This window comes from Monodelphis domestica, chromosome 2 (genome assembly GCF_027887165.1).
Source record: "Monodelphis domestica isolate mMonDom1 chromosome 2, mMonDom1.pri, whole genome shotgun sequence".
Classification (NCBI taxonomy): Eukaryota; Metazoa; Chordata; class Mammalia; order Didelphimorphia; family Didelphidae; genus Monodelphis; species Monodelphis domestica.
Window position 1 is genome coordinate 195,425,282 of NC_077228.1, and position 71,316 is coordinate 195,496,597.

A 71,316-nucleotide genomic window follows, 5' to 3' on the forward strand; every position below is an offset into this window, starting at 1 on the left:
ATCCACCGAACCACCCAGCTGCCCCCAGTTGGCTGATTTCTGAGTATAAAATTTACACTATAAATAATCACACTGAAAATTGGGCTCCCTGCTGCGGGTTTGAGCTGGCTCTGGCCCCCATCCCTAGTCAGAGAGCCTCACCTGGACCTATGGCACATGTGGTGGGCACCAGGTTCCCTCCTAGTATATCCCAAATTCCTAGAGACACCCCAGGTCAAAGAACTTTGTACCTGCTGGGCAGCAGAAACAAAGCCAGCCTAGTGTGCTCTAAGAGGTGGCTGAGTAAACAAAGGATCCTTGGCCTTTGGCTTAATGATAAGGGTCTCCGGGATAGCCCAAGTTTGCATCTCAAACATCATTAGGTTTCTCAAGATGGTAACCTCCCCACCTTTATGATCAGGATGCCATAAAGGATGTATGCTTATGTTGAAGCCCCCAGACCCAAAGGCACCTGTTATGTTCCCTATTCTCCCTTGATTGCCCCCCATGTTCATCCCCCTCCCCACCTTTGCTCTCCAAGCCACGGAGAGCCCATCCCTTTAGAATAGAAAATTCTTGAACTTTTCTCTGTTCAGGGAAGCAGTTGGTCCTCCACCTCCCGCCCATTCAACCTGAATAAATCTCTCTATCTTTAAAGTCATTCTTGAAAAGGCACCTTCCCCCCCCCCCAAGCGTTAATCTCCAGCCCCCCCCCCCATCAGCACAAAGCAACCGCCTTTTAAGGAGACCAGCATCTCTGGATGGGGGCGGGGCCAGGCTCCCTTGTGTCCCCGTAGAGGGTCTCCTCGGTCTGAGAGGGGAGATAGGTTTGAGGAAAACGGAGGGGTGCAGAGAAAAAAGAGGCTGGCAGGGGTCCAGTCATACTTCCCCTGGGGCCCAGAGAGAGACAGACGGGAGTGTAATAGTGGTTGGTCCTGTAATGTCTGTGGAAGCTTTAATGAGCTCTGGCTGATACTGAGTTAGGCTATTTTTCTTTCCCTAGAAGAGACACTACCCTGCCACCCTCTCACTTACAATATGCCACTGTCTGGCTCTCCCCGAGCCAGGAAAGGAAAAACCCAGAGCAAACCCGGGCTGAGGGAAGAGCCCGATCATCCCTTTTCTTTTCTTCCCGACGCTGGAATCCGGACCCAGATGGAGGGGACAACGGAGAGGGGAGTCCTGGGAGCCCCCTGGGGACGGTGGTGGTGTCCTGGGCAGGGGGGGTGGGATTCACTACCTAACTGTCACCCCTCCGAGTGTTTGTCCTTTTCTATCATGAGATCCTTTAGGATTTCGTTCCGTTGAACAAACATTTATTAAATAGTACCTATCGACCAGGTGCTGTGGATAACAAACTGAAAAAGGAAAGTCTCTCCCCTCAGGAAGTTTGCATTCTACTGCGTGTTTGTGTGTATGTATGTATTGGTATGTGTGTGTGCAATGCAGCATATTAACAGTTTGATATCCTCTAAGAACACTTATTTTGTATTTAAGAGAACGAGGGTGCATATGCTGCCTTTGGCACTTAGAATATGCTTGACTTTGGGCCAGGCCCTTAATATTCTTGGGCCTCAGTTTCTCTCTCTGTAAAACGAGGGGAGTTTGGGCTTAGGTTTCTCTAAGTTTCCTTCCAACCACTAGAGCTATGATCTTATGTCCAGGTAACTTACTACAAGGCAAGATGATTTCATTTATTCATTAATTTATTTGTTTTAAAACCCTTACCTTCTGTCTTATAATCATTGTTCTACAGCAGAAGAGTGATAAGGGCTAGGCAGTGGGCTTAAGTGATGTAGGCAGATGACACAGCTAGGAAGTATCTGAGTCCAGATTTGAACCCAAGTCCTCCAGGCTCTAGATCTGGCTCTCTAGCCTCTAAGCCCCCCAGCTGCCCTAGGCAATGTGATTTTAATTTTGCTCTTGACCAATACACCTTACTCCGTAGCCTTAGTGCTTGACACAGTCCTTGGCATACAGCAAGTGCTTAATAAGTCTTTTTTGATCTCCTGATTGCTTCCCTGAGCTGGCCCATCTGAGTGGCCCCTGATGAGTGATTATTCTCAGCTGCTAGGCTTGTCTTGTACTTGATATCTGAAAGCTGAAAATCAAACCTTCTGACCGACGTACCTGCATGCTACCCCTATATCCCTGCATTTCAAGATCCCGGTGTTCCAGCATCTAGGCATCCCAGGTGAGTTTAGACTTATGGAAGACACTCCTGCTGCTCCTGGCTCTATTAGCAGCCCTCTGAGCAGCTGAAGAAGAGATGAGAAACAAACAAACAAAAAAGTCAGTGGGTGGCTTAAAGAATATGCCAGAGCCAGTGAAAGATCATAGATTTCAGGAGTAATGATAACAAAAGGGGCAGCTAGGAGACTTGGCTGAAAGAGTACCAAGTCTGGAGATGGGAGCACCTGGTTCAAATCTGGCCTCAGACACTTTCTAGCTGTATGACCCTGGGCAAGTCCCTTAGTGCCCCTCCCCAACCCTTAAAGCTCTTCTTCCTTAGAACTGATACTTGGAATTGATTCCAAGACAGAAGGAAAGGATTTTTAAAAATAGTAATAGCATTTATATAGAACTTTAAGGTTTGTGAAGCACTTATCTTGTGTGATTCTCACAAGAATCCTATAGTAGGTACTATTGTTATCCCATTTTATAGATGAAGAAACTGAGGGTGAGAGAATTTTGATACCTTGCCCAAAGTGACAAGAGTCTGAAGCAGGATTTGAGTTCAGGTCTTTCTGACTCTAAGACCAGAGAGATGATAATGTTCTGGAGGCTGAGAAATTCCATCAAATTTCCTTCTACCATATTCCCCCAAATAGGTACTTCTGTGTTGGGATACTTTCCAAGACTTTCAGCTCTTAAGGAGCAAGTAGGGGTTAAGCTGAGCCTAGTTGGTAGGGACATGCCTGGGGGGGGCAGGCGGAGGGAGGCAGGGGCTTTCTGGAACAAGCCCCAATGTTATCTATGGGTGGTTTGCCTCAACCTGTCCCCAAAGCAAGCAGAGTTCAGAGATATGTTTAGTTGGCAGGTGGCAGGTACTCAATCAGCCCCTTGTCAGCCTGGAGGCTGTTCTACATCACCTGGAATACCAGTGTCAGAGCGGGGTTGGGGAAGGAGTGAGAGATGATGTTGGCAAAGCAAAGCTGGGAGCTTTTGGACCCCGTTCTGCTCCATGGCCTGGCAGCTTTGCTCTTTACATTCTGGAAGCTGGATGAAGAAAATGAGAGGGCGCCGAATTTTGGCCAGAGATGTAGGAGATGTGAATTTATTATTATCGTCTCTGTCTCCCCGTTGACTAGCATGGCTCTGACACGTAGTGGGCACTTAATAAATGCTTAGAGATCGGTTCTGAAGTGAGACTTTTTGGTGCCACGGTACTTATAGCCTTTTCCCTTCCCATCTCCCTCTTCAGGATGAAAATGTCCTTCTGTGTTGGCTCAGCAATTGTTGTTCTTTGGACTGGTTTCTCCAAGGATCAACAGAGAGAAATGGAGACTGGAACGTCATGAAGTTGGGTCAAACAATGGAGAAGATGCAAACATTGCTGTAAACTAGACCCAGAAACCAAAATGGTGCTGAGGGATGGAGGCTCCTGGGATGGAGTGGGCATCAGAGAGAAACTGTACACAATGAACAGCCTGTGCCCAAGTGATCCTAATAATCTTTATCTGGGCAAAGCCATCCTGAAGCTGTGGGAGTGGCAATGTTCTCCTCTCTCTCTCTCTCTCTCCTTTTAAGAGTGTGGAGTTAAGACTGTAATCCAAATGTTAAAACCATACCCTCTGGCAAAATATCATTAATTCTGAATCACCTCTTTTGTTGAATTAGAAAAAAAACCATACACAGAACATATACACACACAAACACAACAGCCCAACCCCACAGCCCTCCTTGAGATGTATGGGCAGCTGTGTGTGTGAGGAATGATAGCTGAGTTGGCTTCTCTTTGGGGGGGAGGAGAATCTGGGTGGTGAGGAACTGGGGGCGCGGTCACCCAGCACCCAAAGGAATTAGTATAAAAAGAGCTCCCGCTTAGGGGAAAGAGAGACTTCTCTCTGGTTATCCCTGACGCGCCATAACTCCCGATTGCCAAGGCCAGGGGCTACTGCAGCCATGAGCACTACCTTTGTTCAGAGCTCCTCTTCTACCTATGGGGGTGGCTTTGGTGGCGGCTCCATTCGGGGGACCTCTCTCCTGGCTGGTGGGGGCTATGGAGGAGGAAGTCTCCACGGAGGTGGTGGTGGTCGGATTTCTGCCTCCTCAGCTAGGTTCGTCTCCTCTGGGTCTGTGGGGGGCTACGGTGGTGGGATGAGTTATGGCTTTGGTGGAGGGACTGGTGGTGGATTCAGTGGGGGAGTCTGCGGTGGATATGGGGGAGGCTTTGGTGGTGGCTTTGATTTGGGTGGTGGAGATGGTGGCCTCCTGACCGGCAATGAGAAAATCACCATGCAAAACCTCAATGACCGCCTGGCATCCTACCTGGACAAAGTACGGGCTCTGGAGGAGGCCAACACTGACCTGGAGGTCAAGATCCGGGACTGGCATCTGAAGCAAAGTCCCACGAGCCCTGAGCGGGATTATAGCCACTATTACAAGGTCATTGAAGAGCTCCGGGATAAGGTAAGACCTTGAGCTAGACAGAGAAGACATTCAAGCAGGTGACTGCTTGAACCATACCTATTTCTGCCTTTAGAGTTCCTGCTGACAGAAGGTAATTGTTTTATGCTCTGACAATGATTGTATTGTACTCGAACTTGCAATCAGGAGTCTTGAAGCATGGGAGCCGCTTATCGGCTGGCAAGAACTAGGAGACTTGCTTTGATTGGCAGCATGGGAACATCCAGGGCATTCCATTCATTCCTTGTGGTGGCTGAGAGCACAGTTAGAATGTGGGCCCCTGCAAGCAAGCTTTCCGTCTGGCCATTCTCTGCAACAGGGTGCTTTGGTTCTGCTGGTTACTTTTCTTAAAGCAGGGGGTGATCGGTAGGCACATAAATGGAGCCAAAGGGAAATGGAGTGAAATCATGACCTGTGGCAACTGCTAACAGAATGACCTGGTTTCCACTCAGTCCTCCAGGAAATAAACATTGATTAAGTACTACTTTGTGGCAGGCATTGTGCTAATTCCTCAGGGTATGAGGATGTTCCTGGTTCTACCTGGAAGGAGCAGGATCCCCTTCCTAGAGTGTTTTTTTTCCTTCTAAATCCTTACCTTCTGCCTTAGAATCAGTACTAAATATTGGTTCCAAGGCAGAAAATTGGTGAGGGCTAGGTACTTGGGGTTAAGTGACTTGCCCAGGGTCACACAGCTAGGATGTGTCAGAGGATAGATTTGAACCCTGTCTCCAAGCATGGCTTTGTCTCCAAGCATGAGCCACCTTGCTACCTCCCTCCCCATCCCCCAGAATGTTTTTTAAAGCTTGCAGAATGCTTTTGAGTTTGGTAGCATAAATAATAGCTCCATTCCACAGATGAGGAAAGTCAGGCTCTGACAGTTACTTGCCCATCCTTACACACCATTATTTGAAGACAGGCCTTCTGACTTTAAGCCTATTATGCTATGCTACATCTCAGATGGGGAAGCTGCATTAGATCAGGGGTTCTTAACCTGGGCTCTGAGGAAAGGTGGATATAAGAACTTGGGGGAAAGTTCCATTTTAGTTTAATCCAATTGTTTTCCTTTGCAGTCTTAGGCATTTTTATTTTACAACTTTAAAAACATTATTCTGCGAAGTCCAGGCTGCCCAAGGAGGGCAAGCCATGATGCCCAAAAGGTTAAGAACCTCTGCCCTAGGTAATCTCTAAGGTCCTATCCATCACCGACATCCTGGCATTCTGTAGGTGGTGTAGATTGAAAAGGGAGATAGCAAGAAGAGAATGAAGAGCTCTGCTTCTTGTCAGGTCTTCTCCTCCCCCTGCCACCAGGTTTAAACTCCTGGCTCTATAGCCTCCTAGCAGACACCTTTCCTGACTCAGCTGAGGATTCCTGACAGCAGTTTTATCTCCCTTAAATTCCTACGTGCATAGTTTCGGGGAGTGAGAGGTGTGTGTGTGTGCCTGCTTCTGGGCCTTGTCTGAAGGGTCTGTGCAGGGTTACTATGTAGTGAGCTTGAAGGGATTAAAACTAGATTCTGAAGGCCCTTCTGGACAGACTCAGCCTGCAGGAGCAGTGTCTAATAAGAGAGCTGCCTGGGCCAGGGAGGTGGGAGGGCCTCAAAGGGTACAGATGGGATCTCTGGACAGTTTCAAGTCTCTCCTCTTTCTAGATCCTGGCAGCCACTATTGACAATTCTCGGGTCATTCTGGAGATTGACAATGCCCGACTTGCTGCTGATGACTTCAGAATCAAGTAAGCTCCTCCTCTTCTTCCTCCCTTCCTCTGTCTCTCTCTCTTTTTTCTCCTTCCCCCTCTTTCCCTCCCCTCCTCTTTCCTTCCCTTCTCTTCCTCCCTTCTTCCCTTCCTTCCTCCTTCTCTTCCTTCCTCCCTTTTCCTTTCCCTTCTATCTTCCTCCTTCCCTTCCCTCTCCCTCCTTCCCTCTTTCCCTCCCTTCTTTCCTTTCTCCCTTCTTTCCCTCCTTTCCCCCCTTATTCTTTCCCTCCTTCCTTCCTCCTTCTCTTCCCTATCCTCCCTTTCCCTTCCCTCCATGCCAAGAAATATAGCTCCACCATTCTTCCCTGTTCTGAACCTTTTCTAATCTCTTAGGTATGAGAATGAGTTGGCCCTACGTCAGAGTGTGGAGGCTGACATCAATGGCCTGCGCAGGGTGCTGGATGAATTGACCCTTTCCAAGGCAGACTTGGAGATGCAGATTGAGGGTCTGAATGAGGAGCTGGCCTATCTCAAGAAGAACCATGAAGAGGTGAGAGGAAGAGACAGAAGAATGGACTAGGGCCAATTAATCCTTCACCCTATAGGAGCATGGATTTGGATTTAGAGTTGGGAGAGAATTTAGAATTAGCGATCCTTCGGCCAACTTGCCCAAAGTCACATATGTAGAAATTGGGACAACTAGGATTTGAACAGTAGACCTTTAACCCAGCCTTTCCCACTTTGTGCAGTACTGCAAACGAGGGCTCCAGGAGATGGTCTCCAGGACAGCAGGATGCTTTCTGAATGGTCCCATTTCACACAACCAGGCTGTGTTTCTTGGCAACAACCACAGCCTGGAGGAAGAGCTCAGCTCTTCAGGAATGTGGCCACACAGAGAGATTTGGGTGGCCAGGGTTCTCTTAGGTCCAAGCAGAACATTTATACCTAGACCTGCTCAGATATAAATGGGGAATGAGGTCACTGAACTGGGAAATAACCTTGAGTAAACAGCTATGTTTCAGTTTCCCTCTCTACAGACTTCCACTATTGGTCCCCTTCCCTGTCTCTGAGGGAAGAAACACATTCTCTCCCAGTACCTGAATGATAGGGCGAGCTGCCCCAAGAATCCATTCTCCCTTTCCCTATTCCTAATCCCCAGGGCTAGAAGCATGATGCCCACTGAATCCTTCTTTCCATCCCTCCAGGAAATGAAAGAATACCAGAACCAGCTGGTGGGTCAGGTCAATGTGGAGATGGATGCAGCCCCAGGGGTAGACCTGACCAGAGTGCTTTCTGAGATGCGAGAGCAATATGAAGCCATTGCGGATAAGAATCGTCGAGAAGCTGAGGCCTGGTTCTTTAGCAAGGTGAATCCATATGCAAGACCCCCTCCTTGAGACCGTCAGTGCTTCTTGGTGGTCTTTTGGGAACAGATTGCCTCAGGCAGCCACCTTTGGGATGGGGCTTATTCATCTTTGGGGGATTCTTGCAGACTGAAGAACTGAACAAAGAGGTGGCTTCCAGTACAGAAATGATCCAGACCAGCAAGACTGAGATCACTGACCTGAGACGCACGCTCCAGGGGCTGGAGATCGAACTACAGTCTCAGCTCAGCATGGTAGGCACCCCCCTCCCCTCCTTTCCCCAAGCTCCCTCTTGTCTGCATCCCTGTTGCCCAGTCGGGCCCTTTTCATGCTTTCCTCTCCTTTGCTTCATCAGAAAGCAGGGCTGGAGAGCTCCTTGGCAGAGACAGAGTGCCGCTATGCCACCCAGCTGCAGCAGATCCAAGGGCTGATCAGCAACCTCGAGGCCCAGCTGAGTGATCTCCGGAATGAGATGGAATGTCAGAACCAGCAGTACCAGATGCTGCTGGACATCAAGACCCGACTGGAGCAGGAGATCGCCACATACCGTAACCTGCTGGAGGGCCAGGACTCAAAGTAGGCAAAGGGCTATACTCCTGGTAGAACCATCAGTGGGGTGCTGGTTTTTTCTTCAAGGGGGGAGGTCAGAGGGGAGGGGGGTGAGAATCCCATCTAGAGAGTTGCCTAAATTGAGGGAACTGGTTTGGATGGTCCCAGCTCTTTTGGAGAGAAGACTTTTAGGACCTTAAGGCACTGGAACTTGAAAAGATTTGGCCAACTCTTTCAATTTACAGATGAGGAAACTGTGGGCAGGAGCAAGAAAATACCTTATGGGGCAGATCCAGGACTGGATCAGATTTCTTCTGACTCCATATCCAATCGATTTCACACTGCACCATACTGATTGGAAATGAAGACATATAGTCATAGACTTAGAGTAAGAAGGGACCTTTAAGGCCATCAAAGCCCCATTCATTCATTTTGTAAATGAGGAAACTGAGGCCCAGAGAAGTAGATTACTTGCCTAGGACCACAGGGCTAGTGTGTCTGAGGGCAGGGTTTGAAGTCAGGTTTTCCTCACTCTAAGATCTGCACTCTATCCACTGGGCCGTTTAAGTTTCCTCAAGGTTTGGAATGCCTTTTACTCTGCTCTTGCCCATGTAGACCTCAGTAAGTAGGACATGACCACTTGTCCTCATCACCAATTGATGGATTTGAATCTTGACTCTAACATATACTAGCTTTTTGATTGTGTGAAAAGTATTTAATCTCTCTGTGCCTCTGATTCCTCAACTATGAAATTGGAGAATTGGATTAAATGATCTCTATTATCCCTTGGAGTTCCAAATCTTATGAATCTATAAATCATTTAATGAGTCTGAACCTCAATTTACATATCCATAAAATGGGATCAATAATACTTGAATTAGGCACTTCACAGAAAAAGAATATAGTATGTCATCCTGAAAGTGACTATACTGAACTTTATCCCAGGGGATCTCACATAGGGCTTTGCTCATAGTGAGCAGTTCATAATATAGGTTATATTGAATAAAATCTTCCCCTTTCCTCTTTTCCAGGATGGTTGGCTTCAGTACCAGAGAAGGTAAAGGAATCTGACCTGACTCGCTTGAGCAAGGGCTGGATGAGGTTTGGGGAAATGTGGAAATGGCTATGGATTCTTTATTAGAAGTCTGAGAGGCAGAACATTGGAGGCATCTTTATGTCTATTCATTATATCTCCTATGATCTATATTTTCTTCTCTAATAGACTTCTATTTCTCCTTCTGTTCCCCCCTTCTCCAAGTGAGAGACATTGTTCATTCATTCCCTCATTTATTCATGCCCTTTTTCTCCAACTGAGAGATGTTGTTCATTCATTTATTGAACAATTATTAAGCTAATAGCATATACAGTGAGAGGTGCTGGGCTGAAATGAGAGGAGTACGGCTAGATGATTATTAGTGAGAAGGGAAGATCTTCCAGTACTAAAGAAATGAAAGTCTCACTCTATGTTTCTTTCCTAGTTAGACATCAAGATCAGGAACTCTTAACCTGGGTTCCTTGACTCTGTTGGATAATTTGATAACTGTATTTCAATATGATGGGTTTTTATAATCCTCTGTATTTTATTTTATGATTAAAAAAAACATTATTCTGAGAAGGGCCTCCTATGCTTCACCAGACTTTAGTCTATGATGCAAAAAAGTTAAGCACCTGTTCCAATGGTGTGCTAGTAAATGTGTAACAACTAAGTTCTCCACCTCAAAAATTGTATGCAGAAGACACATTCTTTTTTTTTTAATGGCCCACCTCTCAAGACATCTGTTTATCCCATCCCTTTTATCCCATCTATACCTATGTATAGATTTAGGAATGACTAAAGGCAGAGTTTCAGCCTTATCTGAATTTCCCTCAGTCCCTTGCCAAATATCTATATAGGGTAGGTTCTAAATAATGTTTGGTGAACAAATGAATGGTTTCATATCAGGGATGCTCTCAGAGCCTTCCTGTTCTCTCAGATCTGACCAAAGACCTGGCCTGCTGGCCTGAATCGGAAGAAAGATGGGCTTTCCTGCTTTTCTCTTTCTCTCATTCTTTCTCTCTCTCATTTTCCTATAGGCTCCCTTAGTGGAGGTGGTGGTAGCAGCAGCAGCAGCAGCAGCAAAATCCGCATCAACATGGAGGAGTCAGTGGATGGGAAGGTAGTTTCTTCCCGAAAAAGGGAAATCTAAAACTTCCCTCCAGAAGAAGAAAGTCCCTCGCCTGACAGGCTGAGAGCACAAGCAGTCAATGGGGAGGAGGATGGAAAGTCCAGTCCTTGCCCTGGAAACCGGATGGCAAACATAGGACCTGCCATACTCTTATTGTTTCTCTCCTCTCCTTTCTCCCCATCTCACTATACCCCCTTTTTCAGTAGTATATTCCTAGGGTGGAAGCTAGGGGAAGCGATTGTATTTTGTAACCAGTGCTCAACTGAGCTGTTTCTTTCTGTGAAATAAAGTTTTTTTTCCTTTCTTTTGCAAGTCCTCTTTTGCTGTGGGTACAGCTTTTCTTGAATTGGCATTCATGGGGGATTATGGAATTACTGAACTAGGATGAGGCTCATACATAGTCTTTTTTCAACCTTTATTGGCCTCTTATTCTGGGGGATCTCCAGGGCTTTGTCTGTAAATATTGCTGCCTAATGGAATGATGCCTCCTCATGTATTACATATAATAGAGAGACATCAGGGTGTAGAGGTTAGGCTACTGGACTGAAAGTCAGGGCCCCCATCAGAAATTTATAAGCTGGGGGCAGCTGGGTAGCTCAGTGGATTGAGAGCCAGGTCTAGAGACGGGAGGTCCTAGGTTCAAATCTGGCCTCAGACACTTCCCAGCTGTGTGACCCTGGGCAAGTCACTTGACCCCCATTGCCTAGCCCTTACCACTCTTCTGCCTTGGAGCCAATACCAGTATTGACTCCAAGAAGGAAGGTAAGGGTTTAAAAAAAAAAAAGAAACTTATAAGCTGTGTCACCATGTAGAAGTCATTAGGCTTCTGTAAAATCTGTAAGGTCAGATAGATGGTGCAGAATAGAGTACTGAGCCTGGACTCATCTTCCTGAGTTCAAATCTGGCCTTAGACATTTACTAGCTGTGAGATCCTGGGCAAGTCACTTCACTCTGTTTGCCTTCGTTTCCACATCTGTCTCCAGCTCTCATTACAGATGAGGATCTGGAGAAGGTAATGGCAAACCACTCCAGTATCTTTGCCAAGAGACCCCAAATGGGATCATGAAGATTTGGACATGACTGAACAACAATAAAAATCTGTAAAGTGAGGGAACTGGATTCATTAGTCTATAAGGTCCTTCTAGCTCTCATTCTCATACTATAATAAGGTAGTGTGGTTGAAGAGACAAAATTCTGAATTTGGAGTCAGGAAGTCTCAAATCCCACCTCTGAGACTTATATGCTATGAGACCTTGGACATTCACATATTATCACTCATGCTCTCTCCTCACCTGTCAAGTCTCTTCTGCCCTTGAAAGTACTAGCAAAAAGGTATTTTCTTCCATGAAGTCTTCTCTGATTCAGCAGTATGTAATTCCAGTGTGTTACTGATTCTGTCCAGTGGTTATCACCAGTCACCCAGACATCTTTATCACCCAAATCCCAGCTTGTTGGAGTCATAATTATGCATGCACACCTATGTTTAGGGCTCTAGGTTAGGACTCTCTTCCTCGAATGGGCTTTCTCCTCTCTTCTCCTCTGCTCTCTTCCCCTCCCCTCCCCTCCCCTTTCTTCCCTTCCCCTTTTCTTTCCTCCCCTCCCCTCCCCTCCTTATATTTAAAAAATGTGACATTACAGGAAATGTTCCACAGCTGCGGTTTCTAGCCCTCTGCAAAAGCATGGTGGTGGTGGGGGGGCATATCTTCTCATAGCTCTTATTTTGAACCAAGCTCCAGTGAAGACAGGACTGGGAAGCTTTTGGAGAATCCAGGACCTTCCCCACTTCCTCCCTAGAGAGTTACTCCCAGGATGTCTTAAAGTGATCAGTCATTGGGGGAAGGATGAGAGTGAAAGAGGGGTTCACTGACTTCTGTGAGGCAGTGCATATCAGTGGTCTGGCATCAGACTTTTTTTGAGAACAAGAGTGTTAAGAATAGAAGCCAACTTCTCCACAAGTTCCCCTTCTGAGCCTCTACCTGGGTTCCTCTGGCTTGGGGTAAAGCAAATGCAATTTATAGCAGATGGCTATTCACCTTGGAACCTCAGGCTAGCACGAGCCTCCCAGAAGAATCTCTCCCAGAACAGAGGCTCCTAGGACTAGAGGGGAGGTGGCAGAGTGAGGGAAGAGCCATCTCATAGTATGATAAAATCATCGAGGGAGAGCTGGCCTCCTCCCCTGCTTCCCATCAGCCTCTAGTACTAAGCTGGGTTGATTCAATCTATCCTAGGGAAAAAACATCCCCTATCTCCTGCCAAGTAATCTCTTTTTGCTGTTGTTGTTCAGTCATGTCCAACTCTTAATGACTCCATTTGAGATTTTCTTGGCAAAGATACTAGAGTGATTTTTCATTTCCTTCTCCAGCTCTCAATACAGATGAGGGAACTGATATAAACAGGGTAAAGTGACTTGACTAAGATCACATAGCTAGTAAGTGTCTAAGGCCAGATTTGAACCCAAGAAAATGAGTCTTCTGACTCCAAGCCTGGAATTCTATCTATAGTGCTACCTAGCTGTCCTCTCTTTGAAGTGGGTGTTAATTATGATATATTTTATAGTTGAAGAAACGGAGGCAAAAAGGGTTAAGTGACTTGCCTAGCGTCGCCGAATAAGTGTCTGAGGCCAGATTTGAATTCAGAAAAATGAGTCTTTTTGGTTCCAGGCCTGCCATTGGGAATGCTCTATGCCATCTAGGTGTCCTAAGTGTTTTCTGGTCTATCTATGACTTTCAGAACTCCCCTTTGTGTCTAGTTCACGTTTTTCTTGCTGTAACATGAGCTCACTCTGAAGGTGACTATGGCAGCTAGTTCTAAAAGCCAGGCAGGTTTCTGCTGTTCTCGAAATCATAGAATCCAGTTCCCCTGCGTACTCTGGCCCTGGGCTGGTCCAGCCTGGTGGCTGAAGCTTCACTTTCTTCATCTGTAAAATGAGAATGTCAGATTAGACGATCTCTAAAGTCTCTTCTAGTCCTAACATTCTATGCTCTTATTTCCTAAAGTCCTTTCCAGCTTTGTCATTCTATGAATTTATGACTCAGAGGATTGAGAGGTTCCTGCTTTTCAGATCAGGGAAGCTCTGATCCCTTTAAATAAACAGTGGTTTTAGTTTGCAAAAACAAGTTGTTGGAAAGAAGGGAAGCAGGACTCAGTCTTGGGAAAATCAGTTGTGGCTCCTTTTCTTCCTAGAAGGCTCTGGCTTGCCGGGCGCCTGGAGAGCAGTGAGAAGTCTTTCCTTCTTCTCTGGCTTAGCTGGGGAGTCAGTGGGTTGCCTTTTCTGGAGACTGCAGAAAAGCAGAGAATGCCTCAGAACTCTGAGAGTCTTACTTTCTTTCTTGGCTCCGGAGCCAATAGAGAGGCATGTGGTTGGGTGAACCTCAGGAGCTCTGAATGGGCAGGACCTAAGAGTACCCAAGGGTTGACTTCTACCTAGGATGGGCTCTTAAATAGACTCTGGGCACACCCCCTCCCTGCCCTCTGGGATGAGGTCAGGACTTTTTCATTGCTGAGTAGGAAAATAGGTATCAGGAAAGGGCTGCCTGGTCTTACCCTCCTTTGTCCCTCAGCAGGAAGTAAGGCTTGAATTTAGAGAATGGAGACCTGAGAATTTGGTCTTGGATGCATGGGAGGTCATGGAAAATGGAGAATAAGGTCTTGGTCTTTAAACCAGGATAAGCAAAGGGTCCAAAGCTGGGCATCCCAAAGGGTAACGGAGGTATATACTCCCAACCATACTGGACATAATTCAGTGATACATGGTCTCCTTGTAATTCTTGAACAAGACTTTGTCCATTTTCATGGGCTGCACCCAATGCCTGGAATTTATTTCTTCTTTCTCTCTGCTTCTCAACTTTCCTGCTTTTCTTAAAATCTCAGTTAAAATCCCACCTTCTATAAGAAATCTTTTCTGATTCCATCTTAAGATGAGTCTTTCCCCTAAAATTATTTCCATTATATCCCTATATATATCTTGTTTGTACATTATTATTTGCATGTGTCTCTCATTAGACTGTGAGCTTCTTGAGGGCAGAAAGTATTTTGTACCTTTTTTTAGCATTTGTTATGGTGCTTGGCACAAAGTAGGCACTTAATAGGAGCTAGTTGACTGACTGTGAGTTTTCTATACAGTGTGGAAATGCTAACAGAACATGAGGCTAGGGTTTTTTTTTTTAACCCCTCTTCCATCTTAGAATCAATACTATGTATTGATTCCAAGGCAGAAGATAAGTAAGTAAGATAAATAAGATGGTAAGGGCTAGGCAAAGGGGATTAAATGACTTATATAGGGTCACACAGATGGGAAGTGTCTGAGGCCAGATTTGAACCTAGGACCTCCTGTATCTAGGTCTGGCACTCAATCTATTGAGCCATCAAGCTGCCCCCAGAGCTAGGAATTATTGAAGCAAAACCTGATGTGTGGAGGGTCTCTAGACGGAGTGTGCTTATAGATGAGGAAACTGAGGTAAACAGGGATAAGTGACATGCCCAGGGTCACACAGCTAGTAAGTGTCTGAGGCCAAGTTTGAACTCAGGAAGATGAGTCTTCATGATTCCTGTGTATGAAGGAAGGGTGAGGCAAGAGAGGAAGTAGCTTGAGTCCTTATGTCTTCACAGACATAGTGATATTCTGTCACCTTCATATCTAGGTTTAGAAGACATAGTGGGCGATCGAGTGCTAGACTTGGAGTGGAGAAGACCAGAGTTCCAATCCCATCTTCAATATTTGTTAGCTCTGAGGCCTTGAGTAAGTCCTTCTTAGCCTCAGTTTCCTCATCAGTAAAATGATAATAGTAATAGTACCTGTTGTGAGAATTTTGGTGATTATATGTATAAATAATATATAATCACATAGATTATGTTAACCTATAATAATATATAACATATATAATAAACTCCTGGCACACTGCTTTCTTTTCTTTAATTTTCAATGATATTTTTTGTTTTAAATAACTTTTATTGATATGCTAAATATTTATATAGTGATATAAAACAGAATTATATTTTATATATTTCACATAAAATATGACTATGCTGTATAAGTGCTTTATTTGATATAACTATATATGTATAGGTACATATACATACATATATATTGTACAATGTGCTTAGCATAATGCCTCACACATAGGAAGTGTACAGGATAGAATAATGGGCCTGGAGTCAAGAAGACTCCTCTTCCTGAGTTCAAATTTAGCCTCAGACACTTATTAGCTGTGAGACACTGGGCAAGTCACTGCACCCTGATTGCCTTAGTTTCCTCATCCTGTCAAATGAGTTGGAGAAGGAAATGACAAACGACTCCAGTATCTTTGCCAAGAAAACCTCCAATGGAGTCAATGATAATAAATGCTTATTCCCTTCTGCTTTCTCTTTGCTAACCCTAAAGCCCTATATAAATGTTGGCTGCTATTATGATGATGATGAAAAAATCATCCCAAGGGAAGGAGAGATGTGACCTCCCCATGGGAGACACAGTCAAATTCATTCTATTCTATTTTATTTTTTTTTACTATAGAAGAACCTTTATATTTTAAGTATGTTTTTTGTAAACACCAAATTGCTTGAGTTTACTTTATGACCCATTCTGATACATTTTTATTTTATAGATTAGTTCATCCCATTCACATTCATCATTAAGATTGTTAGGTTATTTCTTGCATCATATCTTATCATAATATTTTTGCCTCTTGTCCACAAACCTTGCCTTTTTATTTTTTGAATTGAAAAATTTTATTTAGTTTAGAATATTTTCCCATGGTTATATGATCCATGTTCTTTCCCTCCCCTCCTCCTACCCCCTCCCATAGCCAACATGCAATTCCACTGGGTTTTACCTGTGTCATTGATCAAGACCTATTTCCATATTATTGATATTTGCTCTAGGGTGATCATTTAGAGTCTACATCCCCATCACCCATGTGATCAAGCAGTTGTTTTTCTTCTGGGTTTCTACTCCCACAGTTCTTCCTCTGAATGTGGATATTGTTCTTTCTCATAAAATTCATTCTTTTTAAAACATTTCAACAACCTGGATGAGAGGTGGGGAAGTGAGGTGTTCAGTTGGTCTCATCCCAATGATAAAGGTATGATTAAGTCCCTAACCCACTTTATATCTTTGCCCCACCAAAGGTCCAAAATGGTGGAGGAGACTGGACTCCTTGAGAATCCTATGGTCTTCCCCATGGGTAGAAACAGAGGCTCTCTTATATTCAATAACCATATGGTACATTGAGTGCCTGCACAGAATTTGGGAACCCTGCTATCCACTTAGATATGAATTATTCCTATATGACTCAGTGGGGCATGAGACCCATGCTCATTGTTTATGTTCTGTGTTTTGTGGACAAGGATTTAGACTTGATCTATTTCTCTACAGAGGACTGAAACAGGAGCAATGAGTGCCAGTTGCAAAGAGCAATTTTATCACAAATATTATAAGTATATATTAAATAATAGGTTTGATATCAGAAAAAAAGTTATAACAATTAGAGCCATCCCAAAGTAGAATGGGCTGCTTCTGGAGGTGGTAGCTTCTGCTCCCTTGGAAGCCTTTATGAAGAGGTTGGATTTGTCCTATAGCAGGTATTTCTTTTGTCTATGGGGAAAGGGAGGATGAGTAGATGACCCCTACGGTCCCTTTTGACTGTCAGATTCTGTGATTCTGTAAATCTTATTCTGGAGACTTTCCTGGATAAATCTAGGTGGGAACAATGAATCAAGAATTTTGGGGTTGAGCATCTCTGGCACAAGTAAGCTCAGATTCCTTGGGGGGGGGATGGGCCACAGATCATGTTTTGGGTCCAGTTGGATCACTTGGTTTTGGAGAAAGGGTCCATTTTGGAAGACATCTTTATGTTGGAAGGTCTTTGTATATATTTGGAGGTCAAGTTTTTTGAGGAGGGCTAGAGGAAGTTATGCTCATATGTGTGTGTGTGTGTGTGTGTGTCAGCAAAAATCAATCCTCAGGGAGGGTAGAGTTGACCTGATCTAGGTGAGGGCACGCTATTCCTGTTCTGTTTGTACTACAGGGGCTTTGGTGGATATACCACATTGTTTCACTAAAAGGCGTTGGCCCTAACCTGTTAATCAGCCTGGAAAGGATTGGCGATTGACTGTATAGGTCTGGCAGGTTCCAAAATCTCATTAATCATTCCCTTGTCAACCTTGATCCTCCAGAGACCTTAGGCTTTTGAGTTGAACAATGATTTCTAAAGGTTTGGAGAGGTCGTATTCTTTTCTCAACAGAGTGAGAGCTGAGCCATCAGATTGGCGAGGGCTGGGCAGCATTCAGGGTTTAGGTGTTCAGGGTTACCAAGGCCCTCAAAACCCCTTGGTATCCTCTATTGTTTACTTCATTAAACTTTTTTATTTGTAGTTTTCATTTTGACAATACCTTTATTTCTGAATCTCCCTCTCTCCTCCCCCTATCCAGTGAGCTGCCCCTTGTAATACTGAATGAAAAATGAAGGAAAAAAAACTGTTCAGCAAAATCAACCAACATACCTACTGAGGCTGATAGCATGTGAGAAATTCCATATTCCTAATCCCTTACCTTGGCAAAGAGGATGGGGAAATACATTGCCTCTTCTGGGGCCCAGCTCTGACTCTCTTTCTGTGGTGACCTGTCTCTGTGAAGCAATGAACCAGAACTTGTCACTCAGAACTCAGAGTTTTTGCCAAAGATGATAAATCCCTAAAGCTGAGAATTTCTTTTTTTCTTTCTCTTTCTTTCCTGTTTCTGCTGAATCAATTTAAAGGGCTTGCAGGCATGATGTGATAGAATGAGTACTATTAAAAAAAAATCTTTCCCTTCTGTCTTAGGATCAATATTGTGCATTAGTTCCAAGGCAGAAGAGTGGTAAGGGTAAGCAATGGGGGTTAGTTAAGTGACTTTTCCAGGGTCACACAGCTAGGAAGGATCTGAGGTCAAATTTGAACCCAGGACCTCTCTTCTTTGGGCCTGGTCCTCTATCCACTGCGCCACCCAGCTTCCCCCAGAATGAGTACTAAATTGGATGTCATTAATTTGCAGATATTTCTGGAGTCATTCCTTTGTAAAAGCACCCTTTCACAGTGGAATTGGATATGTTTTTCTTTTAGTATTCTAGGGAAATTCCTATGAAGCTGTAAGATGTCTTTTCTCTGATGCCACCAGTTCAAGCCCCCCCCCCCCCTCTGGTGTAATGTCCCCAATACTGATCACCAGTGATTGGTGCTAGAGTTTCATTTAATAAATTAACATCAATTACTGGTTAAAAGAGATATTTACTGCACCAATATCACAAGAATAGAGGTTACAAAACATTTTTTTCCTCAGCACCCGGAGGCACAATTTTCCTTATATAATTTTAGTTCCTGGACTCAAGCTTAACACAGTTTCTACAAAGCATTCACCCTACCAAGTTCATTTCTGAATTTGCCATAATTAAAGGATGAATTACTGTATGTCAATCTGTCATATTTATTAAGTGCCTTCAGTACTGGGTACTATGCTAAGTGCTAGGGATACAAAAAGGATAAAAAGTCCTTGTTCTCAGGAAGTTCCTAATTAAATGGGGAAGGAAACACTCTGACAACTTTGTACATTCAAACTATGTACAGGATAAACTGGTAATAATCAGCAGAGGGAAGGCATTGGATTTCAGAAAAGTCTGGAAAGACTTACATGAACTGATGCAAAGGGAAGTGAGCAAAGCCAGAAGAACATGGTCACAATAACAGAAATATTATTTGGTTGACAACTGTGAATGATCTAGCTATTCTTGGGAAAGCAGTGATCCAAGACAATTCCAGATTCATGATGGAAAAATGCCATCTGCTTCCAGAGAAAGAACTGAAGGAGTTTAAATGCAGATCAAAACATACCATATTTCTTTTTTACCCTCTTTTTCTTTGTTTCTTCCCTTCTTCCTCTCCTTTTTTCTTTCCTTCTTCCCTTTCTCTCCTCTTTCTCTCCTCCTCCTCCTCCTCTTCTTCTTTCTTCTTTCTTCTTCTTCTTCTTCTTCTTCTTCTTCTTCTTCTTCTTCTTCTTCTTCTTCTTCTTCTTCTTCTTCTTCTTCTTCTTCTTCTTCTTCTTCTTCTTCTTCTTCTTCTTCTTCTTCTTCTTCTTCTTCTTCTTCTTCTTCTTCTTCTTCTTCTTCTTCTTCTTCTTCTTCTTCTTCTTCTTCTTCTTCTTCTTCCTCTTTCACAAAATGACCAATATGGGAAAATGTTTGACATGATTGCACATGTAAAATCTTTATCAGATTACTTACTACCTCAGGGAGGAGGAAGGGAATGGAGAGAGAGAAAATCTGGAACACACACACACACACACACACACACACACACACACACACACAACCCAAACATTAAAAATTGTTTTTTACATGTAATTGGGGAAAAATAAAAAAAAATAATTAAGAGAGCTAGCTCTCAAGGGCAGATTGGTGGCTTAGTGAATTGAGATCTAGTCCTAGTGATGGAAAGTCCTGGGTTCAAGTTTGTTCTCAGTTACTTCTTAGCTGTGTGATCCTTTGTAAGTCATTTAATTACCATTGCCTAGCCCTTACTGCTCTTCTGCCTTAGAACCATTACACCTTATTGATTCTAAAATGGAAGGTAAGGGCTTAAAAAAAAAAAAAGAGATAGCTCTCTCTGGACTGCCTTCAATTTATATTGGGTTAAACAGATTGCTCAATACTTTTGCCCTTGCTAGAAAATTTCTTTGGTAGTTCCCCATTCTGATCTTTTGAAGCTTATTTAAGATCAAAGCCAGCTTCAATATTCTTTTACTCAAAAGAGGGATAGACAGACACTACAGAGACAGAAGCAATATCAGAGTTGGGCCCTGGCCATATGGTAACGGCACCAGTAGAGCCTGAGTTCTCTTTTTCTATCACCTTAATCTTTGGTTTAGTTCTTGCCTCTTCCCTTGAGCACTTTGCTTTGGTTGGTTAGTACCTTTTGAATGTACTCAATTGTGGCTCTGTGGTCAGTCAACAATCTGTCTCATTATCACATGATAATAGACTAGAATCATTTTCAGAATGTCTATACATGCTAAATCAGGGAGTAGCCTCTTCCATTATACATCAGAATACTTTTCTGGAAACAGGTTCCTCAGTCTCTTCTGTGTGGGAATTGTATTAACTGAACAGCCTATGTATGCTCTCTAGCCCCTTATTACATTTTATTCATTTGTTCAGTCAGATAGACATTTATTAAATACTTGCTCCATGTCAGATATTGTGCTAAGCACCGAAATTTACAAGGGTAGGCAAAAAATAGTTCTTGTCCTCATGGAGCTCACATTCTAATAGTGGAGATAGCTAGGTACAAACATGACATATATGACACCCTGTCCAGTCATTCCAATTTAAGAGCCAGTGCCTCTGATAATTGTGCTTCTTTATACTAGAATTTTATCAGTTTTTAATAAAAAAATTTCTTTCCCTGCCTCTATTAACCATGATATTGTTCACACATGAAAGAAGCATCACTTTATATTTTTTACATGATGATTTAAGCCTTTATATTTATGACACAGTTTGTTTTCTGACTCTTCTGCAATGGATCTTTTTATCAAAAACTGTGAAAACTATTTTCCATCTGAAAATTGTGCTTCTTTATACACAGAATTTAGCGGTTTTTATTAAACCAAAATTATTTCCATATTTTCAGGCACCAAAGTCTTCAGGAACCAAACTCTTAATCTATTAAATGAATACTACTTTACATCTTTCACAAGGTGCTTTATTTCTTTTTTATTTATACAAAAATACTTTTTATTCTTCTTTTAGCACCAAACTGCTCCATAGGAAAGGCAGTGCTTTCAAGGGACAGTACCTTACAAAGATTAAATGGAAGGTCATAGCAGAGGTATTAGTTGCTTTCAGGAACTGAGAAAAACCCTTTAGCTAAGAAGAGGTGAGAAGGAAGAACATTTAGTTAAGGGAGAACCAATGCAAAGATATGGAAATGGCATATTGTTCAAGAGGACCAGAAAAAAGGTTCACTGAATTGCAGGGTGCAGGAGGGCAATAAAGTGTAAAAATATTAGAAGGGTCAGAAGTGGCCAGGTGGTGAATTTTAAATACCAGATGATTTTATATTTGATTCTTGATGCAAGAGGGAGCCACCGGACCCTGGTTTAAGCCCAAACTCTGTTACTTATACCTGCGTAGTTTTGGGCAAATCACTTGGTCTTTCTAGACCTCAATTTCCTCATTTGTAAAATTAAGTTTTTAGCCCAGATGACTTTTGATGTACCATCTATGATTGGATGATGCTGGTCTGAAGCCTGTATTAATCTATACCATTTCCTTTGTGTGTTACCTCCCAGGATTGCTGTAGGGGTTGCTGGGGGCAACATATATCTTCTGCAAACCAGGCACTTCAAAATGGGCATGACTGGAGCTTTTTCAGGGGTGGAGGAACACTGTGGGAAGTGATGCTTAAAGCTCTGAGGTCATATAGCTCCATTATTACTCTTGATCCTCTCCCTTCCTGAATCCATATGTCTCTAGGAGGGCACATCAAATCCATGCTCTTTCTTGCCCTTCTCCTCCTTCTTCAAAGTCTCCAAGAGCACTGCCATCTTCCTCTGTAGCAGATCTCTCTCCTGAGTAGCTTTGGAAACCTGCTGGCTAGTCTTTGGGACTCCTCAGTCTTTGGGGGCTCTCTTACTCTGGCTTGACCATCTCCATTATGACCAGAGCCCCAAAGTTTTCATCATTCTCATTTCTCATGGGGAAACTTCTGGGCTATTCTTGTCTGTCTGGGTCCAAGATTGGAGGAGATGCTTCCCCCCCAACCCCCCCAGCCTCTCACTTTGGACAAGGAACTTCCCCTTGCAAATTTTGACCTAGTCATTGTGAATTTGAGCTGTGAAAACTTATTTCACTCCAGGGCTCTTGTTGAAGGGAATGTGTGTATATGTGTGCATGTATGTATATGTGTGTGCTTCAGCCCAAGAGAGAGGTTTCTGGAAACATTTCCCAGTTCTGGACCAAGGTTCAAGGACTCTTATCTGGTGTCCATTGTAGAAAGTGCTAACTCCACATTGACTCCAGATAAAAAAGTCTGTTTCCCTTGCTCCCTTTGCGGTTGAGCATCTTTTGTCTCCTTGACCATACTGCTGTACATCCATGTCCCTTGTTCTGTTCATTCTATGAATGTAAAGAATATATTCATTACTCTTCAGGTTCTAGTCTCATTTCAGAAAAACAGCCAGGCGAGGAGGAACTCTTAAAATGTTTTATTATTTTAATGTGATAAAATATTAACATTGACCACAATTATAACTAATCAACTTGCTTAGTCAGAGATATCTTTTTAAAAATTTCTTAGAATTGATACTGTGTATTGGTTTCAAGGCAGAAGAACAGTAAGGGTTGGACAATGGGGGTTAAGTGACTTGCCCAGGGTCACACAACTAGGAAGTGTCTGAGACCAAATTTGAATTTGAACCTCCTGATTCCAGGCCTGGCTTTCAATCCGCTGGGACACCCAGCTAGCACAGAGATAATACTAGTTTATATATTTTGTAGTTTGCAGCATATTTTTTCAAATGTAAGTTCCTCGAGGCAGGACCCCCTCTCTCTCTCTCTTTCTCTCTCTCTCTTTCTTTCTCTCCTCTCTCTCCGTGCCCATGGATGGTCTAAGATTCAAGATCTCAGTTCGGATTGAACTTGAGATAATTGCTTGCTGTGTGACCCTGAGCAAATCATTTAACTTTTATCTGCCTCAGTTTTCTCATCCATAAAATGGAGATAATAATAGCAACTCCTCCCAGGATTGTTGTGAGGGTCGAAATGAGATAACAGATGTAAAGTGCTTTGTAAACCATAAAGAGCTAAATAAATTGTTCTTGTTCTCATCATGTAATGTTGGCTAAGTCACTTAACCTCTGTTTGCCTCCATTTTCTTATCTGTCAAATGAGCTGGAGAAGGAAATGACAAACCCTTCCCATATCTTTGTCAAGAAAACACCAAATGGGTTCAGGAGGAATTGGATGTGACTGAAAAGACTAAACAAACACAATATGTGGATTGTAATTATATCTACTTCATGGGGCTGTTGTGGGAATGAAATGGGATAGTATTTAAAGTGATATGTTAATGTGAGCTATTATTAAGGTTTAAGATTCACAAGCTTTTTATATACATTTTATTTATTTATTTATTTTTGTTTTTAAGCCTGAAATTTAATTAATTAATATTTTTCCATGGTTACATGATTCATGTTCTCCCCCCCCCCCCTTCTCTCTCCCCCATAGCCAATGCGAAATTCCACTGGGTTTTACATATTTCATATGTATTGATGAAGACCTTTTTCCATGTTGTTGTTTGCACTGGGGTGATTGTTTAGAATCTACATCCCCAATCATATCCCCATCGACACATGTGAATGAGCAGTTGTTTTTCTTCTGTGTTTCTGTTCCCACAGTTCTTTCTCTGGGTGTGGATAGTGCTCTTTTGTCCCTCCAAATTGCTGCTAGTATAGAAGTCCATTACACTTGATTGTGCCACAGTTTATCCGTCTCTGTGTACATTGTTCTCCTGGTTCTGCTCCTTTCGCTCTGCATCACTTCCTGGAGATCGTTCCAATTCACGATGGAATCCCCCCAGTTCATTATTGCTTTCAGCACAGTAGTATTCCATCACTAACAGATACCATAATTTGTCCAGCTATTCCTCAATGGAAGGGCATCCCCTCATTTTTCAAATTTTTGCTGCCATAAAGAGCACATTTAGCCTCTTTTTTGATGATTGATTTACCTTCATTAAATTTGCTTAGGAAATGGTGATACTCTGTTGATTTGTTTTGTTTCTTTCCTGTTTTTTCAATGTTAACAGTTTAGTATTTAAATGACATATATTTTTACTTTTCTAATTTGATATTTTGAGATAGTTTCAAATAATTAATTAATTTAGTAAATTTAGAACATTATTCCTTGGTTACAAGAATCATATTCTTTCCCTCCCTCCCCTCCCCCCACTCTTCCCATAGCCAATGCACAATTCCATTGGGTATTACATGTGTCCTTGATCAGAACCTGTTTCCATGTTGTTGATGTTTGCACTAGGATGTTCATTTAGAGTCCACATCCCCAATCATATCCCCTCGACCCATGTGATCAAGCATTGTTTTTCTTCTGTGTTTCTACTCCCACAGTTTTTCCTCTGAATGTGGATAGTGTTCTTTCTCATAGATCCCTCCAGGTTGTTCAGGATCACTGCACTGCCACTAATGGAGAAGTCCATTTCATTCTATTGTACCACAGCATATCAGTTGAGATAGTTTTCTTAACAAATTGAGAATCTGATTACATGGAAGATTCAGAAAGAACCCACATAAGTAACCATTCATTCCCCATCTTAAAAAAAAATTTAAACCCTTACCTTCTGTCTTAGAATCGCTACTAAGTATTAGATTCAAGGCAGAAGAGTGGTAAAAAAAAAACAAAAAACAAAAAACTAGGCAGTTGGGGTTAAGTGACTTGCCCAGTATCTGAGGCCACATTTGAACCCAGGACTTCTGGTTTCCAGGCCTGGCTCTCTATCCACTGAGACACTTTGCTGCTCCCAATTTTGCTTTTAATGAGGATAATTGGTACTTTCCATATCAAATGCCTCCTGAGTTCCTGAATGAAAATATTTATGATGTAGGCATGGAGACTTCTCATAGTTTGTGAACCCTTGGTCTCTTGTTTTTTTGCTTCTGTTAATTCTGCCTCCACTATATCTTGTTATGTTTATTTCATTGTCTCTATTTCCGTTAGCATCACAATAGTTTTATATACATTTTTAAATGTTGTGCCTCATAACAATACCATGAAGTTAGTACAAGCTCCTTTTCTCAGCCTTAGTTTTTTCACCTGAAAAATAGGTTCAAGGTTAGTGCTCCTCCTTTGCCTCTGCCCCAGGTTGTTATAGGGATTAAATATGGAAAATCTAATGTCCTAGAAAAATATTGATTATTATTATCATTGCTATTTACTACCAGTGTAACCTTGAACAAGTCACCTACTTTTTTTGGCTTGCAGAACCAATGGTTTTCCATCTGTAAAATAAAGGGGTTGAACTAGATGACTTCTGAGGTCCCTTCCAACTGCAAATCTAATCAATGATCCTATGATCCTTGAAGAAACTCAGTTCACTGAAGTTGTGATTTGTCCAGGATCATGGAATTAGTTCAAGGCAGATTCAGTTAGAGTTTAGGGGAACCAGGTGATTCAGTGGAGAGATTTCTGGGCCCTGAGTCAGGAAGACCGGAGTTCAAATGTGGCCTCAGATACTTACTAACTGTGACCCTAGGCAAGTCACTTTGCCCTGTTTGCCTCAGTTTCCTCATCTGTAAAATGAGCTGGAGAAAGCGATGGCAAACTATTCCAGTATTTCTGCCCAAACCCTCCACCCCCAAATGGGGCCACAAAGAGTTGGACATAGCTGAAAAATGACTAAACAACAGCAGAGTTCACATCAGAGGTGGGATTATGTGATGGACTTGGAGACATGAGAATCAGCTGTACCTTATTGCATTGTCTGTCTATGTGTGTGTATATGTATATAGATATACACCTGATTCGATGACACTAAAAAGAGAGTGAATCTTTGGGACATTTTGGGACCCAGAATGGAATAAGAAAAAAAGATTGTATCCATTGAGGCTTGGAGCAACTAGGTAACTCAGTGAATAGAGTGCTGGGCCTGGAGTCAGGAAGACTGAACTTTGTGAGTTCAAATCCAGCCTCAGATACTAGCTGTGTGACCCTGGGCAAATCAGACCTGTTTGCCTCAGTTTCCTCATCTGTAAAGTGAGCTGGAGAAGGAAATGGCAAATTATTCCAGTATCTCTGCCAAGAAAACTCCAGATGGGGTTATGAAGAGTTGGACAGGGCTGAGAAATAGCTGAACAATAATAATAGAGTTACTATGTAGGGGTGGGATTATGTGATGGACTTGGAGACTTGAGAATCACCTGGACCTTACTGCATTGTGTGTATGCGAATTCAGGAATACACCTGATTCTATGGCAATAAGGAGAGAGTGTGTTCTTGTGGGCCATCTTGGGACTCAGAGTAGAAGAAGTAAGAAAAAAAAAGGATTCTATCCAATGAAGTATAGGTCACAAAAGTCATAGCTAGGTTTGGAGGCAGCACCAGGGGAGGTTGGGGTCCTGCTGAAAATGCAAAGGGTTGCTTTCTATTGACAAGACATCTCTGTAGGCCTTTGCTCCTATGGTGTCCTTCTAATACTGGGTGGGGTTGGAAGACCTGTGGAAGTTTGCCTCTTGAGTGCAGAGGTGAAATGATTTCAATTGTCAAAAAGGTAGTCTCAAGCAAAACATCATTCACTCTGAATCATCTCCTTTGTTATAGGATTAAAAAAAAACACCCCAAAAAGCCACTACCCACCCTGAGATACTGAGAGGCAACTGGGCTTTAGAGAAACAGGAGTGTCATTGGCATGGACCTCGAGGGTGGGGAAGAGAGGAGGGGCCACCATCCAACCTCCATGGAAGGTGTATAAAAGGGGCCCTGTTTCAGGGAAGAGTCACATACCCTTGGGTCTAGCTCAAGCTAAACAAAAGCCTAACCCAGGATCTCTAGCTGCTATAGCCATGAGTTGCCGTCTTCAGACCTCTTCTTCCACTTATGGAAGTGGTTTTGGTGGTGGCTCTTGCCAGCTGGGAGGAGGTCGTGGTATGTCTAGCTGCTCATCTAGGTTTGTGTCCTCTGGGTCAATGGGGGGCTATGGTGGTGGAATGAGCTGTGGCTTTGGTGGAGGAGCTGGTAGTGGTTTTGGTGGGGGCTTCTGTGGTGGTGCTGGAGGTGGATTTGGAGGAAGCTTTGGAGGTTCCTTTGGTGGTGGCTTTGACTTGGGTGGTGGAGATGGTGGCCTCTTGACTGGCAATGAGAAGATCACCATGCAGAACCTCAATGACCGCCTGGCATCCTACCTGGACAAAGTACGAGCTCTTGAAGAAGCCAATGCTGACCTGGAGGTCAAGATCCGGGACTGGCATCTGAAGCAAAGCCCCACAAGCCCTGAGAAGGATTATAGTCCCTATTATAAGACCATTGAGGAGCTCCGGGCAAAGGTGAGACTTTGGAGTCTAGCAGAGACAGCAGTAGGTTATTCTCTCCCTGGAAGTCTTGATGGTCAAAGGTCATAGAATCACAGCTCTATTGTGGATGGAATCTCACCCTCCCTTCAGGGGATGTTATAATGATTTGCCATGCAGCCTCTGTTCCTAATGGGGTTATTTATGCCATGCATTTCATCCCACAGTTAATTTTTTACTACAGCTATTACTCAAGAGGAAAGCTTTACTGCTTTATAAACATTCAGTTTCTCAGGGATGCTAACCTTATAATCCAAGCTTCTTGGCTTCTTTAGAAACTGATAACAGTTTTGAGAGTTCAGAGGGATGTAGGCTAGGTCATTGGTCAAGGAATAGCTGGACAGTTTTCTGCTGTCCTATTTACTTTTTCATGGTCAATCAGGACCAAAGAAAAGGGAAGCATTGATAAAGAGAGGCAGACCTCTTTGGGAGTCCTAATCCCACTTTTGTGCCCTGCTTGTCATATTTGTGATAGCATGCTGAGACAAGAGCAGAGTCCTCCTTTAGGGTGGGGTAGGGTTGAGTCCTCAGCACTTCTGGAATCCAGAAGAGAAGATGAAGAATCCTAAGTAGGGGCCATTGCTATAGATCCCTCAGATGGCAATTTAACCTCAGTGGGTCTCAGTTTTCTTCTCCATAAAATAAGGGGGTTGGGCCAGATAATAAATAGCCATTTATTTAGCACCTTGAAGCTTACAAAAGTGATTCACATCTGTTAGTTCTTTTAGATCCTTATAATGGCCCTATGTGGTAGGAGCTAATAAATGTCTAAGGTAAGATTTGAACCCAGGTTTTCCTGAATCCAGCTAGTTCTCTATACCCTGCCTTTCCTTAGGTGACTTCTAAGGTCCCTTCTAGCTTGAAATCCAATGTTCCTAGGAATCTCAAGCTCTACTTGAGATATTTTAAAGATGCAGGGGTAGGCTGAGCTGCTTCTCAGCATTCCAAAGAGTAGGGCCACAGACCATCTGAGAGACCTATCTCTCACTCTGAGGAATGTTGCCTGATTGATGACAAGTGGGAATGTTTGTCTAGAGAAAAGGAGATAGTACCCAGGCGCCATTCCCTGTCTTCCTGTCTTAATAGCCATGGTCGGAATCTCTTCCTTAAAATGCACTTGCAGGGTCCTTTTCAGCCCTCTTTTTCCCATCCCCTATAGAAGTTTAGAATTATAGAATCATAGAATGCTAAGGATTGAAGAGCTCATCCCTGCTCCTTTTTTGATGGAGTAAACTGAGGGTCAGGATAGGGAAATGACTTGCTTAAGGTCATTCAGCCAGGAATTGCCTCCCAAACCAAAAGTACTTATAGAGACCACTGTCTCCCATCTTACACAGATCCAGGAAGCCACTATTGACAACTCTCGTACCATTCTGGAGATTGACAATGCCAGGTTGGCTGCTGATGACTTCAGGCTCAAGTAAGTCTCTCTCTCTCTCTCTCTCTCTGCTTTCTGCTTTTTTAACTGCTTCTTATTTCAGACCATCTGTCACACTGGAAAGATGGGATTGGCAGTTGGGACATGAGAAATATGGAATAAGGAGCTCTGGAAGAAAGAGTACTAGTAGCTCAGGGAGGGACGGTGTCTGATTTCATTCAAGAGTTATTAAAATTTTTGGTTTTCTCACCTTCTAGGTATGAGAATGAACTAACCCTGCGCCAGAGTGTGGAGGCTGACATCAATGGCCTGCGCAGGGTGCTGGATGAGCTGACCCTTTCCAAGACAGACTTGGAGATGCAGATTGAGGGTCTGAATGAGGAGCTGGCCTACATCAAGAAGAACCATGAAGAGGTGAGGGAGTGAGTGGGAGGAATAGCTTGAATTGTTTACACCTGAGTCCATCAGCTAGGTAGCCTCATCCAGACAGAATGGTATCCCTTGGAGCTTGATCACCCCTGCCAAGACTTAGGTATGGGATTTAGTTATAATAGGAGCTGAGAAGGGGAAGAATGAACTCTAGTTTTCTCCATCTCCATAGGAAATGAAGGAATACAGCAACCAGGTGGTGGGCCAGGTCAACGTGGAGATGGATGCTACCCCTGGCATTGATCTGACCCGTACATTGGCTGAGATGAGAGAGCAGTACGAGGCCTTGGCAGAGAAGAACCGCCGGGATGCTGAGAATTGGTTCCAGCAGAAGGTATCCTAATCCCTTTACCCTACAGATCTTGGTTTTCTCCAGATCTGGGGATATAGCTTCTTGATTTGCTCTTAGGGTCATAATCTTTGTTTAGATGCTTCATCTTTGATTTCCACCCCTCCCAGAGTGAAGAGCTGAACAAGGAAGTCACTACTAACACCGAAATGATCCAGACCAGCAAGACTGAGATCACTGAACTGAGACGCACACTCCAGGGGCTGGAGATTGAGCTGCAGTCTCAGCTCAGCATGGTATGTGGGCAATCCTATCCTGGGCGACTCCCTGCCCGCTGGACTCTGCAATGGGCTGCCACCCACCTCCTGAACCTGTTATTGGTTTCCTTGACAGAAAGCTGGGCTGGAGGCTTCTGTGGCAGAGACGGAGTGCCGCTATGCCATGCAGCTGCAACAAATCCAGGGACTCATCAGCAGCATTGAGGCTCAGCTGAGTGATATTCGTAGTGAGATGGAATGCCAGAACCAGGAATACAAGATGCTCTTGGACATCAAGACCCGCCTGGAGCAGGAGATTGCCACATATCGTAGCCTGCTGGATGGCCAGGACTCCAAGTAAGCACCGAGTATCTAGTACCTCACACTCTGGGAAGCAATACTACTAATAGCAATCATCCCTTATTTGTTATTTTTATTACTTTATAATTTTCAAAGTGCTTTCCCAGATATTATTGCACCTGACTGTCACACACACACACACACAAAAACTTTAGAGAAAGGAAATGACTCAAGAAGCAATATGGTATAATGGATACAGCACTAGACTTAGAATCAGGAAGATCTGGGTTCAAATTATGCTCCAGACACTGACAGTTTGTCTGACTCTTGGCAAACCACTTAACCTTGGTTTCCTCATCTGTAAAACAGGGATGGGTGGAATGGACTTAATGGTCTTAAAGATCCTTCCCTGCTCCAATTCTATGAACTTTTGTCATGTCCAAAGTCACATAAGCTAGTAAATTAAGTGAGAGTTTGGATTAGGGAAGAGGGAGAAGAGAAGGAGCATTTATATAATGCCTTCTATATAGCAGGCACTCTACAAATATCTCATTTGACCCTCACCACAACCCTGTGAAGTAGGTACTATTATTATTCCCATTTTGCAGTTGGGAAAGCTGAAGTAAAAGAGGTTAGTGACTTGTCTACCTATCTGGGATCTAAAAGTGTCTGAGTCCATATTTGAGTTCAGGATTTACTGACCCCGACCCAGTGCTCCATCCACTGGAACATCCAGCTCTTGTTTCCCAGTTCAGGGAAGATGTCTCATTCAGCAATATTTTGTCAGTGTTTAGAGTTGGCACTAGCTTTCTAATTTAGCCCTCTGAATCCACAAATTTTCTTAAATTGCAGCATATTCAAGAGTAAAAAAAAAAGCTCAGATAAATTCAGGGAAGCTTAATGAACAACAATAATAATTCATGATATGCTCGAAGTCTCAAGGTGAGGTCCAGGCAAGACATGGCCACTTTGGTTACAAGAAGAGACTATTTGGCACATTGAGGAAAAGCCTCAAGGCTTTGAATGGGAATTTGAACTTCTCTCCAACCCTTAAAGATCTATGACTTTCAGCATATTCCTAAATGTCCCAACAGCCAAACTATCTCCATTTAGACAAGAGTCAGAATCTGAGGAACAATAAAAGACTTGGATCCCTCTCAATCTAGGGGGCAACTGAGCTAATGAATAAAATCCAGAAGTTTTCAGACCAGACTCATTTAGCTCCTCTGGCAACTGGGAAAGGAAGGTGCTTCTTGTTTTCTGTCCTGTTTTTTTTTTTGGACTGTTATCCATTCCTATTTTTCTCCTCTTTCTTATAGGATGACTGGCTTCACCACCTCTGGAACAAGTAAGCGAATTCAGCTCTCTGGTGTGGGTGCGGTTAGGTGGGGTGGAGTTGGGTTGGGGAAAATGTGAGTGGAATCCCTTTCCTTAAGGGCAAAGGAGACAGTTCTGAATTCCCAAGCACTCTAGGAGCTATGAAGGCTGCCTTATTCATGACCAAATAGTGTTCTCCCTGCCAGTCACTGATGATCTCTGAAACAGCCTGGGGTATTCTCTCTTTAGTATAGAAAAACCTAGCTTTTGTCCCCTGAATCATCTGTCTAATCAAGGTGTCCCTGTAGAACCTTTCCATGCTTTGTGGTGGGTGTCACTTATGGGTGGGAATAGATGACTTTCTTGAATGACATTGTCTCCTTCCTTTCTCAGCCTCTATCAGCAGCAACAGCAGCAGCAGCGCTAATGTTTCTGCCGGTACCCGCAGGCCATAAATCTGCCCAGTCTATGGCCCCTCCCTTCCTCCACCAGTCACCACACACATGATGGCAAGAGGAATGAGAAATCATAAGCTTCTAAGGAACATCTGCTTGGCCCACCCAGCTCCCTCTACTTGCTGTCCCTGGTCATTGGGCACAGGAGGGCTGATGATGAAGGCTCTTCTCTCTTGTTTAGCTATCTCTTCCATCTAATTGTGATATTCCCTTTCATGAAGGGAGAGGGTATTCTTCCATGTCTTTCTCTCTTTCTCTCTCTCATGTCTCATATTCTCATACCATGATAACAATTCAATAAAGTTTTCCTGCAAATGTATTTTTGATATCAATCTCTTTTCTTGAGACAATTGCCCAAAGCATTCATTAGATGCCCACTTTGCCTGGCATGGCACTGGGTACTTAGCCTTTCTAGGCAAATCCTGGGGAATGTGATTCCACCTCCTTTCCTTCCTTTCAATGTCCTTACACAAATGATTTCCCTTCTTTGGATCTCGGTTTCTTCCTCCACAAGATGATGAGAGGGACAGCTAAGTGGCACAGTGGATAGAGTGCCAGGCTTGGAGTCAGGAGGACCTAGGTTCAGGTCTTGCCTCAGATGCTTCCTAGCTAAGTAACCCCTTGACAAGTCATTCAACACTTTGCCTAGCCATTGCCCTTCAGTCTTAGATTTATTACCAGGATAGAAAGTAAAAGTAAAAAAAAAATTTTTCTCTGATCCTATGGAATGGGTTTCTGTTCTTGAACCCACTAGAAGCAAAGTAAATCTCAATTTAGACCTGCTAATGGTCTTGATTGGTATTTATTGCTTGACAATTGGCTTGGAGAGCTTAGAACACTTTCTGATCCCCTAAAGGTGTCCAAGTCACCCTATTGGGACAGACCTGAGGCACACCCTCTCCACACCAGTGCAAAGCAGTATCCTTGGCTTTCCATGAGCTACTTTGTAATAATCAGGGTGTGGTGAAGAATCTCATGTGAGCATGCTAGGAAAGCCAAGGGGCACCAGCCCAAAGGAGTCTCCCATTCCATCTTGGAGAACAGACTGGGAGAAGGAAACACTCAGCAATAGCCAAGGCGTCATTCCACAAACTGGGAAGCCTTAGGGCAGGGGGCGGGATCTCCAGAGATGTCCCTGCCAATAACCAGCTTCTTCTGCCTGGCATCACTCACCAGATCTGCTATAAATAAGCAGATTTCTCTCTGGCCAGGTGCTCAGAGAGCTAGAGTGAACAGACTGAATTTCAGTTCAGTTTAACTTTGGAGGTTTTCTCTCCATCAGCTCCAGAGTTCCTTGTAGATGCTTGAGCATTCTTGGTAGAAAGGCCCGTGTGTAAACATTGTCATTCCCATAAATCTTCTCTGCCCTCCTTCCAAGTTTCTTTCCCTTGCCAGTGCAGACACATAATTTGTTTCTTAGCAGGGCTGCCCATGGGTATTGGGAAACTAGTATGGTCCCCGATTTAATACAAGAGATCTCTAAAAAAGTACCAAAGAAAAGCAACAGAGAAAGAAACTCTGGGATCCTCAGGTGAGATCTGAAAGGAGTCATATTAATTATTAGCCCTTTGAGAGCAGAGACCTTGTTTGCCTTTTGAAAAATTCCTCACATTTAGCACACAGTATGTGCTTGAAAAATACTTAATGTCTTGACTTACTCTGACAGATATCTACAGTGGCATGGAGCTGGAAGGGAACTTAGAGATTCTATTTTATGGAGACTTGTGTTCTTGATCTCAAAGGAGTAAAAGGACTTTCCCAAGCTCACTCAGCTAGGAAGCAACAGAAGTTGGATTTTAGCCTGGGTCCTCCAATTCCCAGTTTTAGAGTTCTTTCTATTACATCCATGCTGCCTCTTTCCATCTTAGATTCCTCTGAGGACCCTAAGAACTATAACCCAGAGCCAAAGGAATAATAGACAAATCCTTGTCCTAATTATTTGGTTGGTGCATACAGTCAGTATTAAGTTGTTAACTTAAGTTGTTAGGTCAATTGATTCACTTATGTTGAGCCTTTGAGACCCCATTTGGGATTTTCTTCACAAAGACTGGAGTGGTTTGCTATTTCCTTTTCCAGCTTATTTTACAGATGAGGAAACTGAGGCCAACAGGATTAAGTGATTTACCTACGGTCGCATGTCTGATGACAGATTTAAATTTATAAAGATGAGTTCTGAATTCAGGCCGGGCATTTTATTTGCTTCCCAACATCAAAAGATGGAAGAGTTAGAAGAGTCTGTTCTAGGGAAAGGGGAAAGAATGTGGGCTATGAGCCACAAGGGAGGAGAAATATATTTTAAATGGAGTCAAGGTGTCCTAAAACTATGAGTCAGTTAAGTGGTAGAGTGGATAGAGTGCCAGGTCAGGAGTGAGGAAGATTCCTCTCCTGAGTTTAAATTTAGTCTCAGACACTTACTAGCTCTGCAGCCCTGGGTAAGTCACTTAACTCTGTTTGCCTCAGTTTTCTCATCAGTAAAATCAACTGGAGAAGGAAATGGTAAACCAGTCCAGTACACAACTGAACAACAACAACAAGGTGTCCTGGGGGCTGGAATAGGAGGACTGTCTTCCTCACTTCAATATGCCAACGGACCTATAATCTCACCAGTGTAGAGACTCCCTCCAACAGGCAGATTCTACCCTACCCATGTCTACCCATCCTCTGTGACTCTTCTCCACAGCCTCCCATAAGTTCCCAATAAATGTGCTCTGAGTAAGGTATATAGTCTCCTCCCTAGAGCCCCACCTTGGACCAGAAACACCCCTTCCTTGGCCCTTCTTCCATATCTGGAGACTGTACAGGCCAGCTGTAGTCCTGCAGGGGGCAGCCAAGAAGCAAATCTTTTGTTGTAGGACATGCTGAGGGTGAGGAAGGAAGGACTGGGCTCCCAGCCCTGATTTCTTCAGAGCCCTTTCTTATCCTCTTGTCTTGTCGTGTCTTGTTTTAGATAGGATAGTCCTAGAGAGTAACAGTTGAATGGGATCCCTTCCTTCTTCTTGAGCCCAATGGTCCAAGGATCTAAGAAATCCTTGAAATGCTTGGGGGAATCATTGAAGAAGGTGCTCTCCTAGAGTTCACAGTGAGGGTGCCAGGGCTCCCCCTTTTCCCACCAATATTTCTATCCAAGTAAAATCTGGACATAAAAACACTGATGTAGCTAGTATTTATACAGCACTTTAAGCAGTGCTTAAATCTCAGTTAATCCTCATGACAACTTTGAGAGGTAGATGTTATTATTATTCTTATTTTACAGCTAAAGAAAATGAGGCAGACAGAGGTTAAGTGAATTTTTCAGGGTCACACAACTAGAAAGTATCTGAGGCAGGATTTTTACTTTGTCTTGTTGACTCCAGGGCCAATGCTTTCCACACCATTTCCTCTAGAAGGGCACTGCATTTGGTCTCAGAGCACCTGGGTTAGAATATTGGACCTGCTACCCATGTGAGCTTGGGCAAGACATTTCTTCTCTTTGGGTCTCATTTTCCTCATTTGTAAAATGAAGAGATGGACAAGTGATCTCTATATAAAGTCTTTTCTGGCATTAAATCTTATAATCCTGTGTACATCCAATGGACCTTTTAAGAGGAAAAATGGTAGTCACCAAAGAATACCTGGTCTTCTCAGAGGGACAGGGAAGGACCAAGTCTGAAGACTCTTCTTTGAAAAACCCTAGCCTAGCAGGCCTACAGAAATTTCTGCAAGTGTCAGCCTTCATATCTGACCTCAGTCTTGTGTATCATCTTATGGCCCCTATTTTATCTCCTTTTTGTATGTATGTCTACTCTGTCCGTAAAAGGCATTTATGAGCTCTCCTTCAAAGCTAAGAAAGCTAAATTTCTTTCTGATTGAACTGCTTTCCCTCTTGAGAAACAATGATATGCACATTTGTTTTCGAGCTAAAATGTATCCTATGTAATCTAGATATATTTCAATTCTGCATGCTAAAGAAATGTATCTTCTTATTTTCAAAGAAGGACCTACAAGGGCAAGATGATGGGTACAAATTTTCAAGATAGTTGTTTATTTTTGTATATCCAAACAAGTGACTTTATTTATTTAAAAAATTTAAAGTTTGCTTTATTGATGTGTTTTGTCTTTACATCAGCCATTCTTCCTCTCACTGTAATGAACTCTTTTTTTGGACAAAGGAAAGCAATTAAGCAACATTTGACATAGAGACTTTGTCCGGCAGTGGGTTCAATATTCTGTATCAGTAGCTAGCTGCCCTCCTCTCACACATGGGAGAAGACATTTCATTATCATTTCTCTAGGTTCTTTTTTGGTTATTGGACTTTTCATGTATAGTGTTTCAATCATTGCCTATGTAGTTTTTAGTTCTGCTCATTGTGCTCTTTTTTTCAGTTAATATATACTTCCCCTCATTTCTCAGAATTCCTCATATATCTCACTTGCTATTGCATAATAACATTTCATTTTAGTCATATGCTCTAATTTGTTTTAGCCATTCTCCAATGGATGGGAAGGTAAATTGTTTCCTTCTCTTTGCTACCACAAAGACTGCTACTATGAATAGTTCTGTCTTTGATTTTCTTTGATTTCCAAGTAGTGAGATTGCTGGGTCAAATGGGTATGGGGAGTTTAGTGACTTTTTTATATAATTCCAAATGAAAATGCAGAACTTTTAAACTGCTTTACAGATCTACCAAAACTGTAACATTTGGCCCATCTTCTTACCTCTCTTCAACATCAACGTTTTCTATTTTTTCTTTCTGTTTTTTAAACAAAATATATTGAAGTATTTGGTTTTTATACTATCTTTATTTCCTAATATATCTCTCCCTAACCTGGAAGGGCAGCTAAGTGGTGAATAGAGTACCAGGCCTGGAGTCAGGAAGACTCACCTTCATGAGTTCATATCTGGCCTTGGACACTTACTGAGTGACTCTTGACCAATCACTTGAACCAATTTGCCTCAGTTTCCTCACCTATAAAATGAGCTGGAGAAACCACCCCAGTATCTTTGCCAAGAAAACTCCAAATGGGTTCATGAAGAGTTGAATATGACTGAAAAATGACCAAACAATAACCCCCTTGTAAAGAATAATTCTAGTGAAAGAAGGGGGGAAATGCAATTCATCAAAATTAACCAGTGTGTCAGCTGAATCTGATGGAATATATAATGTTTCACATCCAAAGTCCCCCCACCCCTCTCAAAGTGGGGGAGGAGGTATATTTTTTCAATCTCTCTTCTAGGGTGAAAATTACTTATAATTGCAATAGTATTCAAGGTTTTTTGTTATTTCCATTTCCACTGCTATAGTCATTGTGAATATTATTTTCCTGGCTCTGCTTTACTCTGCCACTATTCATATAGGTCTTCCCATGCTTCTTTCCATTCCTCACATTGATCATTTCCCCCCCAACCTTTACCTTACATCTTAGAATCAATAATGTGTATTGTATTGAGCAGTAAGGGCTAGGCAATGGGAGTGAAGTGACATGTCCAGGAAGTGTCTGAGGCCAGATTTGAATCTAGGACCTTCTGTCTCTAGGCCAGACTCTCAGTCCACTGAGATACCCAGATGCCCCCAATATTGATAATTTCTTAAGGTTTACCCAATAATTCCATTATATGAACATACCACAATTTGAATTCAAATTTGGCCTTATATATTTAGCAGCTGAGTGAGCCCTGGGTAAGTCATTCAATTTCTGTCTGCCTCAGTTTCTTCAATTATAAAATGGGAATCATAATAGAACTTACTCCCAGGGTTATTGGGAGTTTCAAATAAAATAATTTCTGTCAAGAGCCTAGCATGGTACTTGGCACCAAGATAATTGTTTGTTATCTTCCCTTCCTATCCCTTTCTCCCTATATATCTATATTTTGTTTCCAGTTCTTGACTACCATGAATAGTCCTGCTAGAAATATTCTGATGTAAATGGGACATCACTTCCTGTCTTTAGCATCCTTGGATTTGTAAGATTGATCTTATTTTATTTATTTTTTATGGGAGATTTAAAAAAATTATTTAATTAGATCATTTAGAATATTTTCCAATGGTTACAAAACTCATGTTTTTTTCCTCCCTTCAAACCCCCCTCCCCCCATAGCTGAAGCACAATTCCACTGGATTTTATATGTGTCATTGATGAAGACTCATTTCCATATTATTAATATTTGCACTAGGGTTATTGTTTAGAATCTACTTCCCCAGTCATAGCCCCATCAACCAATGTGGATTGATCTCATTTTAGAGTCATTCAGCTGTATGATCCTAGGCAGGTCCCTTAACCTCCTTCCTCATCTGTAAAATGAGGACATTGGAATTAGAAGTCCTCTGAGGTACCTTCCAGATCTAACTATGATTTATGGTCTTTCTTCTTCAACCCTAGTGGTGTGATGGCAAGAATGCTGTATTTGGAGTCAGAAGTCCTGGGTTTAAATCCTGCCTCTGCTACTTGCTACCTCTGACACTTTGAGCATTTAACTTCCTTAGGACTCAGCTTCCTCTTCTGAAAAAACAAAATGAAGGAGTTGGATTAAAGAGTCTCTAAGGTCTCTTCCAGTCCTAAATCTGACCCTTGAGTGGACTTCCCATGAGTAGCAGTCACAGAGAAGAGAGGGGAGACTTCTGTGAAACTTTTCTTGTAATCCTGATCTTTAAATTTACATACAGGAATATATTGATAAAGGATTAAGGAAATCAACATTTTCTTACACATGATAAATTTTAATACAAATTATACATTTAATAACATTCAGAGACACTTTAAAATTTAATCTGTATTACTAATGCTTTTTTAAGTCTAGACAGTCAACAAAATACTGACTCAAGCCCTGATTTGTAGAGATTCTTGATTGCTGAGGCGCAGATGCTCATACTGAAAATTTAACAGTGGCCTTTGGGGAGTTGGTCTTGACTGGCTCCAGGATGCTCCCACGTATGTCCCTCCCATTCAGCTCTCCTGAAGAGTTCAAGGGGAGGTGGGAGGGTGGATGGACACTACTGAGACTGGTTCAGGCACCTGCAGGGGCTTACCATTTGGGGAGGTTGGCTTGGTGTGGCTATTAACTCTTCTGGCCTGTTTTTTATGAATGACCTTAATAACACTGAAGCTATTATAATGCCTTTCATCTGGGCATCTCAGACCATTTGAAAGTAAAATTCCTGGTTAAAAAAAATGTAATTATAGTCTGTGGCCATCTTATTTGGTTTTTAGAAAGGCTGATGTTGGTTGGGAGATGGATACACAGATAGTATCCCACCTCCAGTAAACTCTTGTTAATGAAGTCAGTCAAAGGAGGAAGAAGCTAAGTGATGTTTGAATCAAAGGGGACCAGCTGATTGAAACCTGAGGCCTTCTTATGGAAGTCCAGCCTGGTTTTACATCTTTCACAAACCACAGGTTCCCCAAGCACATTAGTGAGAGAAATGAGAGCTGAGGAATGTGTTAGTCCATAAAATCTGGGTGGGGGGAACTAGGTGGGGAATAAAGGAATGAATAGGACTGGGCTGAAAGACAGATGGGAGAGTGTTGGAGAGAAAGAGAAGGGCAGAGTGGGGGTGATCTTGTAAAGGAGAGAACCATGGCATCAACCGTGGTGAGAGATGAGACAGCACCAAAGGGGAGCCTGCAGGGCAAGAAGGAAAGAAATTGGAGAGGTGAGTTAGGATGGTGTGTGAGGCTCAAGTTTCTGAGGATTTCCATAAGCAAGAGAGGCAGGTTGGATCTGGAGCCTGAAGTAGTGGAAGAATCATCATCCTGGCTGAGGAGGTAGAGATGTAAGTAAATACACATGGTGTGTGTGTGTGTGTGTGTGTGTGTGATGTGAAATTGTGAGAATGTGTGTGTGCACACATGTGTGTGCAATCTGCCATCACTTGGGCAGGATTTTGGGAATAGGGAATCATGACAAATGCTAGAGTTGACTTCCAAGGTTCCTTCCAGCTTTATAGTCTAAGATCTTAGGAAACCAAGGCTTTCCATAATGCCCTTTCTATTCATGTGTTTACGTATTTTGTTACTGCTCCATTCCTTTTATTTGTTCATGCTGGGCTTGGATTCCATGTAAACAGTGGAAACTGATGGGTCATGGAGCATGGGTAGGATTGACAGAACTCCAATTAGAGAGAGACCTGATTTTTCTTGCCTAAGGAAGGCATTCATCCAAGCTATTCAAACTCAGGAAACCAGAATCATGGCAGGCCATTGAGACTGACTAGGAAGAGAGATAGGGTAGGAGAAAAAGAGGGGAGACAAAGGCTCTAAAAGCATTGGCCTACTTGAGTTTACTGGGTGAGAAAAAGGGCAAGAAGGTTTAGCTGTAGAGAAAAAAATGGTGTGGAGCAGTGTGGTCTAATGGAAAGAGTCCTATCTGGAATTGGAATCCAAGGATTTGAATTTGAATCCTAGCTCTACTACTATTATTTATTCATTTTGTACAACTTTGGACAAGTTATTTCATAAAACGATGGGGTTGGACTGGATAGATGCTCTCCAAAGTCCTTGCCATTTCTATGTCCAAACAAAGGCAGCTTAGTTTGGTGGATTGTATATTGGCCTTGACCTCAGGAAAATCCATCTCAGTCATTTCTTAGGTCTGTTTCCTTATCTGTACAATGGAGACAGTAATAGCTGCTACCTAGCAATGGGTGTTGTTAGGAGAAAATGAAATACTGTATTTCAAGTGCTTGATAAACTTTAGGTATTAAGTAAGTCAGGGGTATTATTCTGGGCCAAAAGGAACAATTTACAACAGAGTCTGAAACATCAGCTCTCAGGGCCATGGGCTGCACACGAGTCACCAGCAAGGAATGAGGAAAGAGTACCTATGTTTTATAAGGGAAGAGCAACTGAATGGGGAAAAAAATCAAAGGGAGGGCTTTTTAGTTCAGAGGGATGACTTGAGATCCAGGGGAACTAATATCTGGGGTGGATAAGGAATTGGATCCACCCTTGAGTATGGACATGAAGCAATTTGAACAGTAAAATAAGTTAGTCTGATGAGACAACCTCATAAAGAATTTGATCATGTTGAAGTGAACTAAAGTCCAATAGTAGCATTCTGGATCATTAGATCATATATGTAGAATTGGGAGAGACATTAGAACTCATCCAGGGGTTCATAAGCTTTTTGGGGTGAATGAATTACTTGGGCAGTCTGGTGAAACCTATGGACTCATTCTCAAAAGAATATTTTAAAATTGTTAAAATAAAATACATAGGTTTACATAGGAAGCTGATTATGCTGAAAGAAAGATGCAATTTTCCCCATCTAAGTTCTGGACTTTCTAAAATCTGCTCAAGGACCTATTGGGGGTCCCTTGACCCTAGGTTAAAAACCTTGACTTAGTCTTCATCATTTACAGATGAAGACACTGAAACTCAAGGAGAGAAGTGACTTACTCAAGATCACATATGCAGCAGAGGTGGGATTTCAATCCAGGTCTTCCAATTCCAGAACAATGGTCTTTTTACTATCCCTTGCTACTTTTCCATATTGAGAGAATTATCCAAAATATTTGTTTCTGAGAAATGATTTATTAAATGATCTTTGGAACATGGGTGCCCACAGTTTGCATGGGCTGGTATACCCAACATCTTTAGACTGTAGCTCTGAGCTCTATTGTGTTCTGGAAGCACAGAATGGAAATCAAGAGACCAGTGCCAGAGAATTAATTTTCTTCCTAGATTCATGGTGGCAAGCTAATGAAAAACCTCTGATTCCTGTATGGCATAAGCCATCCTAAACTTGGACAGAATAAAAAGGTGTCCCAAAGTCTTGGATCTCTGCTCTCTAGGAACCCTTGCCTCCAGAGGGAGGCATTCTCAGACCAGGATTATAGAGAGGAGTGGGCTAAATGGGTAGGAAGGTGGAGGGCCCTGGTGATCTGTTACCATGTCATGCACTCTGAGAAATGCAAAGAGAAATAGTGCAGAAGTTTATGGGAAAGCGAACCTGAAGTTAGGGCAGCTAGGTGATACAGTGGATAGAATGCTGGACCTGAAATTGGGAAGACTCATATTTCTGAATTCATATTAGCTGAGTGTTTGTGGGCAAGTAACTTTACTCCGTTGGCCTCAGTTTTCTCATCTGTAGAAGGAGTTGGAGAAGGAAATGGCAAACCACTCCTCAAGCAAAGGCCAAGAAAAATTCCAAATGGGGTCATGAAGAATTGGACAGGACTAAAAAACAAAACAAAACAAAACTAACTATAGTCTTAGGTTCCTGTTTCACAGAAATCTCCAGAGGAGGTGGGTGGGTGGGTGCCTGAGAGTGTGGGGGGGAAGGGGCATGTGTTTGCTCAGACTAGTACAAAGAACCTCAGCAAAGAACATTGCAATCAGGGAAGAATAACATTTGATAACATGCTAGCCAACACTTTCTTATACTGACCAGGCTTTGAAAGATTTATCCAGATTACAGGGATCCTGGAGAAAATCTGAACAGCTAATTTAGGGACAAGAAATCTGGTTTTATAAACCAAGTGTTTTTGGCTCAAATCTTCCTGGGGCTGGACTGTGGGAGAAGTTTTGAGAAGCAGTATAGTATAGTGGATAGCATTTTGTACTTAGAATGTGAAAAACCCAGAAAGAATCAAATCCCACCATGTATTACTAGAGGTGTGACCCTGGGCAAGTCATATAATCCCTCCATGCCTCAAGTTTCCTTAACTGTAAAATGAGGGGGCTGGGATAGATGGCTTCTAAGGTCCCTTCTAGCTCTAAATGTTTGTTCCATAAACCAGATTCTAGTTTTGCACATGGATTGGAAGGATTAATACTGACTTCTTTTGTTCTCAACAGCAGGAAGTTTGTCAGGGACAAGAACCACTGGACCTTTTATTAGTTCTTCCTGTGTGGGAAGCTAAGTAGGTCTAGTAAGATATCCACAGGACAAGGTTAGGTGTGTACACCATAACCTTTGAGTAATTCCCAAGAGAAGCTCATAAAATTCTTTAAAAGGGTTGGAAAATTACAACTTGAGAAGCATAGATATGCCATAAAAGCTTCCCTTGCAAATCAATCTAGTTTGTGAACATTTCATATGATTTTTAAAAAGCATCTCTAAATCTCATCTTGATTTCTCAAGCTTCTTCCCCCCTCCCCAAATTCCTTTCCTCTCTATGCCTTTGCTTTTATTTTGGCTCTCTTGATTTCCCCTTTCAAGCATTTCTCCTTGGAATCTGGCTTTAAAGAGGGTACCAGCCCTGGAATCAATAGGCAATGGGGTTAGGTAGGCCTAGTTTAGTCTTCCTAAATATCAGTATCCCTGGAAAAGCAGTGCACGCTCTTATCATAGATCTCCATGCCAACCTAGTCTCAATTGAACCTAAATGGAAATCTTTTCTACAGAACAACACCTGATGGGTGGCCATTCACCCTTTGCTTAAAGATCTTCAAAGAGAGAGAAGCTTACTATATCCCAAGGTAGCCCATTCTCCTTTTGGAAAACTCTAGTGGTAAGGAAGCTATTCTTAACCCTAAGTAGAAATTTGCCTTTTTGTGACTTCCAACCCTTTCTCCTAGTTCTACCCTCTAGGGCTAAGCAAAATAAACTGAATCCTTGTAGGGTAAAACCTTCAGAAACTTGAAATTCCCATTGAGCCTTCTCTTATCCAAGGTCATCTAGGTGGAGCAGTAGATAGAACATTGGGCTTAGAATCAGAAGTCCCATCTTCATGAGTTCAAATTTGGTCTCAGAAAGTTACTAGCTAGGAAAGTCACTTAACCCTTTTTGCCTTAATTATCCTCATCTGGAAAATGAATTAAAGAAGCAAATGGTTAACTACTCAAGTATCTGTGCCAAGAAAACCCCCAAATGGGTTCACAGAGGGTAGGACCTGACCAAAACATGATAATAAGAGCCAAGCTAAACATTCCCAAGTCTTCAACTGATCCTCAAATAATGTAAGCTGAATGATCTTCACCAACCTATTTACTACCCTTTGTACACTTTCTAGCTTATCCAGATTCCTCCTAAAATGTGGTATCTAGCAGTGAGTATAGCAGAATCAAGCTCCATACTGCTAGATGTGTTCTGAAAAGACTTGGCAAGCTCTCCTACCAGAAATACTAGCCCTAGTACTAACCCTAGCACCCAATTCACCCCTCTGATTGGGTATTGTAAGAGAAGAGACATTCTACATCTCTGACAGAGACTAGTTGAAGAGAGAGTGGGGGAGGAGCAAGAAGAAAAAACAGAATGCTAGGAGAGAATCAGAAGCTTGAAGATCCAACTGGCAACTTCACTTCCAGCTGGTAGCCAGAGGAGGGAGGTGGATTCCCTAGGCTGAGAAGAAGCCTATTTCTTTGGAGATTTACTGGCCCTTCTGAATCCCTGAATACCTCCAAAAGGACTCTCAGTGGCAGCAGGCTAAAGTCCTCAGTGGGATTATGGACTGGGACTTTTGAAGGGAGCCATCCATAGATCCCTTCCAAGGATTTCTCTCTCTGTCTCTCTCACCCTTACCTGTCCCTGTACTCCTATGTTCAAGATGTAGTTAGCTTGAGAGTAGGGTCTAAAAGGCAGCTGGCAAGAAAGAGGGGTCAAGGCAGAGAAGCCTTGAACCCCCAGACTTTGGAGGGTCAAGCTGCTATAGGGGACAATTTGTAGGGCTTCCCTGTTTACCCACTTTCCTACTTGATATCCTTGTCACCCCTTTCCTGCTTGAACCCCAATACATTACCTGATATTTAAGATTTGATCTGGGTCAGTCTCTAAACAACATAGTTAAGGGAATTGAAGATTTGGGGAGGGTTGCACCTCTTCCCCCAAAAGGGGGTTGGCTTCTAGATCCCAGTGATTCAAGATTGCCTGACCAAGGAACTGGCAGTTGAGTAGTTCCAAGATCCTGAAAGGGACTGAGAGTTAATGTCCCTGGGGAAAACAGAGGCATAAGAAATCATCTTGCCTCTCAAGGTTAGATTGGACCTCAGGAGCCTTGGTCTCCTCTGAGGGAGGCATTTTTACATCTCTAGGGAGACATATTCTCCTTTCAAGGAGATAGGACTTGGCTTATCTCCCCCCAGAAGGAAGGGAGGAGAATGATCTCTTCACACTCTCAACCTCTTTCTCCCTATCATCACCATCTCTTCTCCAATCTCTCCATTACAGTGTCTGTGTATAGCTAGACCTTCCAATGGCTATAACAAGAAATAAATGACCATTAGATCATAGGTAATATTAACTCATACTTATATAGTGGTTTTCATGGTTTACAGAGACAGTCCTCACAATAATCTTGTGAGATAGGTAGTACAGACATTACCATTTCCTCTCTGTAGATGAGAAGATGGAGGCATACAGATTTGTTAAGAGCCACAAAGATAATGTGTAGAACCAGAATTTGATCATTTGCTTCCAAACTCAGTATTCTTCTTACAATACCACATTACCTCTAAAAATAATAGTGACTGATGTTTATAGAACACTATATAGTTGACAAAATATTTTATGTTAAGATTTCATCTAATGATCTTGTGAGCTAGGTAGTAGAATTATTCAAGTAACCAATCAGTCAACATTTCATAAACACTCACTTTTGGGCCAGGTAGATCCTTAGATCCAGGGGACATAAGCGAAAAAAACGAGACAATCTCTACTTTCATCAGGGGAGACAACATATAATGTACACATTATATGCATGTATGGAATAAGTACATAAAAGGCAGTTTGGGAGAGAGGGAACCAGTATTTGATGGGATCAGGAAGACATCGTATAGATGGTGATGTGTCTTGAGCTGTTTCTTGAAGGAAGTAAGGAATTATTTAAGGTGGAGGTAAGGAGAGAGTGCATTTCAGGCACAGGACTGATCAGGGCAAACACAAGGAGATGGAAGATGGAATACCATGTGTGACAATGGAGAGGGCCATTTTGATTGTTCTGTAGAGTATAGGTAAGAGAGTACCGTATAATGAGGTTGGAAGGATGGATTGGAGATAAATTGTGCTTTTAAAGAAAGGCTTTAAAAGGAGTTGATATTTTATCTTAGAAATCATAGTGAGCCACTAGAGTTTATTAAGTAGGGGAGTGATCTGATCAGATCTTTGTTTAAGGAAAATAACTTTGGCAGCTATGTGGAGGATGGAGTGGAGGCACTTGTGGCCAAGAGATCATTAAGGAAGACATTGTAATACTTCAGGAAAAAGATCATGAGGACTTCGTGGGGTGGTAATTTTACCCTTGGAGGGAAGGTATCATATTCCAGAGATGGTATAGAGGTAAAGTGGTAAGATTTGATAACTGTTTGGATATAGGGGTGAGGAAGAGTGATAGGTTGTGGTGCCATCTAGGTGTCTTTTTAACCATATGACCAATGCATCAGCATCTTCTCTACAACTTGTGGTCTTAGAGAATAGGGCACTGACTTGCCCAGTGCCCCACAGCTAGTGTGTGTCAGAGGTGGGACTTGAACCCATGTCTTCCTGATTCAAGGCTTACATTCTATCTACTTTACTGTGATTCCTCTCATAATAGTAATAATAATAACATTTGGCATTTATATAGCCCAATAAGATTTGAAAAGTGTTTTTTGCATATATCAACTCATGTGAGTCTCACAACTCTGTTAGCTTTCCAGATGTACTGGGTAAGTTCCCTTCCAGTTCTAAATCCATAAACCTATGATGTTTGATTAGGACAAACATTGACAGATAATTTGAGTCACAGTAAACTCTTTTTAGGGTTAAGACATTTTTCATTTTTATCTTTGTATTTCTGAAGGACCCAGTGTTTGTCACAGAGTGGATGTTTAAGAAATGCTCATTGGAATTAATAATAATAATTGCTATTGTTTTTGATCCTTGATTTTTTAAAAAGACCAATGTCACCACAGGATGATGTCTTGATTTGTGAGTAAATTGGCTTTAAATAAGAAAGAATTGCACAAAGTCATCAGCTTCACTCTCTCTTCCAGAATCATCCAAGTCCAGCAGCAAGACAAAGTCAGAAGTCAAGATGATTGGATGCAGTGCATGAATTTGGCATTTTTGATGTCTGACCAAGCTCTAAGTGCTCCACAGTATCTACCTACTTTAGTCACCTTCAAGGTTGTCAGAACGAGTTGTTCTCATCTACCTCTTCTACCAGGAGACATCTTTACTTGCTTGGGTTGACATTTGTCTAACTCAGCAATGGGTTTGGTTACCTTCAACTTGGTTTAGCCCATCTGCTGTGACAGTTTTACCACAGTGTGGCCACTGCACTTACAACAGCTTCTTGGAGTCCCAGATGAGAGTTGGGTAAAAGGTGGACCCCAGAGGTGGTTGAAAAGCCCTGAAAAGGGATCAGCAAGCCCTCACACTAGAGGTGATAGTCCTCTCTGAACATGCCATGTACCCCAACAATAAACAACAGCAATAACAACAACAACAACAATAATAATGACAGGAATAAGGACAAAGCTTGTATTTCATTGATCTAAGGAATTTCCATATGACCAATGCATCAGCATCTTCTCTACAACTTGTGGTCTTAGAGAATAGGGCACTGACTTGCCCAGTGCCCCACAGCTAGTGTATGTCAGAGGTGGGACTTGAACCCATGTCTTCCTGATTCAAGGCTTACATTCTATCTACTTTACTGTGATTCCTCTCATAATAGTAATAATAATAACATTTGGCATTTATATAGCCCAATAAGATTTGAAAAGTGTTTTTTGCATATATCAACTCATGTGAGTCTCACAACTCTGTGAGATAGGCACATGCAATATTATGCCCATTCCACATATGAGGAAACTAAGGCTGAAACAACTAGAAATTGACACAGCTGAGATTTTTATTCATAGTCTTTCTGACTCTAAACCCAACTGTCTATCTGTTATACCTTATTACTTCCCCTATTAGGGAAGATAGGATAGAAGGGGGAAGAGTAAGACCAAGAGACAATGATGGAGTCCACTGAGGCATTCTCAGGGAGGGCAGGACCTAAGTGTGTTATTTTATGAAGCCACTCCCTATTAATGGATCTGAAGTAATAAAGCTGTAATAAAAATCTTTGAAGCTATAATAAAAATTATATTCCATTTAGAAATGACAGCAGCATAGAGTCCTGACTTAGCAAACCAAATTCAATGCTTTTTATGAGACTAGGAATCCTGGATAGTTACTGGAATCACATATTCATGAGATTAACCTACCAAAACGGGACTAGAGTTTCCCAAGAGAAGACAATTTGCCAACATGACAACACCCAACAGAAAGGGTATATAAGTATTGTCTGGAGGAAGGAGAATTCAGAAGTTGGGCTTTCTAACTAATCTGCAGGTTTTTCCTTCTAACATCATGACTTCCCAAATCTGTACTCCAACATTCTCCACTGGGTCATTCAAGGGCCTCTGTGGCACCAGTGGTGGCTTTTCTCGGATCTCTTCTGTCCGCTCTTTGGGCTCTTGTAGGGTTCCAAGTCTCTCCTGTAGTGGTGGGTCAGCCTCCTCTCTTAAGCTGGGCTCCTGTGGTCTAGGGAGCTATCTACCCAACACCTCTTATTTGTCCAATGGATACTCTACCTCTGGTTTTGGTGGGAGTTTTATCCGGTTTGGTGAAGGGGTTTTCAATGGCAACGAGAAGGAGACCATGCAATTTCTGAATGACCGCCTAGCCAACTATCTGGAGAAGGTGCGCATGTTAGAGCGGGAAAATGCAGAGCTGGAGAAGAAGATCCAGGAGTGGTATGGATCTCAGATCCTATTAGTTTACCCTGATTATCAGTCCTACTTCAAGACTATTGAGGATCTCCAGCAGAAGGTAACAGATAAACACAACTCTAATTGCTAAATGGTTAATGGTTATGTATCTAAGATGGAGCTCTCTTCCCTGAATGGGGCATACTAGGAGCTAGCCTCTGTCCTTCCAGATAGAGTTAGAAGAAAACTGGAGTTTAGCACAGGTGTCTAGAATACTATAGGTTGTTCATAAGTGTTTATCAACCTGATTCAAGTGATACTATCTCCCAGGAAGTTTCATTGGCTTTTAAAATTCTTGGCATGTGTATTTCCAGTGCCTAGCTAAGTGCCTGATGCCTTTTTGATTAGTTTTTGTCCTTTATATTTGAAGAGTACCAAAATGACATTATGTCGGGATCAATGTGCTTGATCATACTGATATGAGCTCAGAAGTATCTACCACAGGTTGGGCACAAATATCTTGTTAACATTTGAGATGGAGATATCTCTAAATTTGTGCATCTGAAATTTATGCTACTGCAATTCTGCTTTGCTCCTAGAAGATAGCATCTTTTTTGATGAAGGCATGCTGTATGCCTCCTGGTTCTTATTAGGCACTTATTAGATTCTTACTGATTGGTTGATTCAACCCTATCATTGAATAGAATCCATGATGAATATAAGCTAAGTGATATCTGACTTGGGGTTGACTTTGAGGGCTACTGAAGAACACTCACATCTGTTGTGATCATCTCACAGGGGTCCATCTGGCTGTCTTTTCTCATCATCTCAGGGGAGGGCTCAGGGCTGCATCATCTAAAGACCCAGGGTGATGATCTGAAAGATGACCTTTCTGACAGCCTGCTCCCTTTCAGCAGCACTTGTGTTGGAATGTAGTCCCTGGCCCTGACTTCCATGGTGCCTTTTGCTTTCTAGATCCTGTTGACCAAAGCTGAAAATGCCAGACTGGTCCTGCAGATTGATAATGCCAAACTAGCTGCTGATGACTTCAGAACCAAGTGAGTGAGACTCAATGGGAAACACTCCTCACCTCCTGTTTCACCCTTTGTATCCAAGCCTTAGGCCATGGGTAGATTGAAAAAAAGATTGAATTTAAAATTCTCCTGGCTGTTAATGACCCTCTCCACCTCTTTCACCTTCTCCAAGGACTTACAGATTTTCAAAACAGGAAGCATGAAGACCTTTTGGGAAAGGGATGAAGAAGAGGAAGTCTTGTCTCCTTTTTAGAGCAGAGAGAGAAAAATTACACGAAAAATATAGTGATGCTTTTATGTGTAAATCAGACTTTAGCTGAAGAATAGTAAAAAGGGAATTCTGATGTGATATATGATTCCTTATGTTGCCTAGAGACAGTTGTGGTGTTGTGGATAGATAGCATACTTGTAACCAGCAAGGCTCAAGTTCAAGCTATGCCTCTGACACATATTGGTTCCGTGATTCTGGGCAATTCTCTTTTCCTTATCAGTTCTCAGAGTCTCTTTTAGACTGAAAGCTGTAGAACTGCTACTGGCTGACATCAGCACATAGTGTTTGATCATCTAGGAGTTCTCTCAAACCAGTAAACACAGAACTAGTCCCTTTTCCTATGTTGTCTATTTCTTGGGCCTTGTATGCAATAGTCACTTAATAAATGCACATTAAATTGAATGATAGGTATGAGACTGAGCTATCCCTGCGCCAGCTTGTAGAGGCCGACATCAATGGCCTTCGTAAGATCCTGGATGAGCTGACCCTGTGCAAGGCTGACTTGGAGATGCAGCTTGAGTCCCTGAAGGAGGAGCTACTCTGTCTTAAGAAGAACCATGAGGAGGTTAGATAAGGACTGATGTGGGAATGAAGGGGTTAGGGGGTCCAATTGTCTCAGGGCTTCTTTTCCTGAGGTCTATGGGGAAATTTCAGAGGCTCTAGGAGCTTGGATCAGAAGAGAGTTACATTTTTATTATCACTAGCCACTAACAACAACAAGCATGTTGAGATGGGGTCTATTAAAGGAGTCCAGTATCGAAAGAAGGTTCAGAACGACTGGATTACATGATCTCAGGGGTCTCTTTGGGCTCCAGCATTTCATAATTCTAGATAGTGAGGAGGGCTTGTGGCTTCATTGACAAAGGGCCTTTCCAGAGGGGAATTTGTTCAATCAAAGTAGGTGGGTATCTCCTCTACAATTTATAGTCATCAAAATCTGTCTAGTATACTGAAAAGTTAAATGACTGTGAGCTTTTCAAGAGCAGGGACTATCTTTTGCCTCTTTTTTAGCCTCAGATCCTGACACATAGTAGGTACTTATTAAAGACTTAGTGACTGAACTGATAAGGGTAACAGATAGTATATGTCAGAATTGAGACCTGAATAATAATAATAATAATAGTTAATACTTTATTCAACACTTACTATGTGCCATAGACACTTTGCAAAGCACTTTATAATTTTTATCTAGCTGGATTTTCACAACAACCTTGGAAGGTAGGTGCTATTATTATCTGCACTAGATGGAGAAACTGAGCCAAATGAGTTCAGTGGCTTGTCCAGGGCCAGATTTGACATTAAGTCTTTCTGACTTTAGAACTATACCACCTAATTACTCCTAAATGTAAACCTAATTCTTCTAGATTGCAATTGTTCTAAGCTTTCTTCTGAGGACCTCAATATAAGAAGTCATCCTATTCCTATTTGGACCATGGAGTAGAGATGGCCAAGCTTAGGAACTAGAACTAATTGCTCTCATCTGCTCATTGCAGGAAGTCAACATTCTTCGAAGTCAGCTTGGAGACCGGCTCAATGTGGAGGTGGATGCTGCCCCACCTGTGGACCTCAATAAGATCTTGAATGACATGAGATGCCAGTATGAGGCCCTGGTGGAGAATAACCGCAGAGATGTGGAGAACTGGTTCACCACCCAAGTGGGTATTGGGGGGATTCAAGCAGGGAGACTTAAAAAAAAATAATCTTACCTTAGAATCACTACTATATATTGGTTCCAAGACAGAAGAATGGTGGAGACTAGGCAATAGGGGGTCAAGTGACTTGCCCAGGGTCATACAGCTGGAAAGTATCTGAGGCCATATTTGAACCCAGGACCTCCCATTTCTAGGCCTGACTCTCAATCCATGGAGCCACTCAGCTGCCCCCAAGCAGGGAGACCTTTAGAGGGATGTTGTCCCTCCTGACCATGCTCTGTTGCCTTGTCTGCTTTAGACAGAAGAGCTGAACCAACAAGTGGTGTCCAGCTCTGAACAGCTCCAGTGCTGCCAGACAGAGATCATTGAGCTGAAACGCAATGTCAACGCTCTGGAGATTGAGCTGCAGACCCAGCACAGCCTGGTAAGCAGCCCGGACTGGAATTCCTAGAAAACAACTACTTGGTATAGACTTATCAGTGACCACTGAGCTCCCAGCCTGTCCCCAGGTGGCTTTCTAATGGAAGTGCCACAGGGATGCCCGACAACAGAGGAAGAGATTAACATGATTTCCCCATCTTTTCTTTGCAGCGAAATTCCCTGGAATCCACTTTGGCAGAAACAGAGGCTCGCTATTGTTCCCAGCTGTCTCAGTTGCAGTGCCTGATCGGCAATGTGGAAGCTCAGCTAGCTGAGATCCGCTGCGACCTAGAGCGGCAGAATCAAGAGTATCAGGTCCTCCTGGATGTTAAGGCCAGGCTGGAGTCAGAGATCTCCACATACCGCCGGCTGCTGGAAGGAGAAGACTGCAAGTAAGTGTGTGCTCCAGGGCACTGGCAAGGCCAAGGCTAGAAATTCCGAGACTCGGGGCAGGCTGGTGATACCTGATTCTCACAACCTTGTGCTCCTTGTCCATGATCCCTGGCAAGGAGGATGGATGAGGGAGTGGGAGGAGGCAGCAAATAAGCCTGGTACTGTGAGAGGATCCTAGGGTTAAGGAAAGAACCCCAAACAAGGAGACATTTGCCCATGGATGTTAGTACTCTGAGAAAAAGCTCCAACTGTCCTACCCTCGTTATAACGCGGTGAAACCGAGTCCCACATAAATGAGGCAACGGGTGAGTTCGGTTAATGAGATACTTTCTGCACAAGCTGTAGGGGAATGTGTTCAAAGGTCTTTAGCGGCTTCTTCAAGAAATCTGGGGTTTTATACTTTGCAAAGGGGAGGGGAGGATGACATTCCGCATATAAACCACAATCTCCCTCTCTGGAGAAGAAAGCAGCTCTAAGCTGGGAACACACTCTGGCCACTTTCTCCTTTACTCTTCTCTCATTTTATTGAACATTGATCAAGTTTTTGGCCGGGACATTTACCTTCTGATGGTTCTGTTTTCTCAGGCTTCCTGCCCACCCCTGTGCCACAGAGTGCAAGCCCATGGTCCGTGGGTCCTGCCCCCCAAGCGTGTCCTGTACCCCCAGCTCTCAGATCAGCACTCAGATCCGCACCATCACCGAGGAGATCAAAGATGGGAGAGTCGTTTCTTCCAGAGAGCATGTCCAGCACCGGCCCCTGTAACCCTCCAGGTCCATTCAGCCTGACATACCGCAGGGAGGAAACCTCAAAGCTATCATGCAAGGCTGGAAGCTTCTTGGGGTCCCTCCTAGGCTTAGCAAATTGTGGTGTGTGTATGTTTTTTTTCTAGTAAGATGTCACTTCTATCATGTTTTCAGCTTTGACATCTTTTAAACTGCAAACAAACTCCTTGGATAACTTCTCTAATAAATCTTGTTCTTTTGGCACAGCAAACCTATTTCTCTGGTGATTTCTGTTCATTTCCATTCACTCCCTGGGGCTGTGAGATAAGGAAGCACTTATCTAAGTGAAGAAGGTGGGGTGGGATCCTCATTAGGAATTTCTGTGCCTTTCTCTCAAGCATAAGCAATTCAATATACATCCATTTAGGGCTTACTATTGGAAGTCACCTTGGTGATTCAGAGACTGAAAAGAAAACAGTGCCTGCCCCCATTGTCTTATACTCAGCTATTTTAGGGTCCCTGGATACCAGGAAACAGCCTTAGGTTAGAAGAGAGGTCAGGGCTAGATAATAGGGGTTAAGGGACTTGCCCAGTGTTATACAGCTAGGAGGCCAGATTTGAATGAATAAAGTCTTCCAGATCTGCCCTCCAGCCACTATGCTACTCAGCTGTTCCCTCTAAAAACATTTTAAAGCACCTACTATAAACCTTGCTCTTTGCTAAGTGCTGGGAATGCAAAAAAGAGGCAAAAGACAGTCTCTGCCCTCTACACCATGGAAACAAATATATACAAAGGAGCTACCTACAGGATAAATAGGAAATGATTAACAGATTGTGTTATTATCATCATTTTACAGCTGAGACAATTGAGGTAGACAGAAGGTAAGTGACTGGCTGATGGCTATCTGAGGCAGAAGTCTTTGAACCAGGTCTCCCTGATTCCCTGACTTGAAAGGACCAGAGCCTCTGTCCTTTGCACCACCCAAGATCAAGACCGAACCACAATAACAAGAAGTTGGTTTTTTCTTTTTTCTCTTTTCTCTCCTCCCCTCCCCTCCCCTCCCCTCCTGTCCTCTCTTCTCCTCTCCTTTCTTTTTTTTGTCAATGGACCATATGGGAAAATTTTCTAACAATTAGAGCTATTAAAAAGTGATTGATTCAAATCTGGCCTCAGACACTTCCTAGCTGGGTGACTTAACCCCATTGCCTGGCCCTTACTACTCTTCTGCCTTGGGACCAATACTCAGTATTAATTCTAAGACAGAAGGTGAGAGTTTTAAAAAAGGTGATTGGTTGATTGCCTGGGCTTAGAGAGAGAAGGATTAGGGTAGGGTAAATGAAGGGGAAGTATTCTAAAGGAAGAAGCTGTGGAGAAGTGGTCCAGGAAAGCTAAAATCCAGCACTGAAGAGACAGCTGTCACAACTAAATCAATAAACACAGTACCCTGTTTCCCTCATATCTCATATCTTGGAACCAACATGTGAGGGAGGCCAAAATGACCAGCCTTGAAAATACAGGAAAGCTTTAACAAGCTGGCTAGCCTTGGAAGTTAGGAAGATCCCAATAAACATTCAGCTACAGTAGGTACCAGATAAAGGCCAGGAAGATCCCAATAACATAAAATTGTCAAGGTCCCAAGAATAGTATGTAACTGATAAGGGCTGAGGGAAGCCAAACATGCTGGCAACGTTCCAAGAATCGTAGTTAGCAGATAAGGGGCTGGAAGGGGGGGGGCATACATGTTGGAGAGTACTTAAGGCCCAGCCTCTCAGAAGCAACTGGAAACTGATGGCAGAGGTTCCCACTGATGCACGTATCAGTTCAATAAATGGCCTTTCTCTGCCTGTTTGCATTGTCCACGGGTCTTCCTTGGTGGTGGGTGAAATCCCAGACCTTAACACATGGTGCAGTGGAGAAAAGTGGTCCAGTGGACAAGAGTCAGGGGGTCCTGATTCTGTCACCATCTGGGTGGTGACAGTAAGAAAAGATGATGGTTTGGAGTCTGAAGCCCTGGGTTTGAATCCTGATTCTGACATGTATTAAGAGTTTGGCTTCAGGCAAGTCATTTCCCTTTTTGAATTTCAATTTCCCTACCTATTAAATTGAGGCCCCTAGGTGGTTTAATGGATAGAACTCTGGGTCTAGAGTCAGGGAGATTTTAATTTTTCTCTAGCATATTTTAAAAATAAGGAAACTTAGGTAAACAAGGTTAAGTGGTTTTTTTCATGACTGGTAAGTGACTGAGTCTAGGTCTGAACCTGGAAGATGAGTCTTCCCAACTTCAGGCCCAGCATTCTGTTCTGTGCAACCTATACGTCAAGATAAAAGACTAAACTAAGATAAAAGTCCACAGATAAAAGATTAAATATGTGTGACATTAAAGCATTTTGTTCTAATAATAAACAGATGGTGTACTTTATAAAATCTCTCTAAGTTGACCTCAAACCCTTACCTTTTTGTTTCTAGATACCACATGCCACACAATTCCACTAATCAGCAATTATTTCCTGAGTATTTACTTTGTAGAAGATGCTATGCTAGGTTATGTTAGTTTGTGCATTGATAGGAAAGGAATGAAAGAGATGGGAAAAATTAAACTATTGAGGAGTTCATGATCCATTTGAGCCAGGACAGTCTCATGAAAAGCTAATAATACAGGGTAGTGCATTTCAAGTGCTAAGGGACACTTACTAACTATGCAATCCTGGGTAAGTCACTTAACCCTGTTTGCCTCAGTTTCCTCATCTGTAAAATGAGTTGGGAAAAAATGTCAAACTGTTATGGGGCACAGATGGTGTACCCCTGGGGTATAAGAAGGATACCTTTTGTAAGAATGCAAGATTCCAAAACTTAGCTTAAAAACAAAAAGAGAAATTTATTAATTTAGGAGGTAATATTGAGAATGGCCAGGAGGATAGCAAGGTGGAACAGCAAGATGGGGAGCAGTTCCTTGGGAGAACAGCATGAATGGAAAAGCTGTTCCCCTTGGGAGGACAGCACGAATGGAAAGGCTGTTCCCCATGAGGACAGCATAGATGGAAAAGCTGTCTTCCAGATGACATCAGTTCTGGGAATTTTATACTCTTTACAACAGATGCTGTGTCATGGTGTGGGCAGGACCTCAAGTGCTAGTCACTCAGGCATTTGGTGGGGTGAGGTGGTCATCTGACTGGGGTCTGCCTGGAGGCATAAAGATTCCTTAACAAACAGATATCTTAAGATCTAGCCTGATAGGATCAAGGTGTAGCCTGGAGGTGCATCTCTCTGTCCATAATAGTTTGCCTGAGTTTCTGGGTGTACAGTGCCCATGTCAAAACCATTCCAGTATGTTTGCTAAGAAAATCCTAACTGGGGTCAAGAAGAGTCAGACATGAATGAAATGACTAAACAACATTCTCTCTCTCTCTCTCTCTCTCTCTCTCTCTCTCATATATATATATATTTGTTTCAGTATATAGAGACTTGGATAGGCAGCTGTGACTTTTAGTATAACTAAACAAAATGGTAGATGGAAAAATAACTTTAAGAGCTTTGGGAGTAAGGCAGAAAGCAATGTGAGTGAGAATGATCAAGGAAGACTATAAAAGTTTGGGATTTAACTGGAATTTAAGATGAACCTTAAAGGATAGGTAGTATCTAGATATACAAGGAGGAAAGGCAGAGGGAAGGGCATTTTGGGTAGGGCAACTGGCATGGGCAAGGGCACAGGTAGAAGGCAAGTGGGCAGATAGACTAGCTCAGCTGGATCAGAAGATTCTTTTGGGGTTACTTCTCATTATATATGCTCTATTTTCATTCTAATTTAGGCATTATTGAGATGAATATTTTTATTTATTCAAAGAGAAAGGACAAATCAGAATTAAACTGAATAGACAAATTATTGTTTTAACTCCATTTTAAACTATTCACAAAAATTTTATTTTGTGTTCATCTTTTAAGAACTTATCAATGAGATTCGAGGTGTAGGTATCTCTTTCAGTTCGTTTTTTCAGCCTTCTCTGCTCTTTGGGTACACTGGCTTTGGACACTTAAAGTACAATTGGAATAATTTCTATTGCTAAAGGTGCAGTAGTACAGTAGAATAAACACTTGATCTTGTGGAGAAGAGAGAAGTTATAAGAGAATTTACAAGACATGCAGCAAGACAAGAAGCTGTCAGTCAAAAAAGGAAGATTCCTTTTGGAATGTTACTGGGAGACAGTTGGAGTCAAGCCAAAGACTGAACTGGGCTGAACTGGGCTTTTGGCTTTTAGCTGATAGTGGTGGCTGGCTGGGTGATTTGAAAGGCAGAAGGAAGAAAAGACAGTGGTCCTCATGTCTCTCTGATTGACTGTTTCACAATAGTGAAGGATTGCCATTTCCTTCAATATCCTAAGCAAGGCTCATTTTAGAGAATAGGGAAATACTACCTCTCCTACTTTATCCTCCACCCTTGTCCTGTCTTCCCCAAATAAACCCTTACTTGAGAAAAGAAGAGAAAAGATTATTTCCTCTGAAATCTCATAGTTCACAGAAGAAAGGGGGGAGGGGAAGCTGAAAGGCTTCTGAAGTGGGAGGTATAGGGAGGAGGGTAGGCAAACCTTGATCCATTCGTCATCTAATATACAATCAAATATACACCCTAAAATAATATCTATTACAGATTGGCACCCCTAAAACGACTGACTACACAATACCTTAGGAAAAATAAAGATGTTTAAGCAAATTATCTGTGGAGCTGTAGTACTGGCAGCCATTACTGGATTTTGGGTCTACAATATACTTTATAGCAGAATGACCCACATGATTTTTGATTCTCTGGATTACATTGGCAACACTACCATGTTTATACTGTAGTTGTCATTTCAAACTGAAACCATACTCTGGCAGGTTTTGACTCAAGTGTACATTATCTCTATGGCAGCTTTATAGACTCTGACCTATTTAAGAAATATCTTTAGATTTGTGATCCCCAAAAAGGCAGAACAGATACTGGTGGTAGATAATAATCTGGAAAACATCATTAAGAACTTGTTTGAGGAATTGATTAAAGAAAAAGTGTTAGACCAGATTAAGGACAAGAACAATGGCCAGGCAGATAGTGCACCCAAAGAAAAAGAAAGACAGTCAAAGAAATCTAAGGTCAATGCTAAGGGAAATGAAAGTGACAAGGACACCAAGTCTGATAGTGAACCAGAAAAAAATTTGTCCACTAAAGGACGTCACCAAGCTTTCAAGTACAACTGGTGTATTACAATCTAAAGTTCACAGACAGTTTACATCACAGGAACTTGAATCCCTAAAGAAACGTTTTCCAAAATTTATAGAGCAACCTTTTAAGATGCAGAAAGAACTGAAACATACTTTTAGGATCATTGACCCAGACTTTGAAGATGTAGAGTTTTCCTATTTGAACTATTTAGCCCCCATGAGCAAAGACAATTCCTTAAGAAGACCAGGACTGATAACAACCTAACTTGTTGGCCCACTGAGGAGCAAAGGGAAGATCTAGATTTTGCAAACCCCACTAGCATGTCCTACTTAAGGAAATGTAGGGAAGATTTGCTCCAAGCTATTAAGCAGTGTTGCTAGAAGCCTAATGCATGGGCAAGATTTGATAAACTCATGCAAAGCAAAGGGGAACATCCAGCCATATTCATTGATCATCTCTCAGAAATGGCAGAATCAATATTGAGTCTAGAGGCTAATAGTGAGGAATCTACCAGTCACGTGCAAAGGCAGTTTTTGAAGGATTGCACACCTTACTTGAAAAACTTTTTAAAACACTATTTCCCTAAATATGATATGGTCAGTCTGATAGAACTATGTGAAACAGCTAGTTACCTCCATGATAATCATTCAGAATAGCATAAACAAATGCAAGACTTAGATAAATTAGAGATAACAGAGAAACATCTAAAAGGAGATAGAGGAAATCAAGAAACTCAACACTGTTAGGACTTACACAAGATCTAGTTAAAAACCAAAACTGGTGCAGAGAGAGACTAAGCAATGCTTTTTCTGCCACAAGAGAGGACACTTGATAAAAATTGTTTTTTGAAGAAGAAACATGAAGTCAATGACAACAAAGCTACACAAAATAGATACAGAAAACAAAATTCCACTTGCTGTTCTCATTGTAAGCTAAAATCCACAAAGCAAGCATCTGATTGAGAAGAGATGCAAAACACTATTAAATCGGGAGCCAAACCGAAATATTCTGACATTGTTAGGAAAGAATTATGAAGCCAGGCCTCAAATGTATGTAGTTTGTTACATGGAAAAAGATGAGATACAATGAAAAATTGGTGCAAGAAATAGAATCTGTGAGTGATAGCGCATGCAATAAATCAAGATAAAGGTAGAGACTAGTAGAACAGTTAGATGTAGAAATAAAAGAAATCATGTCTCAAATAGCAATAGAGATAAGAGACTTAGAGAAAGGCTGTATAGTAACCACACAAGAAAAAAGTGCAAATGAAGTCAAATCATTATTAGAGAACTTTTTTCAATGTAGAGTGGGGAAAGGGATTGAATTTTGTAAAAGACAGAAAAAGTCACAAGAACTTGAGCAAGAGTTAGTGAAAGATACAGAGAAACAACATTTCAATTACCTACAGGTTACTGTTGCTTGAGATATAAATGCTTTGAAACCATTCACAGAATTGTATGACATCCCACTAAACTCAGTTAATTCTTCTAATAGCTTTATGGCACAGATACCCTTAGAAAAAACATTTGATTTGAATCCAGAAGCTGAAATTTTTCATCCATCAATGACTGACTTAGAGAATACAAAATTAACTGAAAATGGAGCTGACATTACATTTGAAAATAATAATTCTATTCAAAGTAATGAAGGTGACATGACAGTTGAATTTGAAAAGGGGAATGGAATGGAAGTCTTAGTAACTGAAAGAACAACCAAGGATTCAAATAGAAGACTTGAAGCCAACATTCTAAATGGCAGAGGGGGATCTGGCCAAAGAAACTTATGTGAACTAAGCAACAGCTATGATTTAAATTCATGTTCCAATGTAGTAGAGAATATAGTACCACCAACAATCTCAAATGAATACTTCATAGGAAATGAATTAAATAAAAAAGAATTAACTGATCCTAGCACACAGCTGGCAGAGGGTAGCAAAGAAATGAACTGTGACTCAGTGGCAATACACACCTTAGCTACACAGCCAGAAACACATGTATGTACCACTGTGGGAAAGAATGAAGACACACATCCTACTGATGCAGGGGAAATTGCAGATGTACTAAACTTACTCCCAAAAGACAATGACATCATAGAGGGACAGATTCCTATCTCTACACAGTCAAAAGGGAGTGAAGATGAACATAAACCTCAGACTGGTGATAGAGTAGGATCTATAAATATTATTAGTAACAATACTGAATATCTGCAAGAAGAAATTAACCCTATTCCATCAAGTTTACCAAATCAAAACAAAAATCTAAAGCTTAGTGATGAGAAACAATCAGAAACTGATTTGGGTAACATAAAAGCTGGTGATTTAGGCTTAGATCAAAACACAAAGCCAGAGTTAGCAACATATGAGACAAGTTTACATGACATTGTAAAGATTGGATTCAGTGAGTCAGATTCAAATACAGAATCAGAAGGAATACCAGAGAGTATAATAATAATGGTTCAAGATGATTTAGAACAAATGCCTTATCAATTTTATAAGTTCTATGAAGAAGTAGATGAAGAAGGGGATGTGTGGGACACAAGTGAGAAAATTGAATACCTGGAACCAGTACAATCAAAATCTTGCCAAGATTATGATGATGAGATATTCTTTGGGCACAGAACAAGTTGCATACCATTAGAAGAACTTTATGCAAGATTAGGGGTTGATAATTAAGATGGCTTTATAGAGAAGTTGAATTACCTGACTTGTACAGATACAGATTTTGAATGGGAAGGTGGATATCAAGGAACATATTAAGAACTGGAGGAGAGATAGATATACAATTTTACATCTATTCTTTCACTTCAAAAACATGACAAATACCATTCATACTGTAAGAGTGAAACCAAGATTAGTTGAAGTCCCATAGGGTAACATACAACACAAGACCTTATGAGAATGAAGACTAGTCTTAGGTAGAAAATAAATTATTCCAGCACAAGAAGAACAAGTAATTCAACAACAAGGACACTTCTAAACCTGTGGCAGAAAACTCCAACTTCATAACTATGACAGACACAAACACCTAGAATGCCATGGAAGCATAGATTCACATTGGATGAATTTGTTATCAAAGACTTTAACATCAAGTTATAATTGTGAACTGAAACAGGTTATGCATATCCTCTCAACCTTCATCCTACACTAATCTCTACCAGGTGTAAACCTCAAAATTTCTTAGACTTATAAATGTTGGAAATTTCACCATTGGGAAATTTCATACTTGAAAAATTTCCTATTGATAGTGGGTCTTGACTATTGGAATGTGAATCCCATTGGCATGGGAGGTTCCTTCTTCTTCCCTTCTTAAGATTACTTTAGGACAGAAACCCTTTGCTGAACAATGGAAAGGACTTTGACCTATGCTTAAGCATAGAACAGGAATTTCTTTGAGTCATGATTGATTTTAGAATTGATACAATGGAGATACTTGGAATCAATCTCCACCCTATTCAGTCCTAACAGGATTGAGTAAGGGCTGCAGCCTAGATCAAAATTTAATTATTCCAATCTCTACCCTACTCAGGTTAACAGGATTTAGAAAGGGCTGTAGCAAAGGATCAAAGATTTAATTATTTGAAACTATGACCTTCAACAGACATGTGCAAAGCCAGAAGACCTCTGGGCGGTCCTGGGTTAAGCTAGAGCCTCCATTGGCACAGGGAAATTGAGGGACAGGTGATTGGTAGATGTGAGGACTGAGGGGGAGGGTGTGGTTGAGGAGTTTGTCTGAGTGGTTGGAGTGTGCTCTGAGAAGCTTGCTCTGAAGGAAGCTGAAGGTGGGGGCCTCTGAGACTGTTTCTCCATTTTGGTCACGTGAGTAATAGGGACTGATCTCTTCTTTGCCCCAGCTATCTAAGGGCTTGGGCCTTTTGGCCCAGCCTAAACAGAAGGGGTATTTAAGCCCTATTCCCTTCTCTCCCTTTCTCTCTCTCTCTCTCTAATTCCTTTCTTCCTTATTGTAATTAAACTCCATAAAAGATTGACTGCTGACTTGAGTTTTCATTTAGGAATTACATAGCTGATTCCTTGGCGACCTTAAATTAATATATATCAGTCTTTTAAAGTGATTTCCTTGTCACACAGGGGAAGGAAGAGATGGAGGTTATACCATGAAGATATTATCTCATAGTTTCAGATACCTCACTAGAAACAACAATGTGATCATGTGATACATACAAATGACATCTGAAAAAAAATCTCTAGTCATGAACAGCAACATGAATAGCCCTAGAAGAAATCAATAACAGTCCCTAAGAATGAAAGCCTATGAATGGGAATGATGAAAGGGAAGCACTGCAAAAGTCAGTAAAACAGAAAAAAAATGCATTTAAAAGGTTAGCAGCCAAAGAAAATCTCTATCTATATTCTATACAGTCTTTCTGCCAGCCATAGTAACAGAACAGAAAGAAGCAATGTTATTTCAAATGAATTCATAACTCCATGATCAAACAAAATACATTAAATACAAATTCTATCTCCAAGACACAGTTAAAATAAACATACAATAAACCTCCTTGTGAAAAAAGTCAAACATCAAAAAGATAAGCAAACTTCATATTCATATTCTTGAAAAAACAAAATTCTAAGAACTTATGCACAATGCTATACTGCTTACACCCACCCATGAAGATGAACATATTAAAACTTACTTCCACACATGAAGATGAACACATGTAATACTTCCACACATGAAGAATGACTGGTGAATTCTGACAAGCATTCATGAAGAACTCAGCTTACTTCCATGCACATTGAAAATATCAACCTTACATACATGCACATGTAATAACCTTACACATATGCATGTTCCTGATTGTTCCAGTTTGTTCCTGAATTGAAGAACATAGGACTACAATCAAGAGTGGCAGCAGATGAATGGCATGCTGACCAGATGACAGAATAAGGACAGAGTTTATACAATCAACATAAAAGGACATGGAAGGACTTTGAAAGTTTAGACTTGTGATCATGAGGATATGTAAGAATGTGTCATACATGTTAACATCACATATGTGCATACACATCCTACTTAGAAAAGGAAGATATCTCATGGAATGGGTAAGTATACAACATGCACAGGTGGCAAAACACAAAGTCACACTGATATAAATTTCTGTGGGAAAGTCAAACAGACAAAGATATTTCTTATCTGCATGAGTTTGCACAGAAATCTAGAACAATGTATATGGATGTACATATGTAAATCTGTATAGGTAAAACCTATGTACACATGTAGATACTAATGTACTAACAAATTAAATATATTAGAATAATTTATTATAGTTCTAATGACTAACTATAGGGATAGATGAGAAAATTTGTTCAAAGTCTTAGGGAAGTAGAGACAGACATAACTACTTACATAGAGAAGTTAGATTGCATTATGATTTTAGGTTAGCAATTGTTAGTGATAGAAACTTTTAGTTGAATTTTTAGACATTAGGAGATATGACAGTTATTTATTTAAAATGCTATCGAAATTGTTGGAAATTGTTTGAAATTGTTACATGAATTGTTGTATTACCTAAACCATTTTCTTATACCCAATCTTAGCAAAGATCTAGATAGACAAGAATAGCTAAGAAAAGTTTAGGATTTGTTATTTTAGGAGGGTAAAGGAATATTTAAGATAGTATAGGGTAAGAATTAGATAGGTAGGAATATCCAAAAGGTGAGTATCATTAAAATTTGCTGGGTGCAAATTTTTTAAGACAAAAAAAGGAGGAAATGTGGAGAAGAGAGAAGTTATAAGAGAATTTACAAGACATGCAGCAAGACAAGAAGCTGTCAGTCAAAAGGAAGATTCCTTTTGGAATGTTACTGGGAGACAGTTGGAGTCAAGCCAAAGGCTGAACTGGGCTGAACTGGGCTTTTGGCTTTTGGCTTTTGGCTGATGGTGGTGGCTGGCTGGCTGATTTGAAAGGCAGAAGGAAGAAGAAAAGACAGTGGTCCTCATATCTCTCTGACTGACTCTGTTTCATAATAGTTAAGGATTGCCATTTCCTGCAATATCCTCCTAAGCAAGACTCATTTTATTTATTTATTTATTTAGTTTTATTTTATTATTATTATTTTTCCATTTGAATTAGTTTATTTAGTCAATTTAGAACATTATTCCTTGGTTACAATAATCACATTATTTCCCTCCCTCCTCTCTACCCACCCTTCCCACAACCAATGTGCAATTTCATTGGGTATTACTTATGTCCTTGATCAGAACCTATTTCCATGTTGTTGGTGTTTGCATTAGGATGTTCATTTAGAGTCTACATCCCCAACCATATCCCTTTGATCCATGTATTCAAGCAGTTGTTTTTCTTAGGTGTTTCTACTCCCACAGTTTTGTCTCTGAATGTGCATAGTTTTCTTTCTTATAGATCCCTCCAAGTTGTTCAGGATCACTGCATTGCCACTAATGGAGAAGTCCATTACATTTGATTGTGCCACAGTGTATCAGTCTTTGTGAACAATGTTTTCCTGGTTTTGCTCCTCTCACTCTGCATCAATTCCTAGAGTTTGTTCCAGTTCCCATGGAATTCCTCCAGTTTATTATTCCTTTGTGCACAATAGCATTCCATCACCAACAGATACCACAATTTGTTCAACCATTCCCCAATTGAAGGGCTGCCCCTCATTTTCCAATTTTTTGCCACCACAAAGAACGCTGCTATGAATATTCTTGTACAAGTCTTTTTCCTTATTATCTCTTTGTGGTACAAACCCAGCAGTGCTATGGCTGGATCAAAGGGCAGACAGTCTTTTAGCACCCTTTGGGCATAGTTCCAACGTGCCCTCCAGAATGTTTGGATCAATTCACAACTCCACCAGCAATGCATTAATGTCTCAACTTTGCCACATCCCCTCCAGCATTCATTACTTTCCTTTGCTGTCATGTTAGCCAATCTGCTAGGTGTGAGGTGATACCTCAGAGTTATTTTGATTTGCATTTCTCTGATTACAAGAGATTTAGAACACTTTTTCATGTGCTTATTAATAGTTTTGATTTCTTTGGCTGAAAATTGCCTATTCATGTCCCTTGCCCATTTATCAATTGGAGAATGGCTTGATTTTTTTGTACAATTAGTTTAGTTCTTTATCAATTTGAGTAATTAGACCTTTGTCAGAGGTTTTTGTAATGAAGATTGTTTTCCAATTTGTTGCTTCCCTTCTAATTTTGGATGCATTAGTTTTGTTTGTAAAAAAACTTTTTAATTTGATGTAATCAAAATTATTGATTTTACATGTTGTGATTTTTTCTAGCTCTTGCTTGGTTTTAAAGTCTTTCCTTTCCCAAAGATCTGACAAGTATACTATTCTGTGTTCACCTAATTTGCTTATAGTTTCCTTCTTTATATTTAGGTCATTCACCCATTCTGAGTTTATCTTGGTGTAGGGTGTGAGTTGTTGATCCAAAACCAATCTCTCCCATACTGTCTTCCAATTTTCCCAGCAGTTTTTATCAAATAGTGGGTTTTGGTCCTCAAAACTGGGATCTTTGGACTTACATAGATTGTCTTGCTGAGGTCATTTACCCCAAGTCTAATCCACTGATCCTCCTTTCTGTCTCTTAGCCAGTACCAAATTGTTTTGATGACCACTGCTTTATAGTATAGTTTGAGATCTGGGACTGCAAGGCCACCTTCCTTTTTATTTTTTATTTTTTCATGATTTCCCTGGATATTCTTGATCTTTGGTTCTTCCAAAAGAACTTAGTTATGTTTTTTTTCTAATTCAGGAAAAAAGTTTTTTGGTAGTTCAATGGGTATGGCACTAAATAAGTAAATTAATTTGGGTAGGATTGTCATTTTTATTCTGTTAGCTCGTCCCACCCCTGAGCAATCAATGTTTTCCCAATTGTTTAGATCTAGTTTTAATTGTGTGGAGAGTGTTTTGTAGTTGTGTTCATATAGTTCCTGTGTTTGTCTCGGCAGATAGATTCCTAAGTATTTTATATTGTCTAGGGTGATTTTAAATGGAATTTCTCTTTCTAATTCTTAATGCTGAAATGGGTTGAAGATATATAGAAATGGTGAGGACTTATGTGGGTTTATTTTGTATTCTGCAACTTTGCTAAAGTTGTTGATTATTTTGACTAGCTTTTTGGTTGATTCTCTCATCCGCAAAGAGTGATAGCTTGGTCTCCTCATTGCCAATTTTAATACCTTCAATTTCTTTTTCTTCTCTAATTGCTACTGCTAGTGTTTCTAGTACAATGTTAAATAATAGAGGTGATAATGGGCATCCTTGTTTCACTACTGATCTTATTGGGAAGGCTTCTAGTGTATCCCCATTGAAGATGATATTTGCTGATGGTTTTAGATATATACTGTTTATTATTTTTAGGAAAGGCCCTTCTATTCCTATACTTTCTAGTGTTTTCAACAGGAATGAGTGTTATATTTTATCAAAGGCCTTTTCTGCATCTATTGAGATAATCATGTGATTTTTGTCAGTTTGCTTAATATGGTCAATTATGTGGATGGTTTTCCTAATATTGAACCATTCTTGAATTCCTGGTATGAATCCTACCTGCTCATAGTAGATAACCCTTGTGATGACTTGCTGGAATCTTTTTGCTAGTATCCTATTTAAGATTTTTGCATCTATATTCATTAAGGAGATTGGTCTATAGTTTTCTTTCTCTGTTTTTGACCTGCCTGGCTTTGGGATCAGCACCATATTTGTGTTGTAAAATGAATTTGGTAGAACTCCTTATTTGCTTATTCTGTCAAATAGTTTGTATAATATTGGGATTAGCTGTTTTTTGAATGTTTGATAGAATTCACTTGTGAATCCATCTGGACCTGGGGATTTTTTCTTAGGGAGTTCTTTGATGGCTTGTTCAATTTCTTTTTCTGATATGGGGTTGTTTAGGTAATCTATTTTTTCCCTCTGTTGTAAGGCTTATTTTAGAGAATAGGAAAATACTACTCCTACCTTATCCTCTATCCATGTCCTGTCTTCCCCAAATAAATCCTTACTTGAGAAAAGAAGAGAAAAGAGCATTTCCTCTGAAATCTCATAGCTCACAGAAGAAAGGGGGGAGGGGAAGCTGAAAGACTTCTGAAGTGGGAGGAAAAGGGAGGAGGATAGGCAAACCTTGATCCATTCGTCATCTAATATACAATCAAACATACACCCTAAAATAGTATCTATTACAATCTGGACCTGGATTTGAGTCTTAGATCTGCTCCTTAGTCAGTATCATCCCTTTGGCAAGTCACATAACCTTTCTGAGCTTCAGCTTTCTTAATCGGTAAAATGAGAGGTTGGGATTAGATGATCTTTACAATGCTAAATCTGTATCTATAATTTAGTCTTCAGGGGGGCTATCTCCGGGTCACTCAGTTCCTTCCCCCCTCTTCCTTCTCTTTTCTGGTCATAATTATTGTTTCTATAAAACACTCAACTGGTTGTGGTCTTGGAGTCAGAACACCTGGAGCTTTGAGTCTTGAATCAGCCTCTAACATGCTGTGTGATCTTGGACACAACTGCTCTGGGACTAAGTTTGATCTGTAAAATGAGGGAGTTCCTACATCCCATGACTTTGGGAGATATTCAATGGCTATTAGGAGCCCAATGTGATTGTAGGACATCAATTCTGAATGTATGGTCTGGAGACCCAGTAGGGTCCACAAGGTCAAAACTATTTTCATTATAATTCTGAGATGTTTACTTCCAGAGAAATAACTGATGAGTCTGAATACAGATCAAAGTGTACTTAAAAACCCCCTCAAACTTCCTTCGTTCCTTCCTTCGTTCCTTCCTTCGTTCCTTCCTTCGTTCATTCGTTTGTTCGTTCGTTCGTTCGTTCGTTCGTTCGTTCGTTCGTTCCTTCCTTCCTTCCTTCCTTCCTCCCCCCTTCATGGATAATGTGATAATATAGAAATATGTTTTGCATAACTGTACATATATATATATGATATTGTTTGTTTTCTCAAGATTTGGGGAGGGAAGGAGAGAATTTGGGATTCAATATGTAAAAAAATTGAATTATGTTAAATTGTTATTTAAAATTGTTATTAGATATTATTAGAAAAAATACCAAAAATTTAAAAAAGAAAAATGATACTAAGAAGTTTTAATTCCCAATACAGTAAATATCAACAGATATAACTAACCTAAACAAAGTTCTTTGAAGTTCTTAATAATTTTAAGACTGTAAAAGAGTCTTGAGACCCCCTCAAAAAATTTCAGAATGGCTACTATATATACTATATATAAAGAATTCACTTTAGTATAATTCAAGAACTATTCATTAAGCACTCCCTATGTGCTGGGCTAGAGGTGGAAATAGGAAGACATAATAAGTAGGGCACCTTTTTTGTTCTCATGAAGTTTACTGTTTAGAAGGATTAGTGATTGATTAAAACAGATATTTCCATGTCAACTACGATTCTGGAAAAAAAAAATTATCAGTGGTTACTTATTGCCTCGAGGATAAAATATAAAATCCTTAGCCTATTATTTAAAGCTTTCCCCAGTCTGACTCCCACCTACATCTTTGGTTTTATTTTATATTACTCCCCTTTCATGTACCCCTATTCCAGTCAAACTGGTTGGTTAGCTCTTCCATTGTTCACAGCATTCCATATCCCACCCGGTGACTTTGCATTAGTGGGCTCCCACGTCTTGAATGCTTTTCTTTCTCACTCTGTAGAATCCCTTGCTGTTTTTGTTTAATCATTTTTAAATGTGTCTGACTCTTTGTGACTCCTTTTGGGGTTTTCTTGGCTAAGATACTGGAGTGGTTCTCCATTTTCTTCTCTGGCTCATTTATAGATGAGGAAAATAAGACAAACGGGTTAAATGATTTTTCCAGGGTCACCCAATTAGTAAGTGTCCGAGGTTGGATCTGAACTCAGGCTAACTTATTTCTTTCAGACTGGAAAAGCAGGGACTATCCATAGCAGCTTTATCTCACTGATGATTAGTGAGGAAGTTTTAATGCAGTCAGTTTCCATCCTGCATTGGTTTGCCCCTCCATAGGCAGCTTGATAGCCCTATGCTTCCAGGAGCTCATCACCTCAGTGCCTAATTCAGCGGAGACACCTGACAGGTATAGCTCACTGTAGCTCAGAACTCAGCATCCAAACTCAGTGGATCGACCACTAGCATCACTTCTTGCTAGTTGAAATTACAAGTGTGAATCACCATGTCCTGCTGGTTTTGTTTCTAAAAATAAACACATTTTGGAGGGTTTCTTTGTTCTGCTATTACTTCCAGGGGAAGGAGCTGAATTGTTGGTGTAGTTGCTACAGAGCTGGCTCCAGAGTCAGGAAAACCCTAAGGTTCAGTCCCACCTCTCCTCTTCTCTCCCCTCCCCTCCCATCCTCTCCTCTCGCTGGTGTTTGATCTCTTCTTGCTCTAGGAAATCATTTGTATGATGCAGAGAAGGTACTGAACTACATTGAAAAGCAATAATAGTTAGAGTAGTTGGTGGTTCAGGGAATAGAGTGCCAGGCCTGGAATTGAGATGACCTGGGTTCAAATTTGACCTGGCAAGTCACTTAACCCCCATTGTCTAGCCCTTACTGCTTTTCTGTTTTGGAAATAATATTGAGTATTGATTCTAAGACAGAAGGTAAGGGTTAAAAATTTTAAAACAACAAAGCATATCAGGGGCAGGTAAGGTAGCTCAGAGAACCAGGCCTGGAGATGGGAGATCCTGGATTTAAATTTGGCCACAGACATTTCCTGACTGTGTGTTGATGGGCAAGTCACTTAACCCCCATTGCCCAGCCCTTAACTGCTCTTCTGCTTTGGAATCCATACTTAGTTTCAATTCTAAGACAGAAAATAAGGGTTAAAAAATAACCAAAAAACCAATAGCCAAATGCTTACTACATGCTAAGCAACGGAGATAGAAAGCAAGACAAAAACAAGACCTCTTCCCATGAAGGGAAATGCTAGCTATTTCGCAATACTATAATGAGGGAGAGTATATGAAATCAAGTATATACAGACAAGACATAAGCAGAGGGAAGGTGCTAGCATTAAGGACAGGGAAGGCTTCTTACAGAAGGAAAGACTTGAGCTGAGTCTTGGAAGAAGATAGGGAAGCCAAGAAGTAGCAGTAAGGAGGAAAAGCATTCCAGGTGTGTGTGTGGGTAGTCAATGGAAAGGTACAAAGCTCTGGGAGAGAGAGAGAGAGTTCTGTGTGAGAATCCTGGATGTTTGCGTACTCCTTGGAGGGGAGTCAAGTCTAAAAAGACTGGAATGGTAAGGGGGTGGGGTGCAGATGGTGAGGGGCTTTAAAAACCAAACAGAACATTTTATATTTGATCCTGGAGGTAATGTGGAACCACTGCAATTTACTGAGTAGGGAGGGAGATGTAGGGAGATCCATGATTTAGAAAATCCCTGTGACAGCTAATGGACTAGAGTGGGAAGAGACTTGTGGCAAGAAGACCACTTTAGAAGGTTATTGCAATCATCCAGGTGCACCAGGGTGGTATATGTGTGAGTGGAGAGAAGGGGGCGTATACAGAAGATGTGGTGAAGGTATAAATGAGACGTAGAGTTAAATTGGATATGGAATATGCGATTGGAGTTGAAGATGACTTGGAGATTGTCAGCTTGGGTGACTTGTCTTTGACAGTAATAAATAAATAGGCGAGTTTGGAAGAGGGGAGGTATTTGGGGAAAGATAATGAGTTCTATTTTGGTAGAGGGAGTTTCCTGACCCAGAAATTCCTATATGAAGGAAATCACAAGTCTAGTCTTTGTTTCTATCTTGTTGAGGAGCTGGGATTTTTTATGACTTCTCTTTTCACCTTACTCCAAATTAGAACAGGCAGAGGGGAGATGGCAAGATGGTTAATGCTGATTCTCAGGCAATTGAGCAACTCACTCTTACTAGACAAGGAAATCTATCTATGAAGCTAATGCTTGTCCAAATCCCCCCACCCCCCGGAACATTTGACATGGAGGGTCCTGGAAGTAGAATGAACTTTTCCAGAACTCTCCCAGAATTTTCTCTGCCTTGATCTCCCAGGAGTACTGGAGAGGCCTCCAAAGGATGGAGAAGGAACTTGTTCTCACACGTATGGGGAATGAAAACAACTTCACAACTCTCAGCTCTGGCCTCAGTCTCAGTGGCGTCCTTTCACTCAGATATATTTCC

At 41.5% G+C, this 71,316-nt stretch overlaps 3 protein-coding genes across 3 annotated transcripts; all 3 read left to right on the plus strand.

The window, feature by feature from the left end:
* The first annotated feature begins 4,021 nt into the window (after positions 1-4,021).
* Positions 4,022-10,691, plus strand: LOC100619044 (keratin, type I cytoskeletal 15). The gene is made up of 8 exons (XM_003340245.4): positions 4,022-4,611; positions 6,258-6,340; positions 6,695-6,851; positions 7,507-7,668; positions 7,794-7,919; positions 8,021-8,241; positions 9,246-9,271; positions 10,288-10,691. Exons 1-8 carry the CDS (start codon positions 4,105-4,107, stop codon positions 10,398-10,400), a joined length of 1,395 nt encoding a protein of 464 aa, XP_003340293.2. The 5' UTR covers positions 4,022-4,104; the 3' UTR covers positions 10,401-10,691.
* A 16,215-nt stretch (positions 10,692-26,906) lies between these two features.
* Positions 26,907-32,227, plus strand: LOC100617719 (keratin, type I cytoskeletal 13). The gene is made up of 8 exons (XM_003340252.4): positions 26,907-27,459; positions 28,821-28,903; positions 29,119-29,275; positions 29,463-29,624; positions 29,750-29,875; positions 29,973-30,193; positions 31,456-31,484; positions 31,847-32,227. Exons 1-8 carry the CDS (start codon positions 26,980-26,982, stop codon positions 31,906-31,908), a joined length of 1,320 nt encoding a protein of 439 aa, XP_003340300.2. The 5' UTR covers positions 26,907-26,979; the 3' UTR covers positions 31,909-32,227.
* An 11,894-nt stretch (positions 32,228-44,121) lies between these two features.
* Positions 44,122-53,261, plus strand: KRT36 (keratin 36). Its single transcript, XM_001368022.4, has 7 exons — positions 44,122-48,625; positions 49,480-49,562; positions 50,218-50,374; positions 51,303-51,464; positions 51,760-51,885; positions 52,053-52,273; positions 52,860-53,261. The coding sequence occupies exons 1-7, from the start codon at positions 48,164-48,166 to the stop codon at positions 53,035-53,037; spliced, it is 1,389 nt and encodes a 462-aa protein (XP_001368059.1). The 5' UTR covers positions 44,122-48,163; the 3' UTR covers positions 53,038-53,261.
* The last annotated feature ends 18,055 nt before the right edge of the window (positions 53,262-71,316 follow it).

Coding starts and splice junctions, on each gene's coding strand:
- LOC100619044 (XM_003340245.4), top strand. CDS start 4,105: ATGAGCACTACCTTTGTTCAGAGCTCCTCTTCTACCTATGGGGGTGGC. Junction 6,341..6,694: donor GCTGATGACTTCAGAATCAA/GTAAGCTCCTCC, acceptor CTAATCTCTTAG/GTATGAGAATGAGTTGGCCC. Junction 7,669..7,793: donor AGGCCTGGTTCTTTAGCAAG/GTGAATCCATAT, acceptor GGATTCTTGCAG/ACTGAAGAACTGAACAAAGA.
- LOC100617719 (XM_003340252.4), top strand. CDS start 26,980: ATGAGTTGCCGTCTTCAGACCTCTTCTTCCACTTATGGAAGTGGTTTT. Junction 29,276..29,462: donor TCAAGAAGAACCATGAAGAG/GTGAGGGAGTGA, acceptor CCATCTCCATAG/GAAATGAAGGAATACAGCAA. Junction 29,876..29,972: donor TGCAGTCTCAGCTCAGCATG/GTATGTGGGCAA, acceptor TTTCCTTGACAG/AAAGCTGGGCTGGAGGCTTC.
- KRT36 (XM_001368022.4), top strand. CDS start 48,164: ATGACTTCCCAAATCTGTACTCCAACATTCTCCACTGGGTCATTCAAG. Junction 48,626..49,479: donor TTGAGGATCTCCAGCAGAAG/GTAACAGATAAA, acceptor TTTGCTTTCTAG/ATCCTGTTGACCAAAGCTGA. Junction 51,465..51,759: donor AGAACTGGTTCACCACCCAA/GTGGGTATTGGG, acceptor TGTCTGCTTTAG/ACAGAAGAGCTGAACCAACA.